Source organism: Calliphora vicina, chromosome 3, assembly GCF_958450345.1.
Source record: "Calliphora vicina chromosome 3, idCalVici1.1, whole genome shotgun sequence".
Taxonomy (NCBI): Eukaryota; Metazoa; Arthropoda; class Insecta; order Diptera; family Calliphoridae; genus Calliphora; species Calliphora vicina.
Genome location: NC_088782.1, coordinates 101,600,133 through 101,672,221, shown reverse-complemented (window position 1 = coordinate 101,672,221; position 72,089 = coordinate 101,600,133). Strand labels below are relative to the sequence as shown.

Sequence of the window (72,089 nt, the reverse complement as noted above, 5' to 3'; positions counted from 1 at the left end):
CCACTGAGAGAACAATAATTGTTTAGTTTTAAGATTTAATTACATATTGTAAGGCCTAGAAATTAAAGGCAGGAATAATATTATAATAAACGTAAAAAAAAAATGTTAGAAAATATGTTTATTTAAAAAAAAAAAATGTTGGTCAAGTTGCAGAAAAATCGTATGTGTTCGTGGTGAATGCGTATGAATTGACACAGTTATGGTGTTTTCCTTTCTGGCATAAATGATGCATTTATTCTGCCTTTTACCTTCTTTGTGTTCTTTTCTGAAAAAAATTTAGTTTGGTCGTGTTCTTTTCTAATAATGTTACCCTAAATCCCTGAATATATGCAACATGTTTCACCCTCAATTTTATCAAAGGGTTAGAAATACTCCACTTTTTATGTAAGCAAAAAGTATAGTTTTATAATATTTAGAAGCTACATAAAAGAAAAGTGCATAAATGATAATGATTTTTGTTCTATTGTGATCGTTAAAAATGCAACACATTATGAGGGTATTGGTAACCTTTAATAAATGGTACAAAATATATAGGGTGTTATTTCATTTTTAGGGGTATTATTTCATTTTTTTAATTGGGGGATTATTTCATATGAAATAATACCCCAAAAAATCAATATGAAATAAGTTCCCAATATAAATTTTGGGGGATAATTTAATTTTTTAAATTTATAAAGAAAACGAAAAATCTGTAAATTATGTAAATATATTAACAACTTGTATTCACCGTTCACAAAAAAAACAAGTAAGAGTACTATATTCGGCCGTGCCGAATCTTAAATACCCTCCACCTAAATATGATGGTATAACAACTGAAATAATATAACAATTGTTAGAAATACTAGTTTACGCAGAAGATATTTTATTTCAAATGTACAAAAGATTGTATCTAATTCAGCAATTTATAACTAAAATGCCTGTTTGAACGTATGAATTTTAACAATTTATATACTTAATAATTATTTAATACGTTTGGATCAACATTTTTCCCTTTTAACATCAAGTGAAGAAACAGAGTATAAAAAATGGTATACAAATATATTTAGACAAATTTCAAAATATTTGGTTGTGGGAGCTATTATCGTTCGATTGTCATAAAATATTTTAACGTGATTTTTATGTATTTATATGAGAGCTGTGGCCAATTATGGACCAATATTCACAAAATTCAGTACTATGATTTTTGAATACAAATTACTGATCTGTGTACAATTTTGGTTAAATATATGGATGCTATGACCTATTATGATCCTAAATATTTGAGGGCCGTTTTTGTAGAATTTCATATAAACAACGCTATTAACAAGAGTGGACTTTATGTGGGAGCTATGCCGAATTATGCACCAATATTTAAAAAATCTTGTAGTAGTGTAGATTTTTATGGATATTTGTGCAGGGTAATGTGTTTTCCTGAAGAAGTTCTTATATGGAGGTTATGACCAATTATGGGCCTATCATCATAAAATTTGGTACATCGATTTTTGTATATATTGAATAAATTTGTTTTGAATTTCAACCTGATAACTATATTTGTAAGAAATTTATGAGGATATTAGTGATTTTCGGGAGCTATGGTTAAATATGGACCGATATTCACAAAATCCAGAAGTATGATTACTGGATTCAAATTACTGGATCTGTGCGTAATTTCATTTAGATATCGATATGTTTTTAATATTTTTTAAGGTTAATATCTTTTTTCGGAAATGGGCCTTATAGGGGAGCTATGACCAATTATCGGCCAATCTGCATAAAATTTGGTACAGTGATATCTATATATATGCGTATTATTTTTGTAGAATTTTAGCATGATAAATGTATTTATAAGAGATTTATGAGTACTTAACTGATTTTTGGAAGTGGACCTTATATGGAAGCTATGGTCAAATATGGACCGATATTCACAAAATCCAGTAGTATGATTTCTAAATATAAACTACGGATGTGTGTGAAATTTTGTTTTGATATTGATATTTTTTAGATATGTATGTAGGTTATTGTGTTTTTCGGAAGTGGACCTTATATGGGAGCTATAACCAATTATCGGCCGATCTTCATAGAATTACGTACAGCGATTTTGGTATATATAAAGATTATTTGTGCCGAATTTCAACTTGATAGCGATATTTATAAGACATTTATGCTTATTTAAGAGATTTTCGGAAGTGTACTTTATATGGGGGCTATGGTCAAATATGGGCCGATCCACGAAAAATTTTGTAATATAATTTCTTTTACCACGAAACTTATTTTTGCTGAATTTCATGTGGATATTCCTATTTTGTAGGCATTTATAGACCATAGAACCATATTTCGGGAAGAAATTTTGTATGGGGGCTATGAGAAATCATGGACCGATTCTTATAATTTTCACCATAGTTACTCCTTTTATCATAAAAGTAACGAGTGTAAAATTTTATGATATTAGCTGCAATATATTTACAAAAAATGTCCAAAAATATGTTAAAATTATCAATTTTTTTTTGAGGTTGTCCCACATTTTCATTCATAACTTTGGTTCCACTGTACCGATTTCGCTGATTTTCAATACCAAACTGCTTAGGACAATAATAAACATTTTTCTTGCAACTCTACTAAGTTTGTTTGCGTATTTTGGACGTGAGCGTGTTTTACACAGACGGACAGACGGACAGACGGACAGACAGACGGACATGGCTCAATCGACTTAGAATTTCATAAGGATCAATAATATATATACTTTGTTGGGTCTCAGATGAATATTTCTCAATGTTACACACGGAATGACAAACTTATATATACCCTCATTCACCACTTATGGTGGTGGAGGGTATAAAAATGTGATATCAGTTGAAGTGATAATTTCGCAGAGTTAAGATCGTGATAATTTCGCAGTGCAAAAAATGTTGTAAAGAATAAAAATTAATTTTGAAATTGAAACTGGGTTCAGAATGTCAAATAGTTGGTATTCAATAGTACAAGTAAATACAGGAATAAAACTTGCCCGACAAGAGTAAGTGTGCTAACAGCTGGTAACTGCTTACTTTCCAGGAATTATGTTGAGCACAACCACAAGAACGAAGAAGAATTGTATTAGGAGTTAAAGGCTCTTAATATAATTAAGGACGAATGCGACGATCTTGCAGGAATATTATGAGGCGATACCTCTGCAATGAGCTTAACAAGATGTAGCTTAATAAGATGTAGATGTTAGGGAGTTAAAAAATAGTTTTTTCTAAATTTCTAATGGTGTTTTAAAATACTTCCCGAGAAAGCAATTCAATTTACATAATTTCTCATATTTAAATAAATAAAAATTAAAAAGATTTTAATTTTAAAAAGGTCTACTTTTTCATAAGAAATTTGTATATATAGTCTGCTCTAACTTTTTTAATAAGACCTATAAGGTTTAACTTAAAACAACACAATTTTTCGCATGCGGCGCTTGATTACAAAATATTACTCTAACTCAAAATACATTTACGAATCAAAGATTTGTTAAAAAATCTCATTAAACCCAAATATATTTCGTATTCAAATATATATAGTTTTTATTTCATCCAAAACTCTTAAAAACGATTTCAACACAAAATTAGAAAGCTACAAGCACATTTGTTGGATTCAAACGATCTGCTATTAAGTTATAATGTCATAATGTCCTAATATATTATGATAGTTTAAACAAATTGTTGTTGTACTTCAAACAAAAAGTGTTATGTTATGATAAAACAATAATAGTTCAAAAAGTCTAAGATTAAAACTTTTTTGTTTGAAAAACAACAAAAATGTGTTTAAACTAACTGACATTATGAAAATATGACCTTATTGACCGTTTGAAACCACCAATTGTTTTTGATCACCTTCACTGAGCTTGGGGACTTATTTCATTTTGAAAATTGGGGTTCTATTTCATATGAAATAAGACCCCAATAATGGGGTGTTATTTCATTTCTGTTTGGGGAATTATTTCATTTCGTTGGGGTCTTATTTCATTTTCAAAAAAGGGTTTTTATTGCACATGAAATAAGGCCACAAATTTTGGGGGTTATTTAATTTTATTTTTGGGGTGTTATTTCGTGGGGGGTTATTTCATGCCGCCGTTAAAACAGTGCTTATGCATACATATTTGTGGAAATATTTGAAAAATTAATTGAGAATCACATGCGATTTAGCAAACAATTTTGTTGTTAATTAGCTGGCCACCACTGTATATACAATATATGGTTTAATACCCCATCTATTTCCAAAGGTTTTCTTACATATATACAAGGGCTTCCTCATTCGATTCTCAGCATTACCTTTCCACGAGAGGTAAGAGTCCAGAATTACTCCGAGATATTTGGTTTCACAAGAAATCTCCAGAAAAGTACCATCCAGTCATGGAGGTCTGAATTCTGGAATTATATATCTTCTGGTAAAAAGAACCAGTTCGGTTTTGGAAGGATTGAGCCTTAGACCGTTTTCTCTGGTCCATGATAGCTAAACACTAAGAGCTGATTCCATGAGTTCACTTATTATGGGAAGAAACTTCTTTAATAAGAATCTCAATGTCGTCAGCATATACGACTACTTTGGTGCCTGTCCTACTGAGCCTGAAAAGGATTTTATTTACCAGAGATGACACTACCTTGTTTTGTGACCCTTGTCACAACTTTCCGTATCCTACCAATACCCATAATTGAGTTTATGGCCCTGCTCTTAAGTATATTTCCTGTGCAGTTCGTTATCCGCTGATCAACACTCAAGTCACCTAATGCATGGATTATTGCGGATATATTCACATATATTGATAGTTAGTTCCGACAATGTCATGCAATGCTATCTCCACCGACCTCCCTTTAGGGTATGCTTTAGGGTATTCAATCGATTAATCGTTAATCGGTTAACCGATTAATTTTGGACGGTTAATTGTTCGAATAATTTAAAATTGCCGATTTTCAAATAACAAATAAACCGAATTTGAGTCGATTAACCGATTAACCGAAATTCCTTTTTTTTTTTGCACTTTAACATATTTTTTGTATTTATTTTTCGGTTTCAATTGAAATTCAAATACAAATTTCAAATTAAAACAAGTAAGAAAGTATGGTCGGTCAAGCCCGACCATATAATACCCTACTCCAAGTAAATGAGTAAAAATATTTTTCTTTTAAAATATCAATAATTTATATTTTCGAGTGATTTTCGGAAGTGGGCCTTATATGGGAGCTATGACCAATTATGGACCGATCACCATAAAATTAGGTCGTGTGATTTATGTCTATATTAAAGTTAACAATGTTGAATTTTGTGTGTATACCAACATTTTTAAGCGATTTATGCACGTTAAAGTGATTTTCGGAAGCGGGTCTATATGGGAGCTATGACTAATTATGGACCGATCGTAACAAAATTTGGTGACATGAATTTTGTATATATAAAACTTATTTGGAGCGAAATTTGTGTAGATACATAGATAAATTAAACATTTATGACCGATAAAGTCCAATTTCGAGGGGACATTTGTATGGGGGCTAGATGAAATAATGGACCGATTTCAGCCAGTTTCAATAGGCTTAGTCCTTGGGCCGAAAAAGTAATATGTACCAAATTTGATCGAAATAACTTCAAAATTGCGACCTGTACTCTGCGCACAAGGTTTACATGGACAGCCAGCCAACCAGACGGACGGACGGACGGACGGACGGACGGACGGACATCGTTTAATCGACTCAGAAAGTGATTCTAAGTCGATCGGTATACTTTAAGGTGGGTGTTAGACTAATATTTTTGGGCGTTACAAACAACTGCACAAACGCATAATACCCTCCCCACTATGGTGGTGTAGGGTATAATTACACATTTTTTCAAACATCCAAGTAACATATTTAGTGAGTATAACAACTGACTTTGTTAATGTACATGTATTTGAAACTTTGTTTGTATTTACATGTATAAACTTTTTTTGAAACGAGTTTTATATCAGAACTTATCGAAACTATTAAAAATATTCAAAATCTAAAACAATTCAAAAAGTACTCCAATGGTATAATGGAGGATTTCATATGCTTAGAAAAAACTAAAAAAGAGATATTGTTTATTCTGTATCATGCTTTCGATAAAATCAGCGATAGAGTTTTTCCAAGTTAAGTTTTATTAAATCTAAAGAAAAAAATCGTTTAAAAGGAAACATATAAATTATATTCTTGTTTTAAAAGATTATTTCAGAATCTCACTGAAACCCTAAAAAACTCACATGTGCACACAAAAAGGATCTCAAATACCATATTTGCTATTAGTTTTTGTTTGAATTTTTAGGTTTGTTTGTTTTTGTATACAAAATTCGTTGCAGTATTTTCAATTTAAAATTAAAATAGAAATAATTCGGTTAATCGAATAATTTTAAATTAACCGATTATTAACCGAATAAATCCAAACCCCGATTAATTATTTGCTCGATTAACCGATTAAAACAGAAACCCGATTAATTGAATACCCTAGTATGCATGTTGTTGCTTGCAGAAGTTATCAGGGTAGAGGATATTCCTGACATGGATATCAACCAATCCTTCCAATGTTTGCAATAAAAACGATGACAGGCTGAACGGTCTATAGTCCTTGGTGGTAATATCATTCACCTTTCCCGCTTCGGGGATAAATAACTCTGAAACCTCTCTCCATTCCTTATGAATTTATCCTGTTTCCAGTCTATTCCTAAATATCATAATGGCTGAAATCGATTTTTAAGCCGCGTGTCCACTAGCAAGTCACTTGCGGAAGAACTGGAAGTCGACTTCTAATACGTGTTTACACGACAAAAACTTTTGAAAGTCACTTCTGGAAGCAATTCCGCAAGAAAACTTAGTAGTGGACACATGGCTTCAGAGTAACGCTGGGAATATGGCGTCTGGATCTGGAGATTTATATTGCCTGTAGGATGACAACGCCCACATAATTTTCTCCACGCTAACAATGGAGCTAACTAATTTACCTATGTGGATTTGAGAAGCTGCGGTACTCCGATGCGGATCCATTTTCCTTCATAATCGATGCAAACCGGAAGTTTCGGTACTACTCTCAATAAAGTTATCAACCGGTTTCATCAGGTATCCAGGCGTACCAGGATCTTTGGATAGTTCCTTCAATAGACGAGATGCATCCTTGGTACTTCTCAGTTCTTTGCGGAAACGCTCCCATGATTCCTTCATTGCCCTTCTGGTTTTCCTTTAGCTATTGTTGAAGCTTTGACGATAATCGTTGCAGCTTGTTCTCTCTTCGCTTTATTAAAAAGTTTTCTAAATTTCATTAGTCTAGGATTCCACCATGCTTGCCGGAGAAAATCTATCGACTGGTCATATTCCCGTGTACCACTTAATCCATTAATTTCTGGAGGTGGTAAGGTATTACTATAATTACTGAATTTGACCCAATTGGTTTTTTTTTTGTTTCTTCCATAACCCCTCTTGGGAGCATTTGGCTTCCACAAAACATCTCCATCTTATACGATTTGTTTTGCCTTTATCATGATGTTATCCTCTTTTCAAGAGGGAAGTGTGGTCAGGTGTCTTCTTAGATGGATTGTTTAGAGGGGGGTTAATTTTAAAAACTCGAAAACCATGATGAAAACTGTTCGTCCTCTGCCAGGGATCGAAGCTGGGGTGCTTGGTAGGCAAGCACTTTAACCACTACACCATGCCGCCACAGTTGGTTTCTTAAATGTTTTTTCCTATCCAGTGTAAGCTGTATCGTAAAAAGAATCCTGTGGTGATCGGAGAATGAGCACTCGGGTGCTACTCTCTAATCAGTAATTCTAACTGAGTGTGTATTCCCTACCAACGTAATATCAATGACCTGCTCACTGATCCTATTGAAGAACGTTTGTCTATTACCTTTATTGCAAACACTGAGGTTAGTTGATAGAAGGTATTGAAGTAAACACTAACCACTGTTATTTATATTCGATCTTCCCCACAGTGTATAATGGGCGTTAGCATCAAATCCTATAATGAGATCATGGCCCCATGTGTAACACCAGTCTAAGAGTGTGAGTTCGGCATGTGAGGGCGGATTATCTTCGTCGTAAGGTAGGTCCGCAGATGATATTAATTAGGATTGGTAACCCTTGTTGCTGCAGTGCAACTACCATTATGTCACCAGAACTGTAATTAGATTCAGGGGTAGCAGAAAAGAGCACGTAGTTTCGTGGCCAGACTCCTCGAACTTTACTGGCTACAAACTAGGGTGCTTCGATTAAGGCCACGTGGGCTTCCTTCTCCATGAAGCGTAGAAAATCGTCCAATGGATTCATCACTACGCTTCTCGAGGTGGAAGATGAACCGGAGATGGTTCTGTACGTACTTGATGACGTCTTGCGAGGAACGTAGGATTCGATCCAGAGATCCTTGCCTTCTCCTTTATTCCTCGAGGGTCCACGTTCAATCGTTCAGTTGCCTGTGTCAAGTCCAAAATTCTGACGCTTTATAAGTATTACAGTGGCTTCGTCCTCCAAAATTGGAGACTATGCAGACCATATATGTCTCCTCACCCACACTTTTTCAGACGTGTAAGCAAAACTGACGTAAGTGCAAGAATTGGCTAGCAACGTCAAGTTGAAGATTAATATAAAAATATAAATTGATGCATATTGGTGTGGCAAATTTTTAACCACTTTGCGTGCAAGACCAAGTCATCGAAGAAGTTTACTCAATTTGCAAGTTGTGTAGTATACGAGACAAGTCAGTAGGATCAATTCACTTCAACAAAGCCTGGCAAGTATTTGGATAACTGAAGTCAGTGTGGAAGTCAAACAGCATATCACAAAAACCCAGATTGAGTCTATTCAACTCTAGCGTAAAGTCAACTCTACTTTACGTATGGAATCCAGTAAAACGTGATCAATTAAAATATTTATAAATAACTGTATACGCATATATTGGCCAATCACTACCTCAAATAATCGCTTGTGAGAAATAACGAAACAGCAACCAATCCACCTTGAAATTAGAAAGAGAAAATGGATTGGCCATACTTTCTGGAAAGCTACTGAAGATATTGCAAGACAGGCCATAGACTGCAGCCCGCATGCAGCACACATGGAAATGGCTAATAAAGATCGAAGCAGCTGCAATAAATTTAAGTCTAACTGAATTAAAACATCGGAATTCAATTGTTACGACTCTATTACTACGTTTATACGCACGACTTATTCGCAAATAAATATATTGAAAGTAGAAAAATTTGCCGTATAAACAGTGAATTAATAAGAATTTTACGTAACCAAAGTGACATATAAATAGAGAATTAGTTAATTGCAAATTATTTTTATTTGCGAATAGACTACGTATAAACATAGTATATGCTCCACATAGGAGTTAGAGAAATAACTATATATATATAAACTGCATTTTTGGAGAATTATACACAACATGTTAATACATTTTTAATTGGTTCAAGTATTAAATTAATTATTTTTTTAAGGAGATGCAAATTTAAAGCTATAAATTTCTACATTGTTTAAGCTAAATTAATAATAAACATTTTAATATTGAAAATTGAGTTAAATAGTTTTGCTGTTGTTTTAGTTCAACAATATCTCACACTTAACTACACCATTTTTCACTGAAATTGAGAACATTATACAGGATATTGAAAAAATTCCAAATGAAATAGAGAATTTTAACTTTAAATTGAGAAAATTCCAAATGAAATTGAGAATTTCTATTTTAAATTGAGAAAATTTCAAATGAAATTGAGAATTTCAATTTTAAATTGAGAAAATTCCAAATGAAATTGAGAAATCCTTTTCAAATTGAGAAAATTCCAAATGAAATTGAGAAATTCCTTTTCAAATTGAGAAAATTCCAATTGAAATTGAGAATTTCCATTTGAAATTAAGAAAATTCCAAATGAAATTGGGAAAATTCGAATTGAAATTAAGAAAATTCCAAAAGAAATTGAGAAAATTTTATTTTACTCTACATAAATAATATACATTACAAAAAAAAAAAAACAAATGTACACAGTCTTATTGACCAACAGGCATATCTTACAATTCCAAAGAGCTTTGGTTGTATAGCTCTACTGCAATCTCCAATTGTTATACAGATCTTGGAATCGTTAATTAATTCTTGAATATATAAAATCCTCTGCTCTCCTACATGAGGAGGATTTACGGTTGGTACATTCGTCTTTGACTTCACAATACTTTTGATTTTGGATCAAATTATTTCAATAGGGTTAAGCATTGGTGAAAAAGGACTCAATCGTAAAAGTGTTGCTGGAGAGTTGTCGAATATTTCACGTAAACGACTGTGGCAAGGGGCAATGTCACATACCAGAACCAGTTCAGATAACTGATTACCCAACTCTTGCTATCAACTCTTTTGACGCATTCGTTTGCACTTTTGGCAGTGAACGAACCTCTGCGACTATCTATTTCAATAATGCCTGCGACCACGGAAAGTAGTTATCGAAAGAACTGTTCGGGATCCAACATGAGACCAGCCATGTTTTCTACGACAAAATAAATTGAAATTGGTCTTTCTATCCAGACCACCACATCTTTCCACATCTGATAAATCGTTAATTTATTTTTTTTTTTTTTATTTAAAATAATTTATATAATGTTTCTCAATTTTATTTAGAATTTTCCCAATTTCATTTGGAATTTTCTCAATTTCAATTGGAATTTCATTTGTAAATTTAATTTGAATTCCTCAATTTCATTTGAAATTTTCTCAATTTCAAATGAAAATTCTCAATTTCAATTGGAATTTTCTGAATTTAAAATGGAAATTCTCAATTTCATTTGGAATTTTCTCAATTTAAAATGGAAATTCTCAATTTCATTTGGAGTTTTCTCAATTTCAATTTGAAATTCTCAATTTCATTTGGAATTTTCTCAATTTCAACGAAACATGGTGTATTAGCAGAACAAATTATTGTCCCTCATAAAATGTTTTGGACGTGCAAATATTATCACATTTTGTAGAAACATTCCTGCATAAAATTAATAACAAATACCTGCTACCACCTATCAAACATTCAATCATACATAAATTTCTATTTAAATTAAACATCTATGAATGTGTTTATACTCGTACTTGTCGATTTAAATCAATATTTCAATAAATATGTAAACTCATGCCACAATATAGAATTTAATAAAGTGCTTTTTAAGCCGCTTACGTTTTATATTCGTAGCGTTTTATTTATTTATTTTTATTTTTTTTTTGCTTTTTTAACTTATCCATGTGGTTTATGTTGTTAAGTATTTACAATTGTTTGGAATTTTTCCACGTACTTCAATATGTTGTGTATTATTTACGGTTTTTTGCTGAAGGATTTAAGCCACGTGCAAATTGTATTGATAACAGGCAATAATTTTTAATTTATGGATTTGTACGGATATCAATCATATTTTTCCATAATCAACAATATTTATTTTATTTAATACACAGCACATAGTCAGGTATATGTATGTATCTATTTATATGTAGATAAATACGTGATATACATTTTTAATTTAATTGTTAATGACTTCGTGTGGATGTTAAATGGAAATGTATTTACGATGGAGTTTTAATGGGTGAAGAGAATGTTTGATTATTATTTTTAAGTAATCTGAATATCTTTATTATCTTTGAATACAGAGATGTCGATTTGGGATATTATAAAGATGGCAGATCACTAGAATTTGTCGGTAATAATTGGAGCTGAAGCCAACGAACATCATTTTAAACAGGCTAGTTTGAACAACAACACAAGCTGTGAATATTTATTTGATGAAATATAAATCTTGGAGAATCTTCTTTAACGGAGTGGAAAGATCCTATGTGACGAGCTTAAAATCTGGCCATCTTCGAGATTTATCCAAAGAAGGGAACACTGAATCGATCGTAGGAGCTTTAGAGCAGTAGGTGTTAGTCAGTCAATTGATTGCTTCATAGAGAAAATGCTGTGAATTGAGTCATTATCACTACTATGGGGTCTGCTACTGTGTACAGAGTAATAAACAGAGGCATTGCACAGGAATTGGTACTACCACTACTCCTTAAAAACTTGAAATCAATTTGTAAAATTGTATTGTATGGTTGCGTGGTAGTTCACTGCGTGCGAACAATAAAGTAGAGTTTGACAAGACCACAGCATTCGTCAGATGTAATGTCATTTATGTCGTAATGTATATCAGAATGTTGAGTTTGTTAGACCCAACCTGTAGCCGTGAGATATCTCAGTGGTTAATTAAGTTTAGAGCAGGAATTTATAAATTTTGACAATCATTCGTTAAAATAGCGCCACATTACTTTGACCACCCTACATGCGTCTAGGTTACGCCACCTAGTTTCAGCCTTTGTAGGAAAGTGTCTGAAGACAATACTTTTAATAGTCCTCAGTGGAATTTCTACTGAAACTGCATTAGAGATATCTAAAGTTGATCCCATTCTTTCTAATTCGTCTGCCTGTTCATTGTCATAGTTTTCTGTGCTCAGGGACCTTAACTAAGGTAATGTCAGATAGACGACCTAGCCTTAACAGTGCATTCTTACAATGCCTGAGTAATGAAGATGAAGTTGTGTAAGTCTTCAGTGAGAGAAGTGCCGTCTGGCTGTCGATAAAAATTCCTATTTTGCCGTGAGTGTTATGAGCATCTCGTACACGAGATTACCCCTACACCACTCACTCCAGGAAGGAATGAAGGCCTTGAATACCCTATCAAAATCTGTATATGAAGCAATAAAGGTTGGTATACGATAGAATGCAGTAGCCCAAAATCCTCGCGTGGCCACATGTTCTCGATCTCCAACATCCAGATGCGTGAAGCATCGCTGCGCTGCAGCCATAGGTGGCCATGATGTGATAGTCTATTGTAACAAGGTGCAGCATCTTGTTTAGTGCCTCTGAAAGACTAATTCTTAACGTGCCAGTTAGGGCAATGCAGGCTGATTTCTGGGTACCGTGAAATAACTCCCCAAAATTTGTTTTGCATTGCCGGCCTTCGGCCGGGCGCTATGGTTTTTTCCTCTGGGGTGTATCAAAAACCGGTTTCGCTCAGATAAGATTCTTTTTACATCGTCGGTATTTGTTAGGTTTCTTAATCTGGTGCGAAATGAAAATCGGCTTTCTGAAATACTACAAAACTTTTCTGCAATGAAAGAAATCTTTACTGAGCGAAGCCAGATTTTGATACACCCCGGAGGAAAAACTTAACGCACGACCGAAGGCCGACAATGCAAAAAACATTTCTGAGCGAAGCCATTTTTTGATACACCCCAGAGGAGAAAACTTTAGCGCCCGGCCGAAGGCCTGCAATGCAAAACAAATTTTCTGAGCGATGCCAGTTTTTGACACATCCCTGAGGAGTAAAACTTTGCGCTACTCCATAGGCACGCAATGCAAAAAATGTTTGGTAAGCGAAGAATAATTTCAAAATTGTAGTTCCATTTTTTAGATTACATAAATAAATTGCTTCGGATTGGGAATTATTTCATTTATATTGGGATTTATTTTTCATTTTTTCATTTTACCCTTTGGTAGTTATTTAATTTTTCAAGTTTGGGAATTATTTCATTTTTGATGGGAGTTATTTCATTGGGAGCTATTTCATTGGCAGTTATTTCATTTGGGAGCTATTTCACGGTACCTCACCATATCGTTCGCATAAGCGACCACTTTTATCCCTATTCTGTCTAGATCAATGAGAACCGAGATAAAACCAATAAGCCATAGTAGTGGATATATCACCCCGCCATGAGGTAAGCCTTGTCCAACTATTTGAATTCACCTTCTAAATCCAAGAAGGCTGCCATTGTATATTGTTTAAATTCGAAGGTTCTCTCTATAAATCTACGACTTCATGAGTAGCTATATCTGTAGAGCGACTGTTAAGGTAGGTGTTCTAGTTGATGTCTTATGTGAGCATCGATGAGTCTTTCCAACCTTTTAAGGTGGAAAGATGAAAGACTAATTGAACGAAAGTCCTTCGCATTGTCACTACTTCTCTTGCCAATTTTGGGAATAAAAACCACATTGACCCTCCTCCAGTTAGCTGAAATATTGCACTATAGTTCAAAGTATCACTTTTTCCGTGCGAAATTCAAATTTCGAAGTTGTCATTATTCATTATTTTTTGTTGTCAACCTGTTACTAAATGTCCAATGCAATCAAATTCGCAATTGGTTTTTGTAAAATACAAAATTCGGCTTGCCAGCACGCCTTCAAAATCAAAGTTTCGATACATTTTTAAAAATTTGTGAATAGTATCAATATTATATTGTAACTTTTAACCGTTAATTGTGGAAAGTGTGTGAATAATTTAAATAATGTTTAAAATGGAAAACAACAAGACGTGTAAGTACTTAATTTTTCTTTCCTAAATATTTCGAAACTATTTCCCTTTATATTAAAAATTACAATTTTTAAACGTAACCTTAAAATAATTTCTTTTCATTAGAAAACATTAACTTTATAGAAATAAAAAAACATAAATATATTTAAATGTTGTGAATTCATTTCACTTTATTTCATACTGTGCATTTTTGCACTTTCTGAGTAATTTAATTATTCTTCGCTTACCAAACATTTTCTACATTGCGGGCCTATAGCGTAGCACAAAGGTTTAATCCTCTGGGATGTGTCAAAAACTGGCTTCACTCACAAAATTTGTTTTGCATTGCCGGCCTTCTCCTCTGGGGTGTAATAAAAACTGTCTTCGCTCAGAAAAGTTTTTTGCATTTCTGGCCTTCGTCCGGGCGCTATGGTTTTCTCCTCCGGGGTGTATCAAAATCTGGCTTCGCTCAGAAAAGATTTCTTTCATTGCAGAAAGGTTTTACAATATTTCAGAAAGCCGATTTTCGCACCAGATTAAGAAATCGTTGCAACCTGACAAAGGCTGACGATGTAAAGAGAATCTCTTCTGAGCGAAGCCGGTTTTTGATACACCCCAGAGGAGGAAACCTTTGCGCCCGGCCGAAGGCCGGCAATGCAAAAACCTTTTCTGAGTGAAGCCAGTATTTGATATTTATGGGTTCTGCTTTTGCAATGTAGAACCCAACAAAAATGCAATAACTCCAAATACAGTGAAATAACTCCTAATTCCCAAAATAAATGAAATAAAACCCAACAAAAATTTCATTGGGAGTGGTTTTATTGGGAGTTATTGCATTATGAAATAACTCCCAACAAATAATTATGAAATAACTCCTTATGCGTTAGGAGTTGTTTCATAATGAAATAAGTCCTAAGTTGTATGAAAAATTTGTTGGATGTTATTTCATTTTTTCGTGGGGAGTTATTTCATTTGGGTGTTATTTCACGGTACCATTAATACATTCGAAGCAGATGAAAGAAAACTCTGACGAAAAAATAGGGTATAATGCGTTTGTGCAGATGTTTGTAACGCCCAAAAATATTAGTCTAATTTTTGGATCACTTTTTTAGTCGATTAAACGATGTCCGTCCGTCCGTCCGTCCGTCTGGCTGTCCATGTATACCTTGTGCGCAGAGTACAGGTCGCAATTTTGAAGATATTATGATCAAATTTGGTACATTTATTTTTTCGGTCCAAGGACCAAGCCTATTGAAACTGGGTGAAATCGGTCCATTATTTCACCAAGCCCCCATACAAATGTTCTCCCGAAATTGGACTTTATCGGTAATAAATGTTTAATTTATACATGTATCTCCACAAAATTCGCTCCAAATAAGTTTTATATACACAAAACTCATGTCACCAAATTTTGTTACGATCGGTCCATAATTAGTTATAGCTCCCATATAGACCCGCTTCCGAAAATCACTTTAACGTGCATAAATCGCTTAAAAATGTTGGTATACTCACAAAATTTAACATAGTAAACTTTCATATAGACATAAATCACACGAACTAATTTCATGGTGATGGTCATAGCACCCATATAAGTCCAACTTCCGAAAATCACTCAAAAATATAAATTATTGATATTTTAAAAGAAAATGTTTTTGCTCTTTTACTTAGTGTAGGGTATTATATGGTCGGGCTTGAGCGACCATACTTTCTTACTTGTTTTCTATACCACTGTGCTAAGTTTTATCTGATAATTCAATTAATATTTTGAATCAAATGTGTTTACAAAATGAATTACTGATTCAAGTAATTTGACTGAAAACTAATATGAAATAATTTTTTTCTAATCAAAAGTAATGAATTTATTTTATTTTACTTCTGATGGGTTAATGGTCGACAAAGGGTTAATTTTTTCTTAAATTTTTTAAAATATAAGTATATCTATCTATGGTCCAATTTTGGTATCAAACAGTATAATACTTTAATAGTTATTAATTTCGCACGGAAGAAGTGATACTTTGAACTATAGTGCATTTGTGCCTTTTTGTGCTTTGTAGCACTTTGGCAAAATACCGTCAGACACAGGTGACTTGAATGGTGAGAAACTATCAATCGTCCATGAAATCCTACCATAGGAGATAATGTTACTGTCAATATTGGATAGAATCCTACTTTAACTCTCAATATCCGTAGCAACATCCTGGGAAGTGAGTATTCAGTAGGATATCAAGTGACTCTGCTGAGGATTCGGACCAGGAGTCATCCTTCCTTTTAATATATGTTGGATTGCATTGCCTGTTGTCTAGAATTGCGCTAAGTCATGTGTAGTTCTTTATGTTGATTCACAGAAGCTCAATGAGTTTATTTTCTTGTAAGCTTTTTATTTACCACGGTAAATCACGATTTACTATTATAGCTAATGCTAAAGGCCCTACATGTTTCCCTACTTAGCTTAGATAAATCCGAATTCCACAATTGAGGGAAGATTTTCTTATCCTTAATGAATGGACAGGGAAAGCTTTAGCTTTGACAACAGTTTTAATAAAGTTTTCCTCTATTGAGACCAGTGATTGAGTTTTCAACAACTGGCATATTCTTTAATTTGTGTCTAAGAATCTCATTAAATTTGAACCAAACGGTCCTTCTTGGGTTTCTAAATTGTATTTTCTCTGTCAAGTTCTGAGGCATAATTTCTAAGATACCTTAGACCTATCATTAATGAGTGTAATATCTAATACTTCATTAGGGTGCACTGGTTTGGTAAATACATCGATATGAAATGTAGAATATAAGGATATATTCTGACAGAAAAACAGCAATTAAATATGTCTCCGTTGTCTACACGATATCTAGACTAGTTCATGAATAATGGGTGGCGCTTAGTTTTTAGAGGAGATACTCTAAACTGGATATATTATGAGTGCAAAGTCATAGCGATATACCAGAAAATTATGTTACAGAAGAGGTTTCTGTAGAAGTTATTATGATGAATATAAGAAGCATTCTATGGAACACCTCTATCCTTTATGATTCCGTTTGTAACATACCGAAATATTGTTATGTCCGTCCGTCAGTCCGTCTGTCTTTTAAAGGCACGATATGAACTACAGGTAAGGATTAACTTTCAATTTCAATTAATTACTGCACCATTACTTACCTTTCAGTTAAAACTTAGTAATTGCAAACAACAAATACTTAAAGGTTCATTAAAAATTTTCACACATTTTTTATTTATATTTCTCAATAATTTTGTTTGTTTTCTTTATTCTTTATAATAACATTTTTCATTTCACAAATACCATTAAATAGTGTATGAATATGTGTATAATAAGTATTTAAATACGTTTAAATAAACAACAAGAACATAAATATAGTTTAAAATAAAAATGTATTTTTTTTTGTCCAAATATATGTTTGTGTTCAAATTAGTTTTAATTTGTTGTGCAAAAATCACTTAAATAGATACATAATTTAGTGGAAATAAATTTTAAATTATATTGTTTTTTTGCGGTAATTTCAATGAATAAGTAAATAAAGTAGTTTTTTTCTGAAAAATTAATACATTATGGGTTTGGTGAGAAAAATGCACTTAATTAGAGCTTAATAGTTTATTTGGCAATTTTAGTGGAATTAATTGGCAAACTATGCAGAAGTACAAAAAGTTTGTTGTTTCCATAGCAATATATCTAGGGGTATAAGAATATTCAAACAAATCAATCAGTATTATATTTCAAACGGCAATAATGCTACGAGTATATGTTAATTCCACAGGGTATGAATATGGATACACCCCTCTGGAAAATTATTATTACAATATAATATGATATAACGCTTTATGTTTTTATGAAACATATTAACGCTTTCCTACTGGCTATCAGAAATAATAGAAAAATATTGATTTTTCTTTTTTATTGAATAAATGTAAATAATCGAAATGTGTACGTTATTTTAGTTCTAAGTAGATATAAATGACAAACATTGGTTTAAAAGAGGGGAAAACATCACACACCAAAGCAAAATATTTCAGACCAATAAGTCTATCTTCCATAGACAACAACTAGTTAGGTAACTGAGAACCAAAACTCTAAGTCTGTTGTCAAAAACCTAATTCATGAGAATGTATTGCATGTATTTAGTTTTTGAATAACCCGCATGTGTGAAAAGAGAGATATTTTTTACTTTCTCTTTCCGTTCTATGCGATTATTCTATGCTATCATCATTCTTGCTGAAAACCCTTAAAAGAATCATCGACATCAACATACGAGTGTCTCTGAAACAAGGATCATTATCTCCTTCTCAAACGGACAAATCTGTTGAGAAAGCATTTCATTCCTGAGTTGGATATATTGAGAAATACCTTGAATTCTGTAATTTCTCATTAGTGGACTTTCTGAATATAGAAGGAGCCTTCAATAATGTAGAATTTGCAACTATAGTTTCAGCTCTACAGGATATTGGTCTGAACCAATCAACTGTAAGGCTCATCACGAACCAACTACGATACAGGATCATTCGTTCCGAAAAGTGTACCCCTCACGGAAGCGTATTATCACCACTTCTGTGGAATCTGGCCATAAATTGTCTACTCAGGAAATTGGATCTTATGGGTTATTAAACTGTTGCCTACGCTGATGACGTCGCAGTGGCAGTCTCTGGGATCCACTTGGATCCACACAATGCCTGGAATATGCACTCAGTGTACTAAGTCGGTGGAGTACAGACAGTGGCTCAATTCATATGCAATTCGAGAAGCTCTAAGAACGACCGCAACAAAGTCGATCTTTACTATATTGAACTGGATCCCTGTGGATCTAATGGCAAGAAAATGATATTTACCTCGGCCTTAGGCTAGAAGCGATTGGGTCGTGGAAACATGATCCATACGGTCATTAATATCACTTGGGGTCCAAATGACCTTTCAGACTATATTTAAAATTACCTGAACTATAATATTCTGAGCAGATTTTACTTAAAATTAATAACAGTAAGGAAATTGGTCTCATTCGCCAAAATATGGCCAAAAAATTAGATTTTCTCGAAAATCTCAAAATTTATATCGCAGGTACGGAAAAACTATAAGAGGCATTGACATACTTTTTCACATTTTGATTCCCTATTATGTTGTCAATAAATCCCCATGTGATGGTCACAAACTTTAACAAAATTTTTAAAAATTTGAAATTGGTGTTTTGAAACTGCATATTTTTTTTGGTTATACCTTCGAATAGGTTAACTGTATCCTATGAAGATAAAAACTCATATACATACAAGTAAATATGGATATATTTTAAGTAAGAATAAACTTTTGTTTTAATATTTCTCAAAATATGTTAATTTTGTTCCTACATTTCTTGTTCTAGTGGCCTGAGACACGTTAATGGCCTGGCGATTTTTTTAACCAATTTGTGTCTTTTACATCTTATTAGAACGACAATTACGTGCACAATTCGATTCGATAATTTTAGACGAATATAAGCTTGATACTAATTCAGACTCTAATTCCGAAAAATCAAATGGAGTACGAAAAGTTTCAGCTAAAGAAATTCTAAATCAAACTAAAGCTAAATGAAATATAATAAATAAAAATCAACTAAATATTTGATACTTTATAGAAAAACAAAAGTAAAAATCATGCATTTAAGGGTTAAATTTCAAAAGTAATTATTTAATGAAAAAAATTTAAAAAAAAAACTGCAAAAAAAACATTTATTCCCCTTGTAAATGCACCTCAAAACTAAATCGAAAGTCGGCACGGGTTGCCCTTCTTAGAACAAGCTAAAATTTTAAAATTTGGTAGTATTTTATGTCATTACGAAAGTTTTCAGTGGGTACCGTGTCAACATTTCAAAAAATTTAATTCTAAGGGACACTCTAGCGAACAAATTTGATTAGGTTAAGAATATATCTTTTTGAATATGAAGGTTCTACGGACCACAAATTTTTATATTTGAGAAACTATCCCATAATGTATTATTAACCAAAAACAATATGCTTATACAAACATCAACAAAACATAATAATTCAATCACAGTTTTTGAATGATTTTTTTTTTTATAAATCAATAAAACTTAAATTTAACACAATAAAAACAGAACATTAGAGTTTCATTAAAGATTTTTATTTTTTGATTTCAAACCAATTTTATTTTTGTTTAACTACATAAATATTTGTGTTGCTGTTGCATACCAGTGTTTAGTCATACAAATACAATTTAACATTACAGTGTAAAGTACTTCATAAAACTTTTAACTGTGCGCACACCCACATAAACTCTCAATTGTTTACATAGATACCCTGCAGTTCGTGGAGCTAGTTTCATGCAGACAAATGCTTTAGTTCTTCACCAATTTACTAATAGGGCTATTTAATGGTGAATTTAACACTTACTTACTTACATTATTTGGGGGTAATTTGGCACTCTCTGCATTACCATTTACTGGTGAAATTAGTAGTCAATGGTAGACGTTTGGTGACATGTGTACTTTTTGTTTTGACTACTTTTAATTGATGGCTTTAGGTCGGCTCAAACCCGGCAACGTTAAACCATTTTATATATAATTCAGACAAAACTTAGTCTTTACCACAACAGGATCTTTGAGGTTTTGCTTGATTCTGCTGCCACTCACATTATGTAAATATCGAATTAACTAGTTTATTGGTAAAGGGTAATGCAGAGGGGATCTTTTGCCATTCTCTACATAAATTTGTATAAGAAAAGTGACCAGTTACAAATATCAAAGTGTAAGCTTGTCATAAAGTCCTTATAAATTAGGTATTTTCGGCAGAGTTGACCTTTTTAACTGCAGGATAGCTATGTATATAAGTATATTTGTGTGCGCACACCACAACTAACCTGTAACTATTTGATTTAATGCGTGTCTAACTAACCAGTTACTTAGTTTCGTAGGAAGTACTAAATACTATTGCACACACTATGTATAGATGTGTAAAGTACCTAACTAGAAATTAAATTTCATTAATTCTATTTGTTGACCAACTGCACCATCAGCTCCACCTGCCTCGCCACCCCTCAACAGCGTTGATTTTTTCGTTTGATTATTGATTTCATGTTCCAACGGCACTAGCGTCTCGGCTGTCTGCATCAATTGGTTTTGTGTTTCATTGTACTGCCAGGTATTGCGAGACACTTGTCGTGTCTTTCGTACAATGGCCTGTGCCTGTGGTCACGATGCCATGTAGGTGCATTGTGTTTTCGGTTGTGGTTCAGTCTGTTCGATTGGTGTAATGGCAGCACGTTTCCAGAACTCTCTAACGTTTTCAACGGTCTCCATAATGCGTAAGAAATTTTTACCCGCCAACATGGCCACGTCCTCCTCACTCCAGTTGGGATCTTCCAGTAAGGTGGCCAAAAGCTCAGGATATTTGGAAACATCTTCCAGACCTATGGGTGGCAGTTCTATGCTATCATAACCAGCTCCTAAACCAATGTGTTGTATACCCGCAATGGCTCTAATATATTTAATATGTTCCACCACATCTTCAAGTCTAGCCTGGCGACCACAAGTCACATCTTCCGAATCGAAGGAGATCATAATGAGGCCACCATTTTCGGCCACTAATCTTAGTATATCATCTGGAACATTACGCGTTGAATTGCATAATTGACGTGCACCCGAATGGGAAAATATCACCGGAGCTCGGGTGGCCTGCAGCACATCTCTGGCTGTGGTATCCGAACTATAGGACAAATCAATCATCATGCCCAAACGATTCATTTCGCGCACCACAGCTTTGCCAAATTGCGTTAAACCTGTATCAATCAAGGCCGAACTAGAACTGGCCCATGAAACATCACATTTATGCGTTAAACTCAAGTAGCGTGCTCCCAAAGAGTAAAAGGATCTCAACACCCCCAGCGAAGAGCCAATCGCATGGCCACCTTCTATGCCAATCAGGGAGGCCATTAATCCATGACGCTGCGCCGTCTGTATGTCAGCCGATGATTGCACTAAGACAGTGTCTTGCTGATACATGTCAGTGAGGCGCCTGATTATGTCGATTTGTTCCAATGCCAATTGGACAGCATCCAAACCTTGTGCTTCACACGGCACATAGGCTGACCTGTAATGATGGAGTAAACAAGAGCAAAAGAAAATGGAAATTAGAAAACAAATTCATTGGAGTATTTTTGTAACTTTTCTTGTACTTTTTTAGTTTATTTTCTTTTTGTTTTATAGGATGTCGTAGAGAAAATGCAAACTAAGAAAATTTGTTGTTTTAATAAAAGTGTTGGAATTTTATGTGTTAGTTTACTTCAAGAAGTGGGCGGCATGTTTGGCAAGAGAATACGCTAAAATTAATAGTTCATTCAAGTATTTAATTTTAATCAGTTTTTTTCTGTATTAATACAAGTAGGAAGGTATAGTCGGTCAAGCCCAACCAAATCATACCCTACACAGAGTATATGAGCAAAGCAGTTTTCATTTAAAATTTGTGTCTAGATATTCCTACTATTTAAACTGCTTGATGAACTCTTTTTTATACCAAAAATCTTGGAAAATTATTATCTCAGATATGATGATATATTTGCTACGAGTTGTTCAAACCTTTCTGTAGCTCAATTTGTTATCTGTTTGAATTGTCTACAAAACTTTTACTTCTGCTTGTTCTTCACATATTTTCAATCTTCGAAACAACATAAGCCCAACAGTTTTGCTCTACTTTGATTAAATTGGCACTAGTTTAGTGTCATAAATATTTATGTAGTGACTACAGCATTACAATTTTCACTATATAGTCAATAGTTGGCAAAGAAATGAAAATAATTTGAATTAAATTTGCATCAACTGTAACACTTTAAGTTAGATAAATGAAAAAAAAACACAAACCAAGTGTCTGAAAATTAAGTAACAACCGAATACAAATATTTGCTTAAGTTTTTAAATTTCGACGTGGCTGCAATATGATGCAAACGAACAATAAACATCATTGAATACTGGTACTTTTATACCCTCCAAAACCAAATGTGCTGAATTAGTTTATTATTCAGTGTGTAACATTGAGAAATATTCATCTAAGACCCTGTAAAGTTCATACTATATCTGTGATATTCTAAATGGATTGAGCTAACCGTCACGTGCTAAACTGTTTGGTATTAAAAATGGGTCAGCCAACTAATAACAGAATTATGGGATAAAATTTGAGACAACCTCCCAAAAAAATTTATATTATTCACAAATATTTTGCGCTTTTCTTTATATATATTTCAGATCCTATGATATGATAAGAAACAGTATATAATTTATCCAAGCTACCAAAGAAATTCCTTTGCGGAATATGGCGCAATTATACATAAATTCCTATTGAATACCAGTATCCATCCGAATAATGAACTCAATCAAGTTCTTACAAATACTTATTCGAATAATTTTAAAAACTAAAATTTTCGAATATCGAATAGTTTTTATAATTTTATGTGGAATAATCGAATAAAATTAGTAAAAATATTTGATTTATTTTATAATTTTGTTTTGATATTTTTCATAATTCTAAAATTAAATAAGATACTTGGTCTGTTCAATAACAATAAACTATTACGAATTATTACAAATTTTCACACAAAAATTTTAAATTTATATTGAAAAACTGGAAAATTTATAAACTGTGATAATTCGTAATAGTTTTTAGTTATTGAACAGACCAACTGTAAATGTAAGATACACTGTCCAACAAATTGAGACTTTTTGATTGGAACATAATAGCGACTCTATAATTCTGAAAGGGTAGGCTGAGTAAATCATTTTAGTGGAATAAACTTATAGTCCAGCTGGTCTAAGTTTTTTTTTTTTAAAGTGGGTCAAAGTTTTAATTTTTTTAATCGAAGGGAGTATTATGCTAAATGAAAAATAATTTTGTAAATAAATGTTTGAGAGAATTCTTATTGTTAGTGTTATATTATGGAAATTTATAATTTTGCGGAAGATCATTACCTTGTAGCTTCTCTCTTTAGCGGTAAATTTGACCCCTCAAATCAAAAAAAGTCCTTTCAAAAAGACCATCTTGGGATTCAAATATTCTACGAAAATGTTTGTCGGAAAATTTCAGTGGGGGTTACCAAAGATACCAAAGTTGAAGTTAAAGCTCTTTACGATTAATTAGCAAAATTACACGCCACCTTGTGTCTCACATATTTTTTTTAAAAATGAGCAGATATTTAAAATATAAGTAGTCCTTGATACAAATTCAAATCCCACTTGATTTTATTTTAATGACAATTTATTTAATTGCAATGCTAGGTGCTTTACAAGCTTTAATGATCTCACCAGCTGCAAAATTTAGATGTCAATTTATATAAAAAGAGTTTTATATTCCACAGTGGGAAAGAATCAAAATTTTTTGGAAATAAATCTGGTATTTCTAAACGGCTCGGTCCGATCGGGATAAAATTTGACGTGGGCGTAGCCAAGGAGCATTCGAGTTTAAGATATTAAAATGGGGGCAAAGTAGGGTACCTTCGACATGCAAGATTAAACACGTGCAATTTTTTTGTTTGCTGTCCGATTTCAAAGATTTTTATATTTTTAACAAAGCGCTCGCCTAGGCCTTGAATGGATCTCTTATACTTTTCGAGTTATAGGCATTTCAAAATTGAAATTTTAATACCTTGGTCCGATTTTTTGAAAATATGGGTCGTACTTTTGGACCGAATGGTCTCGATTTAAATTACGAATAACATACAAAAGATTTCAGGAAAATATCAATTAAGGCTCCAAAAATAAACGGTTTTCAATTTAAATATTAAAAAAATAGTAGAATTTTGCTGTTTTTTGGGCGAAAAGGTGACTTAACTCTTTTTTTATTAAAAAAAACTTTCTTTAAGCACATATAAACATTTTATGTTTTTCTCTAAGGTGTCTTTACGGAGAACATTTTGGTGTAAATAACATGTCCTATTCTTAGAATATGTAGCCCTTACGCCCTTCGAAATTTGACCTACTTTTTATCAAAAATTCAACTTTGGGCCACATGTTCTAAAATCCCAAAGCTGGGATCAGAAAACAAAAAGCAGCTTTGGAAACCTTGATGTATTCCCTATTTATCGCCAAAGTATTTTCCCAGGTCCGAAGGAAATGGTAAAAAATACCATTTTTGGGATTTTCTCTCCAATTTTTAGGAATTGCGGGATTGCCTTTGACCTGGCAGGTTGTTATTTATAATATCAAACATAAAAAACGTTAAAAATTTCATTGAGTTTCGTTAATAAATAAAGATTTTATTACATATTACATATTCATTGAGTTTCTAAAACTAAAATTTAAATCAAAATTTTAATATGATTGCAAATATTAGGAACAATTTGATCCACATTTATTCAAAGCTATATTGTTTTGTTTAGATAAGTTAATTTTTGGTCTTACAAAAAAAATTTCAAGTCAATAACTCAATTAGATTCAAAAATAATGCAAAATCGTCTAAAATAAAATTTGGCTTACTTAAGCGTACATATTCCCCTCCAGACGAATCTAAACTTGTCCAATTTTGAAAAAAAACAAGTAAGAGAGATATATTCGGCTGAGCCGAATCTTAGATACCCTTCACCAAATTATTCATAAAAATATTTTTTTTTTTTAAATAATTTAAGGTATACAAAATTTAAATTTTTTTCTTTTCGAAATAAAAAAGTTTTTTAAATTTTTTTTTTGGAAAAATAATTTATGACAAAAAAAAATTGTTTTGAGAAAAAAAAAATTGTTTTTGAGGTCACGAACGTACGTTCTTATGCTTTTGATGTCCAAAAAATATAGAAAACAAAACTTTTCTTAGCATTTTTTTTTTCGATTCGATAGCATTTTGGTAGCTCTATGTTTAGTGCTAAAGATGGATTTCATCGAGTTTAAGTTTTCATAATGATAGTTATAAACAACGTACGCAAAATAGAAGTCAACTTTGGGTGACAGTAGTGAAATGTAAAAATCTGCGAAATGATCTGCGAAATGGAACGGAGTATTTAAAAGCGATTAATTTATTTTAAAAGTATATTAATGTAGGTCTCTATCCGGTATTTACACAATAAAATATCTCTATTGTTTTTATTAATTAGCTAAAGTACCGGTCGCGAACATACGATTTTGTTTGTTATTATCACCATGCTTTTTTTGTTATTATCACCATGCTTTGTCCCATAAATATCTTCACATTTCCTTAACAAATAAAAAGAAAGGTAAAGCCGAATACCACACTCTAATATTTTTAGTTTTTAAGTTTTAAATTTTAAGGGATAAAGATAAAAAACATCACGATATCCGAATTTGTTATAAACTAATGGATTTTCTGCAGGTGGCTAGGGTCACTAGCCGATTCTTATAAATTTAGTAGAGGAATTTCAGATTGTAGAAATTGTATGTGTAGTTTTCGAATTTTACATCGATACAAAGCCTTTAAGTGATTTTAGTGTAGCCCTTCTAGGGCCCCTTGGGAAACAAACATACACATCTATCTCATAGTTTGCTATCAAAATTTCTGTTTACTTAAAACTTATATAATGCCGAATTCTATCTCGGTAATAACACTTGTAAGAGATTTAGTTCACTTTTCTTCGATTCTTTAATAAAATGGTTGCCTGTATATCTTGGATTCTGAAATTTAGCAATTATATTTCTGGTAGCATCGTTGACACAAAATTGTATGATATGCTGTCAAAATCATAAAAACTTAAGAAATAATGAACATTTAGACATTGGTTTACATCACTGTTTACCTCCAAATTATTAACCACATTATTTTCTTGCCATTCCGTCACCAATTAATTTTACTAAATTTCCATTTCATTTAATAACCAAATAAATAAAATGTAAAATAATTACAACTGAATTTCTATTGAAAAATAATAATGATATCTATCTACATATTTGATAACAAAAATCTCTTGTTTCGAATTTCAAAAAGCAATTTAATTATAATAGCTGTATTTGTTTGTCATTCAAAGTCTCGAATAATGCTGCTGCCATGACAATGGCTCTTAATTTCTAAGAATAATTTGTAAAAAAATAATTGAATTCAAATTGAAATGAATAGTATGGAATAAGCAGAAAAGAATAATGAATGAATAAATACATACATACTTTGTTGGGTACAATTTAGTTTTTACATACATAAATACAATACTGGTATTTTGTTTATTTTCGAATTTAAAATGACAAAATCACCAATTTATATGCTCAAATTAATGTGTATGTAAATTTACAATATAGTGCGAATACATATACAATTCCATTTCAATGTATATGGAAATTTTTGAATGTAAATGTAAATGAATTTGTATTTTTGTAAATGATAATTTATTGTTTTTAATTTATTTTGATTTATACGCACGCAAAAACGGCAACAATTTTCCAGTTGTTTAACACTAAATGTGATTATATACGAAATTGTCCATTGAATTTTAAATTCATGTACAACTATTTATGCGAATGTGAACAAGATGCATGCAGCTGCTTTAAAAGGTCCTACAACTAAAATACAATTTAATGCAAATTAAAATTATAATGAATTTCGTACTCAAGTGCCACATGAGTGGAGGGAATTGAATTTTGGTTAGAATATAAATATCATTGGGTGCGGTTACAGGTGACAGGATGAATATTTAGTTGATGTAAAATAAAGACATAGAACATATTGTAAATGTTGCGTGGATGATTTATATGGCTTTTTGTACTCTATATATAGATGGAGTTATGCTGTTATATATACATAGATATGTAACATTTATAGAGAAGTGAAAAATACACTTTCTTTGTTATATGCTTAAATTGAGAAAATTATTTAATGTCATGCTTAAACTGCGTCTTGCCTGTTATGGAGAAAAAAAAACAAACAATCACGGCTACAAAAATATTTCAGCCCTGACAAAAGCCATCTGTGATTAAATTATAAATATTGGTAGACCACATGCCAGAAACAAACCACTATTTAGTTATTGCATGTGAACATACATTGAAGGTTTATCTACTTGGAAAAATGATAATAAAAAACTCCGTTTAAATGAAGTTACAACTGCGTTATCAATTTTTATACCCACCACCAAAAAGTTCGTGGGTATACTGATTTTGTCATTCCGTTTGTAACATATCAAAATATTGGTCGTAAATTCAAAAAGTGTATATATATCATGGATCCTCACAACATTCTAGGATGATCTAGCTGCCTGACATCTGTTTGTTTGGTATTAAAATGGGCAATATCGATCCATGATTTCAACTGTTTAAGCAGTCATAAATATGTTGATTATATTGCAATAAGTGTGTTTGGCTGCTTTTCAGTTAAAAATATCTAGTAACATTATTTTAGAGAGTGAAAAGAAATTACTCTCAATCTGAAAAATATCGAAAAAAAAACGTAAATTTGTAAAAATTTGCAATTAAAAAAATGTTGTGTTTTCAAACAGCTGATTAGTAATGCCAACTTTTTAATACAAAAATAAAAGTTATAAATGGAATGGAAATTATAAAAAAAATGTGTAGAAATATTGAACATGAACTATAATTTAACATTTTTTGCATCGATTAACACTGTGAAAGAAATGAGGACTTTTGGAAAAACACACGATCATGACAGTATAGGTTCGACTCTACTACAATAGGGAAGTAAAACCCTATACCCAGTTTGTCCATTTTGGTTACCAATTTTTTTCTATGGGCCACCAAAAATTCTGAAATTCAGTGAGCCTTCAAAAAAAGGTGTCATCAGTTTTTGGCCAACAGCTAATTCAGACTTGGTGATAGACTTAATTTTATATGACAATAGTATAGCTAAGAGTCCGCAAAACAAATTTTGTTTAATTTTTTTCCCAAAAAATTGGTTTTTCGTTTTAGAATAACTTCCAGGGACTCCTAATTTTTCACTAACAACTTGGGAATTCAAACGGTCTCCTATAAGGTCGTATTATCATAATGTCATAAAATATTTTTTTAGTTTAAAAAACTTTTTGTTGGATTTCAAACAAAGAAGTTATAAATTAATAAGAATTTTTGAACTATATTTATTGGTTTGTCATAAAATAACACTTTTTTTTGTTTGCAGCACAAGAAGAATTTGTTTAAACTAAAAAAATATTTCACGACATTATGACAATACTACCTAATAGCAGACCGTTTGAATCCCCCCAATATATTACAAAGTTGTAACTAGGGTAAAGCTAAACAACTCTAGTGAACATATCAATGCAATCTGAAAATATCATACACTATAAATAGCTCACAAAGATCACTTTCTACCTTAAAAGTTTTAGTTTTTTTACTATTTTTTTACGCTAAAACACTTCTCTATTGTGCAGTAATAGCGAAGAATAGGCAAATCATTATCAGTATGATTCGGGCCCATCACGTTACCCAATCTTAATCACGCAATACCTGCTTGATGCAAGATATGTAAAAACGTTAAAAGTTTTTAAAGTGGGAAAGGCTTGTGGAGCTTCTGAAGAGTAAAAAGCTTTTTATGTAAGTTTTTGATATTGGTGGAAACCTTGGGAAGATTAATATTTTAGTGAAATTAAATAATTTTGTGTTTTTTTTCGAAAGTCATTTACCTTAAAAAGTAAAAAGATTATAATGTAGTGATTTCCATCAAGAAAAATATAAACTTTGAAATGATTTAGCATTTAAATGGTTATAGATATCACAATAAAATTTGTGAGGAGCGGCTCATAATTGACCCTATCCCCCTACCCTCTACCCTACAAGATACGGCACAGCCGAATATAAAAAATTCAAAATGTTCAAAATAAGGTCATCCCTAATATCCCCGTTTGACAGACCAAACAATATTGGTTAAGTCTACATTGCTTTTAATACAGTCTTTACATGCTTTAGTTTTATCACGCATAATAAAAGTGCAACAGAAGCAATGCGACAGGGGCTTAAAAGCAATAGGTTTTGCATCCAAAATTAAAATGGAAAAAATCTTCATCTTAATGCAGCATTACAGAAGAAATTTATTTATTTTATTACTTTATTTTTATTGCTGAAAACCTTAGGACTTGAAAATTAATATTTTAGGGAACAGAAATAATTTTATAATTATCATTTATTTGCCACTTTTTATTTTCAAATGCCGAAATTGCTAAGACGGTGAAAATCTGTTCCAAAAACATAGCGTTTTTATAGAAGTGCCCACTGTTACATTATCTACAGTGTGATTTCCTTACTGTAATGATTTTTAAGTAAAAGCTATTCAGAATAATATAGTCCAGGCAATTTTAAATATAGTCTGAAAGTTTTACTAAAATCGGAAAACTTTAACCCTTAAATCGTGATGGTCAAAGGTCAATTTTTTCAATATTTGGAATTTCTCATGGAAAGATAGCGAAATATTATATATTTTTGGGCCGATTATGATGAAACTTAAGAAAAATATAAAATGAAGTCTAGTATTCACAATAACAGTACAAAAATGGAAATTAACCCTTAAGAGTACTTGGGGTCAAAATGAATGTGTTTTTCGTGATTTTAAAAGTTGAGGGTCATTTGGACCCCAAGTGCTATTAAGGGTTAATATCCATTTTTGTACTGTTATTGTGAATACTAGACTTCATTTTATATTTTTCTTAAGTTTCATCATAATCGGCCCAAAAATATATAATATTTCGCTATCTTTCCATGAGAAATTCCAAATATTGAAAAAATTGACCTTTGACCTTCACGATTTAAGGGTTAAAGTTTTCCGATTTTAGTAAAACTTTCAGACTATATTTAAAATTGCCTGGACTATATTATTCTGAATAGCTTTTACTTAAAAATCATTACAGTAAGGAAATTCTGGTCATTCCCCAAAATTTGGCCAAAAAATTAGTTTTTCTCGAAAATCGCAAAATTTATATCGCAGGTACGGAAAAACTATAGGAGGTATTGACATACTTTTTTCACATTTTTATTCCCTATTATGTTGTTAATAAATCCCCATGTGATGATCAAAAAATTCTGAAATTTGTTTAACAAAATTTTTAAAAATTTGAAATTGGAGTTTTGAAACTGCCGTTAAAAAAATTTAATTTTTTTGGTCATACCTGCGAATAGGTTAACGGTATCCTACGAGGACAAAAACTCATATACAAGTAAATATGGATATATTTTAAGTAAAAATAAGCTTTTAATTTAATATTTCTCAAAATATGTTAATTTTGTTCATAAATTTCTTGTTCTAGTGGCCTGAGACACGTTAATGGCCTGGCGATTTTTTAATAACTTTAACATTTTTTCACTAATTTTTGTCTTTTATATCTTATTATAACGACAATTACGTACACATTTCGATTCTTTTAAATTAAATTGTAAAAGTCATTATTTAATGGCAAAATTTTTACAAAAACTGAAAAAATTGCGTATTTTCCCCTTGTAAATGCACCTCAAAACTTCAGCGTCGTTGCGCCACCAGTTAACGTTATCCTATCATCCTAATATTTTACACAACGTGTTTCTACAATACATAGAACAATTCTAGAGGGGGGGACGGCCTGTACCTAGAAAGTTTTTTTCGTCCATACAATCTTGGAGCACTCTAATGTACATTGCCCACTTTCAGCGTACAGCATCCTAAATTTATCAAGAACACAAAAAACAACAACAACGCCAAACGAAACAAAACACCAAAAGAAAAAACAAAATACGCAAGGCAATGAAACCAACACACATCCAAACATACGTTTAATTGTATAAAAAACAACAACAACGCCAAAAGAAACAAAATACGCAAAGCATGCACATTCAAACATACGATTTGTTGATTTTTTGTCAAAAAAACCAACACACAACCAAACAAAAGTTTAGTTGTATAAAAAACAACAACAACGCCAAAAGAAACAAAACACAAAAAAAAACAAAATACGCAAAGCATGCACATCCAAAAACATACGTTTTGTTGCTTTTTTGTCAAAAAAACTAACACACAACCAAACAAACGTTTAGTTGTATAAAAAACAACAACAACGCCAAAAGAAACAAAACACAAAAAAAAAACAAAATACACAAAGCTTGCACACCCAAGCATACGTTTTGTTGTTTTTTGTCAAAGCATGCAATACATTGTGTTTTTTGATGAAATTTTCAGAGGTTGTCTCGGATTTTTGCTCATATCTCCGTTATTTATGGACGGATTTTGCTGATTTTAAATAGCAAAATTCTCGAAAGTATTTCTGACAGAATTGTTGAAGATTTGGATCCCGGAGATATCTGGGGCCTTCAGAAAATTGATTTCAACAGACAGACAGACGGACAGACAGACAGACAGACAGACAGACAGACAGACGGACAGACAGACAGACAGACAGACAGACAGACAGACAGACAGACAGACAGACAGACAGACAGACAGACAGACAGACAGACAGACAGACAGACAGACAGACAGACAGACAGACAGACAGACAGACAGACAGACAGACAGACAGACAGACAGACAGACAGACAGACAGACAGACAGACAGACAGACAGACAGACAGACAGACAGACAGACAGACAGACAGACAGACAGACAGACAGACAGACAGACAGACAGACAGACAGACAGACAGACAGACAGACAGACAGACAGACAGACAGACAGACAGACAGACAGACAGACAGACAGACAGACAGACAGACAGACAGACAGACAGACAGACAGACAGACAGACAGACAGACAGACAGACAGACAGACAGACAGACAGACAGACAGACAGACAGACAGACAGACAGACAGACAGACAGACAGACAGACAGACAGACAGACAGACAGACAGACAGACAGACAGACAGACAGACAGACAGACAGACAGACAGACAGACAGACAGACAGACAGACAGACAGACAGACAGACAGACAGACAGACAGACAGACAGACAGACAGACAGACAGACAGACAGACAGACAGACAGACAGACAGACAGACAGACAGACAGACAGACAGACAGACAGACAGACAGACAGACAGACAGACAGACAGACAGACAGACAGACAGACAGACAGACAGACAGACAGACAGACAGACAGACAGACAGACAGACAGACAGACAGACAGACAGACAGACAGACAGACAGACAGACAGACAGACAGACAGACAGACAGACAGACAGACAGACAGACAGACAGACAGACAGACAGACAGACAGACAGACAGACAGACAGACAGACAGACAGACAGACAGACAGACAGACAGACAGACAGACAGACAGACAGACAGACAGACAGACAGACAGACAGACAGACAGACAGACAGACAGACAGACAGACAGACAGACAGACAGACAGACAGACAGACAGACAGACAGACAGACAGACAGACAGACAGACAGACAGACAGACAGACAGACAGACAGACAGACAGACAGACAGACAGACAGACAGACAGACAGACAGACAGACAGACAGACAGACAGACAGACAGACAGACGGACATGGCTTAATCGACTCCGCTATCTATAAGGATCCAGAATATATATACTTTATAGGGTCGGAAATGAAAAATGTAGAAATTACAAACGGAATGACAAACTTATATATACCCTTCTCACGAAGCTGAAGGGTATAATTATGAGTCCTTTTAAATATGGTAGTGCTTTATTTAGATTAAAAATATAACATTTGCGTATTTTGCCTTTTATTCAATAAAAAATACTGAAATATCATTGGATAAAAGACGAAATGCGCAAAATAGGATTTGATTTTAGACCTATCGTTTCTTGGTTTTTTTTTTCGTCAAAAAAATCGACCCACCGTAATGTACTCATGCAAGTATTTTAATCTTTTTGGTGTCTAATAAAAATTAATTGCTAAATAAAAAATTTTCTTTCAATTGTAAAGACATAATTATGTACGTATCTTTCTTATAATTTTCGGGATTTTAAATTTCCCGAAAATCCCGAAAACCCAGGTCGGGATTTCGGGATTCTTTACCAAATCCCGAACCCCAGGATTTTCAAAATTCAGTGCCGATTAGCATCTCTAGTTTCATCTGCAAGCTATAAAAAAGTGGAACCGTTATCGAAAGATGTTAGGCAACTTTTGTTGGATCCATTACTTCCTAGTTCCAAAATTGTAACAAGTGTTAGTTAGCTTAATTACACTTTATTTCATTGTTTAATTATAACTAAATTATTTATAATAATGAAATAAAATCATTTCATAACTAATAATTGTTATTCGTTTTTAAAAATAAACTTATTAATAAAACTAAAAAAAGATTAATTTTATATGAATATTTCGACCTATGCCGGCAATAGGTTAAATGTCCATAATCTATAGATTTAAATAGTTACTTGCTATAAATAAAATTACTTATATAATTTAAATTTTTTGAAAGATATATTAAAATAATTTCTTACAATTGAAAATAGTATAGAATTTCTTCCGAGGTAGTGTAGTTTAGCAGCCTCTCCCGCTCATTCTACTGAAGTAGCAGTACCCATTTTGCATTACTTTATTAGCTTACCTCCTTGCCTGCAATATTTCCATATAAATGAAATTAATTTGGACAAGCGTTTAGAAGATACGAATTTAGTTCCACTAAATTATGGTTTTCTCCCACTGTGTGAGGTATATTATCCTTGTTAAGTGTGACAGGTGGACAGCATCCCCTCCTCAGTGTGAACGTAACATGTTTGCTTTTTAACTCATTTACACATATTCTCCATTTGTTTAACCATGTTTCCACACATCTTAAGTAGCCATCTAGTATACTAGATGCTATATATGGGTTTTCATGCGAGCTAATAATTGCGGTGTCATCAGCAAATGTAGAAATAGTCAATTCATCGCTCGTAGGCAAATCAGAGGTGTAAATCAAATAGAGGGTAGGTCCATGAACACTTCCTTGTGGTACTCCTGCTCCAATCCTATATTCTCTTGTCACGTAATCGTTGTACTTAACTGTAAATATACGGTCCGATAGATAAGATTCCAATAGTTTATGAGTAGATGGTAGCAGCAAACATTTTATTTTATATAACAGGCCTTTGTTCCATACTTTGTCGAAGGCTTGAGCGACATCCAAAACTACATAGATGGGGGTAGTGCACTAATTTTGCAGTTTGCACTAATACTTAGTGATAGTGCAAAATTAGTGGAATCATTTTGTTCATATTTAGTGCTGAGTTGAAAATTAGCAGCCTCACTAAACATTAGTGATAGTGAGTTAAAAAATTTTGCACTCAAAATTAAATTAGTTGATTTAAAAAAATGCAATCATCAGCTTATTGCAACTTTTTTGTATGCACTAATTTGAATGCAACTTCAAATTGTGCACTAAATTTTTAAGTTTAAAATGGTTTATGTTTATTCCTGTACACTAATTTAAAACTTAAGACTAATATTTCATTAAAAATAATTAAAATTTTTATTTTTCGAATTTGGATTCAACAATTTCATGATAATTCAACAATTCAAATGCAGCCTTTTATTGATTGCAGGTTAAAATTTTGCACTAATTAATTGTACTGCAGATTTTTGCACTAAATCTTCGTTTAGTGATAGTTAAAAAATTATCACTATCACTATTTTTTTTAGTGCTAGTTAAGAAATAAGCATTTTCACTAAAGCTGATAAAAAATAGTGCAAACTAAATTTTTTCCAATTTTAGTGAGTGATAGTGCAGTGCTGATTTCAATCAACATTTAGTGCACTACCCCCAACTATGCAAAGATATAGCTGAACAATATTTCTTTAATTCAAAGGATTTTCTTATCTCTCCGGTTATACGATTAACTTAATCGATTGTTCCGTGGCGTTCCCGGAAAACAAATTGATGAACTTGGATTATATTTTTCTCATGTAAAAATGGTATGATTTTCTTTCGGAACACTTTTTCGTACAGTTTCGATAAGCAAGGAAGCAAGCTTATTGGCCTATAGGAGGATGGTACGGTCAAGTCTTTACCTGGCTTTGGTGTCATTATTATCTGAGAAGTTTTCCAATTTGTCGGAAAAACTCCATGTTTAAAGATCGCATTAAATATTGTAGACAGCACAATTATTGCCACACTCGGTAGGTTTTTAATCATAGTAGGTGTAACAGAATCATTTCCAGGTGATTTTTTAAATATTATTGATTACTTCGTCAATGTCTTCTGGGCTTATAGCTAATATGTCATCATTAGATAATGTTGACACAGGTGGCTCTTCAGGTTCAAAAACAGTTGTTGGCGAGTTTGGATGAAAGACTGTACTTAAGTGATCGGCAAATATTTTAGCTTTTTCCTCCGTGCTGCGAGCCCAGGTACCACCAGCTTTCCTTAAAGGGCTTTGCCCGTCTACCGGTGGCTTGATATTTTTCGTTGAATTCCAAAGGGAAAAATTTGTGTGTTTGGTATTTGTCAAACTTTGAATGTAATTTATATTTCTGCGATCCTCTTCTAATTGAAGGTCTTTTTTCAGAATTTTACTAGCAGCAGACAGCCTCTGCTTTGCAGCATATGATTTATTTTGTTGCCATTCTCTTCTGAGTTTTCTCTTTTCTAAAAGAAGTCATTCAATATATGAGTTGGAAATATGCATATCGGTTTTAGGAAATATTTGACTCTTTGAATGATTTAGAGCCGATACAATTAATGACGTAAAGTCATTGACACTTTTATCTACATCTTCCTCACACTGAATACAAAGATCTGTGTGGATATAACTGCTTATATATTTTATATATTTAAGCCAATTTGTTTTAAAGTAATGTTTCAGTATGACATTTTGAAATGTTAGTCCTCCCGTAATAAGATACTATAATTGGGGAATGATCAGAAGAGAAATCATATAACATTTCTGTAGATATTGAATTTCGATTAATATTTTCGATTAGTATTTTCAATTTTAAATAGAAATTATTCGGTTAACCGAATAAATTTAACTTAACCGATTATTAACCAAATAAATCTAAACCCCGATTAATTATTTGTTCGATTAAGCGATTAACCAGAAACCCGATTAACTGAATACTCTAGTAACTAATTTGAACAAATTTATTCCAAAATTGTAATTTTTAAATTGTTCGAATAATTATTCGATTAATCGAACTATAATTACTCGAATGATTACCCTAATGGCTATACAAGCTTAAAATTTGTTTAAAAATTGGCCAAGTTTGGATAGGTCTGAGGGAGGGGGGTTAGGTGGTGTAATGTCCGCGGAAGTGAAGCAAATTTTACTTTAAACGCTTTTGTATTAATTTCTCTGTAGGGTTCATATGAATATTGTATATACTCCCGACTCTATAAAAGGAAAACTTAAAAAATATGGCTCTTTTTACATGTTCCAATTTTTAATGAGTGTAACTAGTTTTTATAAACCGTTTAACCGAAAAATCTAGTTTTCTTTGAAATTTTGGTTTTTTGCGAACCGGTTGATTGATTTTCGCTTATCCGGTTTATATGGTTTATATCACTCGGTTAACCGGTTTTTAAAATTTGGGACTAAAATCAAAAAACCTCATGCTACGGTGAATTTTGTATATGCATTTAAATTTGAATTTTGTCCATACAAAATTTGTTTGACGTTTGTCGTTGCCTTTTTTAAAATGATGACCTTACTTATGATTCATTAAAAACTTAGTAATGATTTTACCTAACGTTAAATTCATCCTTGATTTTTAAATATTTTTTTAAATCTGATAATGGAGTTTTATTAATTAGTTGGTATGATTTATAATGACAAATAATCACGGCTAAAGCTACGTTTCCATATACACCGTAATCGGCACCGAAAACGAAATTCCATACATTTGCACCGAAAAAAAGTTCTGAAACGAACTGTTTGTTTTTCGGTGCAAATGTATGGAATTTCGTTTTCGTTGCCGATTACGGTGTATGCGGAAACGTAGCTTAAGAAGAGGGGCCTTATAGGTCATTTTTGGAACATTGTGAATCATCAGAATATAATTAAAATACATGAGGTTATTTTTTTATTTTTCACATACATATTTGGCATTTGAAATATATGGTTCTTATTTATTTTTTAAAAACTTATTAATGTAGCTGATACAGTCTTCCACCAATATGCATGTCGATATAAGGAGTGAGATCGAAAAATTCTTAACACACGTTTTTCATTACATTTTTTAACCCAAGTATTATTTGAATTTTTTTTTGATCAAGTTACCTTTGAAAAACATGTCAGTTATTATGTGTAATGTCAATTATATTAATTTTTTTGTTAATCTGATTAAAATGAGTGACCAGAAAAAAGTGCGTACTGAAATTATTAAATATTTTCAACAAAACCCAACTTGGTCTTACAAAAAGTTGGCCAAGCATACAAAGGTCTGCCGTCAAACTGTTTCCAATGTTATTAAACAGTACCGGGAGAACTTGTCAGTTGATAGAAAACCTGGTTCAGGTAGAAGGAATGGTCCACATGATGTTTCTAAAGCCAAAAAAATAGAACGCATTTTCAAAAGAGCTCCCAACACATCCGGTAGGAAAGCAGCCCGGTTAGCTCAGTGCTCGGACTATTTGGTACGAAAAGTTAAAGCTAATGCAGGTTTAAAAACATACATGGCTCAAAAAGTTCCTGACAGGAACGCTACTAAAAATTTAGAGGCCAAAAACAGAGCACGGAAATTGAAGTCAAGTTTTATAAAAAAATATTCTTGCTGCATAATGGATGACGAAACGTATGTTCTGGCAGATTTTTCGCAACTTCCAGGTCAAAAATTTTATGTTGCTGATGCTCGAGGGAATGTTGAAGAAAAGTTTAGGACCCAAAAGCAGACAAAATTTCCCAGAAAGTTCTTGGTATGGCAAGCAATATGCAGTTGCGGCAAAAGAAGCCACTCATTTGTTACAACGGGCTCTATAAATACCGAAATTTACATCAAGGAATGTTTACAAAAAAGGCTGCTTCCATTCATAAGACTTCATAATGTGTCCACTTATTTTTGGCCTGACTTGGCATCCTGTCACTATGGCAAACAAGCCCTTGAGTGGTACAAGAACAATAATGTGGTATTTGTACCAAGAGAGGCAAATCCTCCAAACTGCCCGGAGCTAAGGCCAGTGGAGAGATATTGGGCTCTTGTTAAAAGAGAATTGAAGAGTACAAAAAAGGTGTCCAAAAGTGTGGTAGATTTTAAACGGAGATGGACTACATGTTCGAGCAAAGTGACAGAAAGCACTATAAAAACGTTAATGGAAGGGTTTCCGAAAAAGGTTCAAAATTTCATCACTAGTGATTAAAACTATAAAAATAATTTTTTTTGTAAATTGTAATAATAATTTCAATCAAATAAAAAAAAAATTAAAGCTGTAAGTTTAGTGGTTTCTTTTTTATAAACATATATGTATGTTAAGAATTTTTCGATCTCACTCCTTATAAATTTATACGATTCGAATTTCTAACAATCCAAAAAATAACAAATATTTCAAATTGTTTGCAGACGTGACACATTTCAACAAAACATAGTTTGAATTTTAAAATAGTTTCAACTCCGCATTCACATACATTTATATGTACCGGGCAACATTTAACCCACTAAACATTTTTGGTGGCGTTTTGCAGAATTCGTAAGGAAACTAGGTAAAAGTTGCCTAATGAAACTGAAAAAAAACTTTTCAGATTTGGGAAATTCTAAGGAATTGAAAGTGTTGGGAAACAGAACTCTGATTATCGAAAAAAACGTTTCAGATTTGGGAAATTCTAAAGGAATTGAAAGTTTTGGTAACAGAAGTCTGATTATTGTTACAACATTTCGAACATGTCTGAACAAATAAAAAAAAATTGCTGTTTGATCATAATTACAGATTATTCTGTGTAGTTTTAGAAGAAATAATGGTTTCTGGGACAGAGCACCTTTCACATGAGGGTATTTGTGTGAGAAAAACAAAATGAGATACAGTTTAAAAAAACTGGAATTGAAACCAGCAGCACAACACTCACCCATGAAAATATCAGGTGTGTTAAATAAGAATCTACAATTTTATTCAACAAAGTAATGACATGTGTAGTTGTATGTTTATATATATCAGTATTTCAGTGTTTTTGCGATATAAAAATAGGTAGGTGCATATTTTTGCAAAGTATCCAACATTTTCAATTCTACGCTTTTAAAACCCTATTTCGCTTCTTTGTACCAACTTAATTGCAGAATGTTCAGATGGTAGATAAATACATACAAGTGTACATTGCAGTCCGTTGTTATGTATACATACCTTCAACATTTTTGTATACATAATGTTGCATAACTTATACGTGTAAACTATGACCGTGTATGAATAACAAGTGGCTGAAAGCATGGAGAATTGCTGTTAAACGATGAGGAAAAATAGTTAAATGCTTTTTCACCTAAAGACAACATTAAATCGCTGCTGAAGAGTATTATTTTCTTTGTTTTGTTTTCAAAAAGTTTTTCCTGCATGGTTATATTGCTGCAAAAGTTCTATAATGACCAAAAATGTAATCATTATAATTGCTGAGAAAAAATTTGTAGAATAAGTATTAAAAAAAGTAGATTAAAACAAATGATTTGAGGGTTGGTTTAATTAATGCCAACCACAATAGCTAGATTTTTTTTGGAATTTTGTTATACCAATGTGAAGTTTAAAGATTAATTAAGGGTTATAAAAAATAACCAAGACCGTTCATATGACACCCTAAACTATTATAATAATCAATATTGCCACTCACTGTATATCTGGTGGTGTAGAATGTAAGTACTGATACCAAACTCCAAGCGCAATAAGCTGTTTTCAAAAAGCGAGTCTTAATGCAGATTTTTTTTCAAATCAAAATTTCAGATTATTTGTAACTAAAATTTTATTTTAATATTTTGTAGTAAATATTAACCCACCTTATAGTATACCTATCAACTCAGACCGTGGGTAGGTCCATCTAAACTTTGTTTGCAAATTTTTTTCGGCCCAAGAACGAAGCCTGCTGAATCTGGTTGTGGTCGGTCCATTATTTCAGGACTTTTTTTTCATAAATCTCTTATTTATATAGATATCCATACAAATGTCTCCACAAGCAAGTTTTATATAATAGGAAATCGCATTTAAAAATGATTTTCTGATCAATCCACAAACTCCAAAACTCATTTTAGCTAGCGTTATACCGTAGACAGACGACAGATTTAATTTGCATTAACAGCACACTAATGTGAATTAAAACTTAACCCTGACAGACGACAGTTTTTGTATTTAGTAAACAGTTGTTTGTTTGTAAAATGTTTCATTTTGAAAAAAAAATTTTGCAAATCTGTAAATTCTCTGCGAGTTGTTAAGTTTTCCCTAATTAATTTGCCACGTAAAAAACATAAGGCAGACATATTATATATCAATGGATAGAGGATTTTGTATACATATCAGAGACATAACTGTTATAAGAAATATCTAAAAAAATTTAGCCATAACTGTTATATTGTAGAAATAAATTTTTGTTTCTTTAAATAATAGTTATTCTCAATGAAAATAAGTTTAGCTTTTCAATAAATATTATTCATAATAAATATTTATTTTCGTTGCTCATAACTTTTATTTTCGATTTATATTTTTTTACGTTGCCCAATAAGAGTTATTTATAATAAATATTTTTTTTCGTTACTCATAACTTTTATTTTCGATTTAACTTCACCTGAAGTATCTCCACTTCAACCAATATTCGATTTTCTGATTGACGAATCGACGAATCTAAATACGTCATCGTTGTTCGGAACATCAATTAGAGAACTTGAAGTGGATTTATCTTCAGAAGATGACAAAGGCAATACATCGCGAGAGTTATTAGCAGCTATAGCTGAAATAGAGAGCTTTAAACCTATGAGACTGGACGTAGAAGTCGATTTGTTGCAATATTAGGAAGGGGAAAAGGATACTTTTGCAATTTTTAAATAAATTGGTTCATATTGTCTATGCACTGCTGGCTAAACGGCTTTCTGTTGAAAGAGCATTTTCTGCTTTGCGTATTTTGTTGACTGAGAAAAGTTGCAAATTGGCGGACAATGCGTTTGCTAAAACATTGATTGTGAAACAAAATTCTTCATAATTAAAAAACACACAATAAAAAACATCAATCTCATACCAAGCTTATTTTTTGCGACTTTAAAGGTTAAATTCAATGCCTGTACTAATAAAATGCAACCAAGGTGGCGAAAGAAACTTCTTTTGAAACGTAAAAAAATATAAATCGAAAATAAAAGTTATGAGCAACGTAAAAAAATATATATTATGAATAACACTTATTAGACAACGTAAAAAAAATACAAATCGAAAATAAAAGTTATGAGCAACGAAAAAAAATATTTATTATGAATAACTCTTATTTGGAAACGTAAAAATTATTCATTGATTTATGCCTAACTTTTTCAGTCTCAAAAAATTTAATAACAGTTATTTTTGGTCTCTGATACATATCCAAAATAAATATAACATTTAACAATTAAAAAATTCATGGAATATGACATGGAATATGAAAAAAATCATGGAATGAGTTTTTGCAAAGATAGAAATTTTGCAAATTGTAATTAAATTTTTATTTATGAATATTTTTTAATGAAATTTTACAGTTATATAGAAATTTCTATTGGAAATGCAAAAAGGAAAACAAAGTGTTGAAGAATCCCAAAAATGGTATTTTTTAGTTTTTTTTTTTTGGCTATAGTATCCATACCAGGGCGGAGTTATCGGGAACTTTTACAAAATAATTAAGAACATATTTGGACATCTAAAATGGGTTACTTTATTTTTGATATCGACTGTGCGGCAGTGTTGCCAGTTTAGCCTTTTCGAGGCTATATTTAGCCTTTTTATTTACACTTTAGCCTCGAAATTTTGGTTTTAGCTTCGTGGCTTTTTTCTAGCCTTTTTTTAATTTCAAAATAGCCTTTTTTGAAATTAAAAAAGGCGGAAAAATTTCGAGACTAAAGAGTAAATAAAAAGGCTTAATTTATATTTGTAAGCCATTTTCATTTTAATTTATTACTTTTTTTCATTTATCTTTTCAACTTACTCAAGAATTGTGCAGTATTAAAAGAACAAATAACAATTACCAATATCAAGTGCTTCAAAATGAAATAGAGTATTTTATATCTGAAAGCTAAAATATCTAGCAAATTCTCTTTCAAGGTATTTGATTCATTATCGTATCCAATTGAAAATAATACTGCAAATTAAATTAATTTCAATTAATTGAAACAAAGATTACCATATCAAAACTCTTCTCAAAATCGATTTTTTATACGTTGATAATACACTTGAAATAGTAAAACCAAAAAAATATATTATGTCATATTGATAGTGAAAAATTAAACTGCTAATGAAATTACGAAGATTAAGGCAGAATATTTTAAAATATAAAGGGACAAATATAGAACTAATGATGTCCATTTTCTAATATGGTTAATCAGTATTTAACTTTTTAGTACTTCCTTTAAGTAATGCCGATGAATTTTTTTAACATATTTTATAATTTTTTATTTAAAAATAAATGTAAATCTAAATTTTTAATTTATAATAATTTAGCTTTTTTTGGCTTTTTTTAAAAGCGGTTTAGCTTTTTCTGGCCTTTTTTTGAGGTCAATATAGCTTCTTTTTTTGCCAGCTCCTGGCAACACTGCTGTGCGGTTTGAGAATTTTTGCCCTAAACTTGAATTTTACATGCAAAATAGTCGTTATTTGGATGGACCTGGTATCAAAAATTTTTAATTTTTTTACTGTAAAGTTAACTTTTCAAAAACTATGAATTCCTAATACATCTTCTTAGAAATTGTTTCCCAAAAACTAGCGAAAAATCGCATTTTAACTATTTTTTAACTTTAACTTTTTAGTCAGTCAAGTTTTATAAACAATTCTTTTTTTTAAATCGAGAAATACTTAGACACGCTGTTATCAAAAATGTGGAGTAGGTCAGGTAAAATTTTTGAAAAAATACTATAATTTTCAATTATACCTTTATATTTGCATGCGTTTTACTATACATACCCAGGTATGTATGCTGTTGACGTAGTTGTGCAACTTTGTAAATGGGGGTTATCTTCCAAACATGTGATCCTATCCTAAACAAACTTGGGACAATTGGGCTAGGATATCACGAAATTTCAAGTAGATCCGATTATCCAATTCAGAGCTACAGCGTTTTGAGAATGCAAAACATACCCAGGTAAGTTGCCGTTGACATAAAGATTAAAGTCCTTCTTTAATCTCTCCTGACTATTTATTTTCAATGATAATTTTCTATCAAAAAACGTCCATAAATACTTGCCTTTCCGTTGCGGTGTGCCTCTGGTAACTCGTCTTCTGATCTAATCGTCCCCTAGGATTGAGTTGATAATCCTGCTATCCAGCATTGAAGCCAACGAATCCCTATTGCCATCTAGGTTTATGTTATTAAAAGCTCCTTCTGTATCCTAAAGAGCAGCCAATGTATATTCCGCTTGCTTCAAACTTTTCTCTATACAAGCTACCACCTCATGAAGCGCATTCTAAACAGACTTCCCCTTAAGATAGGCATGCTGAGCGTTTCTAATGAGGTGAATATCAATATTTGTCCTTAGATGTAGATCTATCAGTCGTTCTAGTGTCTTTAAGAGAAAAAACGATAGGCCAGTAGTTCTAAAATTCTTTGGTTTCGAGTGGCTGGCATTAGCCGTTTTAGGTATGAAAACTACGTTAAACTTCATACACCCCCTATGCAGATATCTCCCACTAAGACATCTCTTAAAGAAATACACCATCCAGACCCGGTGATTTATACGGATTAAAAGTATTAACCGTCCAAACTAGTTTCTCCTTAGTAACTAATTCTTCAATTTATCTATAGATATGGCTAATAACCTCAGATACAATGTTTTCTTGATCGTCATCCCTAGTTTCCGTCCCTACACAATCAGGAAAGTGTGTTTCCATTATTAAAGAGAGTGTATCAGAGCTATATTCCATTTATGAGTTGTCTTCTCTTTAAATATATCGTACGACTTCAGGGTCTTTGGATAAAATTCGACGAAACCTGGATAACTCATTAACGTTGTCAACGGATTCACAAAACAACCTCGACGAATTCCTTTTCGGTCTCTCAAAATCTCATTTATACTTATTGAAGCATAGTTGTCCCAATCATCTTGCAATATTGTGAGATTTGCCTTATTAAATAGTTTCCTAGCCATTGACCTTTGAACGCGAAGTTGAAATCTCAGAATAAATGGGTTAACTTGTTAACAACATTTTCCTACTCAAGTGGTAGTTGTCACGTAAAGTACCAACCCAGTTTGAACCTTGCCATAATAGGTCTCTCACTTTGTAGGTCTAGAAACCATAAAAGATGCCCTTGCAGACGGTTCGAAATTCAGGGTGAAGGTAATACGACTATGGTCCGAAAATGAACTGATTGTGGTGTGCATTGATATCAAATCCCAGAACCAGGATAGCACCTTTTCGCTTTGTGTACTACATCAGCTTCAGCACCTAATTACCAGGTGGATCTGCTGTCTCATGTACTCCGAGGCCAATATAAGCGTGCGCTCATCCTTGGCTTCTCTATTGACAACAATGAGATAAAAGCCCACTTCCGAAAATCACTTTAAAATATTGGAATCCAAATAAAATTCAACAAAACTAAGTTTAGTAAAGAAAGAAATCACGCAACCTCATTTCATGACGATCGTTCCATAATTGGTCATAGCACACATATAAGGCCCACTTTAGAAAATTACTCACGAAAAGAAAATATTGAAATTTTTAAATTAAAATTATTTTTTTATATACTCACCGTGGGGAATTATATTGTTGGGCTTAACCGACTATAGTTTTCAACTTGTTAAATTTATAAAGGTTTATAAAACAAATTTTGTATTTAAATTTTCTTTGATAAATTGAAGTTGATTGCATGAGTGCAAAATTATACAAAATCTTTACTATTTAAACTGAAGAAATAGCTCTCTTGATATATATTTCCCTGCTAATATTGAGTTTATCAATTGATTAAATTTAACAAAAACTTCTGCGCGTTTGTGTGTTTTTTTAAATATTAAACATTCAAAGATTGTTCTTTTTACATACATAGCCAAATGTTCCCTTCAAATACGATTAAATAGAAGTAACAGAAATGAGAAAAAATAACATTCATGGAATAACAATTCTAACTACTTCGCAATGCCAATCAGACATGGCTATTCAATAGAAATCTTTTTACTAGACTCTTTTCCCCAAATTCACCTGTCTACACTGGAACATTTTTCTACAATGTAAAACAAGATTATACTCATACAAAAAAAAAAGAAAAACACCACAAATGAATATAGCCACACATACACTTTGATTTGTACATTTATATTCGAACAAGCTAAATGTATTTACAGCAAATCTTTAAATTTAGGCAAGATGTAGAAAAACATGGACCATCATTTGGCAGCTACGAGTGAATGAGCATTTGAAATGAATGTATCCGGCACAAACTATTATTGACTTGCACGTTGGCGACCTGACTAAACGACTTGACATTTGGAGGAGGGGTGGTGAAGTTATGTCGTTGACTTGCCAATGATGACTGTGAAAAGAAATAACACTTTGGAAAAATTCCTAACACGACATGCCAATTCAACATAAATATTTCACAGTAAATATATTGAAGAACAAATAAGGGGGGAGATTAACTAAAAATTTGTAGGTTGTTAAGTTGGCAGAGAAGAATTTTATTTACACTTTATTTGATGTCAACTATTTGTGACCAAAACGAGGAATGCATAATTTCCAAGAGTAATAGATAATGTTTTCAAATGAGTTATGTCTGTTAAAATTTGGGTCATATATGTATACTTTAAAAATAAATTGAAACTGAAAACTATACTTTCCCGGTCGCCGTAAGTTTGGGTTTTATAGTTTGCATATAATTAATAGTTTACATGATTTCATTGCTATCTACTTGTTTCATTGATGTTTCGAGTATATGTTAACTTAGAGAATATATTTCTGATTAATAAAGCTATCGGTATGTTGACAACCAATGTCTAGCTGAGACTCCGGATATTCGAGAAAACGCTGTTGTATTTCACTTTTCCTTGGTTGGTCAAATCATAAGACAACAGTGCGATAATTCGGCTTTCGGATTGAAGTCTTTTGAAGTGAAACACGGTGACCTAGTTTTTCTACAAAAACACTAATTTGTTGCAGATTAACATTGCCTAGCACAAACGACTTATTCTGAAAACATCCAATTTTTATCAGCCATTTAGATTGGTTTTGGAAAATTGAGTATTAAGGATGAAAATATTATTACAAAGCGCAGTGGTTTAGACATTTATTTTGGAAATATCTGCATTTTAGCCAAGCCTTCTAAAATCATATTACGGTCGCTAGAAATCGACGTCTGTAGCCCTTTTGCACACCCGACACTGTCCCCTTTGCACACCCTACACAGTATATTCATAGTCTAGTCATAGTCTAGTCATAGTCTAGTCATAGTCTAGTCATAGTCTAGTCATAGTCTAGTCATAGTCTAGTCATAGTCTAGTCATAGTCTAGTCATAGTCTAGTCATAGTCTAGTCATAGTCTAGTCATAGTCTAGTCATAGTCTAGTCATAGTCTAGTCATAGTCTAGTCATAGTCTAGTCATAGTCTAGTCATAGTCTAGTCATAGTCTAGTCATAGTCTAGTCATAGTCTAGTCATAGTCTAGTCATAGTCTAGTCATAGTCTAGTCATAGTCTAGTCATAGTCTAGTCATAGTCTAGTCATAGTCTAGTCATAGTCTAGTCATAGTCTAGTCATAGTCTAGTCATAGTCTAGTCATAGTCTAGTCATAGTCTAGTCATAGTCTAGTCATAGTCTAGTCATAGTCTAGTCATAGTCTAGTCATAGTCTAGTCATAGTCTAGTCATAGTCTAGTCATAGTCTAGTCATAGTCTAGTCATAGTCTAGTCATAGTCTAGTCATAGTCTAGTCATAGTCTAGTCATAGTCTAGTCATAGTCTAGTCATAGTCTAGTCATAGTCTAGTCATAGTCTAGTCATAGTCTAGTCATAGTCTAGTCATAGTCTAGTCATAGTCTAGTCATAGTCTAGTCATAGTCTAGTCATAGTCTAGTCATAGTCTAGTCATAGTCTAGTCATAGTCTAGTCATAGTCTAGTCATAGTCTAGTCATAGTCTAGTCATAGTCTAGTCATAGTCTAGTCATAGTCTAGTCATAGTCTAGTCATAGTCTAGTCATAGTCTAGTCATAGTCTAGTCATAGTCTAGTCATAGTCTAGTCATAGTCTAGTCATAGTCTAGTCATAGTCTAGTCATAGTCTAGTCATAGTCTAGTCATAGTCTAGTCATAGTCTAGTCATAGTCTAGTCATAGTCTAGTCATAGTCTAGTCATAGTCTAGTCATAGTCTAGTCATAGTCTAGTCATAGTCTAGTCATAGTCTAGTCATAGTCTAGTCATAGTCTAGTCATAGTCTAGTCATAGTCTAGTCATAGTCTAGTCATAGTCTAGTCATAGTCTAGTCATAGTCTAGTCATAGTCTAGTCATAGTCTAGTCATAGTCTAGTCATAGTCTAGTCATAGTCTAGTCATAGTCTAGTCATAGTCTAGTCATAGTCTAGTCATAGTCTAGTCATAGTCTAGTCATAGTCTAGTCATAGTCTAGTCATAGTCTAGTCATAGTCTAGTCATAGTCTAGTCATAGTCTAGTCATAGTCTAGTCATAGTCTAGTCATAGTCTAGTCATAGTCTAGTCATAGTCTAGTCATAGTCTAGTCATAGTCTAGTCATAGTCTAGTCATAGTCTAGTCATAGTCTAGTCATAGTCTAGTCATAGTCTAGTCATAGTCTAGTCATAGTCTAGTCATAGTCTAGTCATAGTCTAGTCATAGTCTAGTCATAGTCTAGTCATAGTCTAGTCATAGTCTAGTCATAGTCTAGTCATAGTCTAGTCATAGTCTAGTCATAGTCTAGTCATAGTCTAGTCATAGTCTAGTCATAGTCTAGTCATAGTCTAGTCATAGTCTAGTCATAGTCTAGTCATAGTCTAGTCATAGTCTAGTCATAGTCTAGTCATAGTCTAGTCATAGTCTAGTCATAGTCTAGTCATAGTCTAGTCATAGTCTAGTCATAGTCTAGTCATAGTCTAGTCATAGTCTAGTCATAGTCTAGTCATAGTCTAGTCATAGTCTAGTCATAGTCTAGTCATAGTCTAGTCATAGTCTAGTCATAGTCTAGTCATAGTCTAGTCATAGTCTAGTCATAGTCTAGTCATAGTCTAGTCATAGTCTAGTCATAGTCTAGTCATAGTCTAGTCATAGTCTAGTCATAGTCTAGTCATAGTCTAGTCATAGTCTAGTCATAGTCTAGTCATAGTCTAGTCATAGTCTAGTCATAGTCTAGTCATAGTCTAGTCATAGTCTAGTCATAGTCTAGTCATAGTCTAGTCATAGTCTAGTCATAGTCTAGTCATAGTCTAGTCATAGTCTAGTCATAGTCTAGTCATAGTCTAGTCATAGTCTAGTCATAGTCTAGTCATAGTCTAGTCATAGTCTAGTCATAGTCTAGTCATAGTCTAGTCATAGTCTAGTCATAGTCTAGTCATAGTCTAGTCATAGTCTAGTCATAGTCTAGTCATAGTCTAGTCATAGTCTAGTCATAGTCTAGTCATAGTCTAGTCATAGTCTAGTCATAGTCTAGTCATAGTCTAGTCATAGTCTAGTCATAGTCTAGTCATAGTCTAGTCATAGTCTAGTCATAGTCTAGTCATAGTCTAGTCATAGTCTAGTCATAGTCTAGTCATAGTCTAGTCATAGTCTAGTCATAGTCTAGTCATAGTCTAGTCATAGTCTAGTCATAGTCTAGTCATAGTCTAGTCATAGTCTAGTCATAGTCTAGTCATAGTCTAGTCATAGTCTAGTCATAGTCTAGTCATAGTCTAGTCATAGTCTAGTCATAGTCTAGTCATAGTCTAGTCATAGTCTAGTCATAGTCTAGTCATAGTCTAGTCATAGTCTAGTCATAGTCTAGTCATAGTCTAGTCATAGTCTAGTCATAGTCTAGTCATAGTCTAGTCATAGTCTAGTCATAGTCTAGTCATAGTCTAGTCATAGTCTAGTCATAGTCTAGTCATAGTCTAGTCATAGTCTAGTCATAGTCTAGTCATAGTCTAGTCATAGTCTAGTCATAGTCTAGTCATAGTCTAGTCATAGTCTAGTCATAGTCTAGTCTAGTCATATTCTAGTCATAATCTTATTTTTGTGCACGTACTTTACTCTCATGACAAATCTACAAATGTGCATTTCCAAGCAAAGTATGCAAATTAAGTGAGATACTCAGCATACTTGCCTTTCAATGGTATAGGTCATATGAACAAGCCAAACAAAAATAACCAAAATTTGCATTTCTTTTTGTGGCATAAAATGCGACTTAAAATAGCAAAGCCACCTAGAACTAGAATGAACAAAAATGTTCTTTTATCAAGAAAGTTTTGTTGGTCGTTAGGTTGGCTCGATGGTTTCTAGGTTGGTTGCTTGACTGGCTGCATAAAAGAAATGGCAACATTTTGGTTAGCTTGCAACAATAATAAGTATGTCCTTTAACACAAGAAAAAGTGCAGTAAAAAGCAGAAACACAAATGCTCAATTGTTGGTTAAGAGATTTCTTTTTTTGGGAAAATAGATTTTGACTACAATATTTGATACTATGAAAGCTTAAAATGAATTTAATTGAAGAGTTTTTGGATTTTTTTATTATTGTTGCTATTGTTGAGAGTTGGCCAGCACCACAACATGGTAAAGGAGGAAAGTTTTGAAATCTAGAAAATTTACCGAAATTAGAATTTTGACATGAAATCAAAGTAAGCATCATTGAGAACAAAGCATATTGCTGCATTTTAACTACATCAAAGTTAGTTATGTTGACCAAATGTTGGCTTTTATTGTTAAGAAAGTCAAAAGGTAGTTTAGAAATTAAGTAGTAAGTTGACATAATTAAATACAATTTTAAATATTTTTGAAATTTAATTTTATACTTATAGGTAGCAAAAAGGTCAGAGCAACTATGCAGAATTGTATTTATTATTACTTTTAGGCATTTCTTATTATTTTCTTATTATTCAGCAGAAAAGAAAAAGTAACCATTAATGACAGTAGTAATACAGCTGTTTCAGCCTGATCCTCTGTACATGACCACAATTATAAAAGTATTTATTCTTCTTTTATTCAAAAATATGCATGCTTTTTCTGTTCACGATTTTACAACCAACAAAGCCGAGCAAATTTTGCAATAAAAGACTATCAACACATATCCCTGCCGCAGCAAACCTTGAAATTAGCATACAATGAAAACCGAAACTATATTCAGGGATGTTTCAGCTACAGTTTCCATTTAAAAACGAATTCTTGCGCAACCAATTTATTTCATAAAACAACAAAAATTCCTCGTAAATCATATTCTTACATAAAATTTCTAGTGTCTTCCACTAGGCTTCTTTCTACCTCCTGTGGATTTTTGACAAAAACAGTTGCTTTTATATATGAATTTCTACTTACCACACTTGAACACCCACATGACCCTGCTTTAAACGCTCCATGTCCGTTTGCGCCCAGGCCGGTCGTACCCACATCGATTTATGATTTATATCATTGCTCACATGCACCAGCTCCAGACTACTGTGTGCATATTTACGAACATTCCACGCAAAATTATTATGCCCATCGACCAGGGGCACGTCACGCAATATGCGTGTAACGATTTTCAGTCTTTGTGTGTGTGAGTTGCGGCTGGGTGTCGTAACAAAATGCTGATACAATAGTGTTGTTGCGACAGCCAGCAGGCCCAGTGCAACAATCAGTGTTAATACAATAACACATGAACTGCGACCGATTTTGTGCTGTACATTGTCACTGCCACCACCGTGACGATGGCGATTGTGATGAAGATGATGATGACTGTTGTGATGATGCAGTTGCTGGGAACCTTTCGATTTGCGTTTTGTTTTCGTCGCTGCATCTACGGTGGTGGTTTCAGTGGCATCTGAAGGTGATTTAGTGTCATTGAAATTAACTTTTGATTTTTGTATACTTGATATTTCACCACCAGAATCACTGTTCGATGTGGAATTTTGGCGGGATATGGTACGACGTATATTGGAGTGTTCGGTAACATCAGGCAAACCGCCAAAGCCGGTGGTCTGTAAATAAAAATAATAATAAAACCACTATAAATATTTATGTATATAAAATAGGATGAAAAGCCATACAAAATAAAAGAAGAAATGTTGCTGAAACATATAAGAGAAGTAATTTTTGGTTGAAATTGATATTGCTAATTTATTCCAAAGAATTGAAGTATGATGGTAGTATTAATTGCTTTTTATTTATTAACGATTTATAAAGATAAAAAATTATACCACATATTCGAATATTATAGTGCTGCTTTTGAAATCATTTAAGAATATTATAAAATATTAGAATATGATATCATTAGTATTTAAAACGTTTAAAGAAGGCATTGTCAATTCAAAGGAATTGAGGAACTTTCGATATATTAACTTTTCGGTAAGTCTTGTGGAGGGTTCCCCCATGCTAGAGGCTCTCTGTGTATCTTCTGAGTATCTTTTTGTCACAGTTGAAATTAGAGTATTTATCATAACCCCTGATGTGAGTTGGTTCAAGTACTCATATGGGTGCATTATGAATACTCTATGTAAAGCACATATTTTGTTAGAAGATAATATATGATAAGCTGATTTTTTTTCTACGGCACTCAATTCGTTTCTGTTATATAGAAAGTGCTTTAAATGTCTGAAAGAGTTTACTTGCATCACCACAATATGCCCAAACAATGGAGCCAATTCCGTCATGCAATACTACCCAGTGCGTGTAGTATTCAAAAAATGGAAATAAATCTATAAATTTGAAACAGATAGTTGAATACTCATGAAACTTTCAATGGCCCCACTTATGTTGGTCTAAAATATCCCTATACTACGTTTCCAAATCGATCTGTTGTTATAGAAATTAAAGATATATTTTAATTTGTTTTAGAAATTCCCCCCAGGTTAGAGACCAATGCTACAAATATTCTTCAAATTGACATTAAAAATGTTCACTAAAATATTTATATTGTATTAATTTCCATTTAATTTTATAGATACTTACTCCCATTAACACAAAGTTTAGTAATAGTTAATAGTTGTTCTGACGTTTAAAATTTGTATCCGTGAAAACTGTTAGTATAACTATTAGTAACACATAACTAGACTTTTTTTTTAATGAGGGTTAGAATATTAGCCTCAACCCCATTAATACGATGTCAGGTTATATATGGGGGATTTCACGTCAAGTGAACCAACTTTTAAAATCGATGTCTTCCGATCGGTATGAAATTTACTCGCATCCCACTACGAGACCAAAAAGCTCTTAAAGGAATAGACCTAAGCTTTCTTTTGAGCAAAAAAAATTTAAAAAAGGGCCTGTTTTGAAAAAAAGTTCGATTTTGCCAAAAAAAAAATCAATAATTGTATATCTTGAGTTAAAAGACATTTATTTTGCTAAATATCCCACTCGCATCCCACTAAGCGACCAAATAGATCTTAAAGGACTAGACCCAAGCTTTCTTTTGAGCAAAAAAAAATTTAAAAAAAGGCCCATTTTGGAAAAAAGTTCGTTTTTGAAAAAAAAAAAAAAAAAAAAAAAAAAAAATTTCATGTTTTGAGTTACAAAAAATTTATTTTGAAAGATATCCCACTCGCATCCCACTAAGCCACCAAATAGGCCTGAAAGGAAAATATCCAAGCTTTCTTTTGAGCAAAAAAATTAAAAAAGGGTCCATTTTGAAAAAAAAGTAAACAAAGTTTTTGATTTTGCAAAAAAAGTCTAAAATTGCATGATTTGAGTTACAAAACATTTTTTTTGATAGATATCAAACTCGCATCCCACTAAGCGACCAAATACACTGAATCAATTAAGTCTCCGTACAGAAATACTTGTAATATAAACTAGCTATTTATGGTCACTTATCAATACATATTTAAACCTTTTTTTAATTCATTTTATAAAAAATCTTATAAACTAGAAATCAACATAAAAAAACTACAAACATTTTCATTAAAAACATAAAAATTTACATAAATTCAATAATTGTATGAAAAGTATCACCAAAAAAGTCTCCGTACAGTTAACTATTTTAAGGCAAGTAATCCCAATATTAAACCTAGGTGAATATAACTACTTAGGCACGTTATATAATGGTCACTCCTTAACAATTATTGCTGTGTGCTTTGAACGACCCATGGTGATACAGGACCTAATTTTTCAGCACTTACTGTCACGTCTACTGACGTGTTGTTTAAGAAACATTACAAATATATAACGAAAATGATGGGATGGTTTTTTATCAGACAACTTACTTTACTATTGACGTTGTTGTGTAGTAGACACTTTTCTGCTCAAAACTTCGCTTGCACTCTCTTTGATCGCGTTCGTCACTCAAACCTACATAGTAAAACGTAGTAAGAAGGTACTGAAAACGAGAAAGACGATGATTGAAAAATAACGGGGGAAACCCCTGTTTTCTTTTTATTGATGCCTGTTAGACTACCACGTCAGTGGCAGAGGGTTAAGCTTCCCCACAACCGGGAACTTACGGATGTAACTTTATTGTTTATTAATAAAGGAAAACCCTTTCAAAGTCAAAATTTTATAGAATTAACTGAACACCAGAGAAAAAGAAACAGAGATATAAATTTCAAAAACAAGTTATAATTAATATGTTATGATGGATTTTAAAAGGCGATATACAATAATAAGCAAAAGCTTAATTTTTGGGGGTTGGAAAGATTAGTATTCACATTTCTGGAAACTAATATTTAAGTCTGGGGGTGACTATCTTTATAAAATGAATTAAAAAAAGGTTTAAATATGTATTGAAAAGTGACCATAAATAGCTAGTTTATATTATGAGTATGTCTGTACGGAGACTTAATTGATTCAGTGTAGGTCTTCAAGGAAAATATCTAAGCTTTATTTGAAGAAAAAAAGGGCCCATTTTCAAAAAAAAGTTAAAAAAGTTTTTGATTTCGAAAAAAAAATATTAAATTTTTTTTATTTTTTTTTTTAAATATTTTTATGTTTGGCCAAAATGTCAAATTTTATAACTCAGAGAATTCTGGACCGAGCTAAATATATATATATAGCATTCGTTCACCAATTTAGGAGAAACAAAAAACTGTTTGTGGTTACATTGAAAATATATGTTTAGTAAGCTAATTCCATTTGTTTTTCTTTAAAATATTTTATCAACAAAACAGTATCAACTCAAAATACAACCAAATTTAATGTGCTGTTTTGCTAATGCAAACGAGTAATTTGAGTGGAAATTTAACATGTGTTTTGTTATTGTAACAACAACAAAATACATGTAAAATTTCCACTCAAATCACTCGTTCGCAATAGAAAAACAGAACATAAATAAAACAATTTGATTATTTTTAAGTTGAATAAAGGCTCAAATCGAAATAATAAATTGTTTATGAAATTCTCACAGTAGATAGATATTGATGTTGGGAGTTGATTTCTTGCAAAAATTGAAGTTATAAATTTTTGAGTTAATACAATTAAAATAATTTTTGTATGAAAACTATTAATATAAGTTTAGGATAATGAATATATTTTCACAATCAATATCACATCAACATTCCCAAGACGTATGATTATTATTAAATTTCAAATCAATTAAATATTCATCATATGTAACATAGTTCGTAGTCTTATTTTGAATCTCTAAGTACGAATGCAAGCCCATATGACGTATGATTAATATTGAAATAAAAAAAATTAAATATTTCTCATACGTTACCCTGTCCAGCATAGTGGGGAAATAGAATGAATGTGGAAATAAATATGTAAATTATAAATGAAGAGTAGTAGTATTTTAATCCAATCTCTATAGGGAATTTATAGCTGAGTTTAAGTTATGAATTTGGACATTAAATACCAAGGTGCCTAAAGTCCCCAAATTGGGGTATCTCGGGCATATAAAATTATGTAAAATTTATGTTCTCGATCCAATTTGAAAGATTTTTGTACATGCAGAATTTACTACATAGAAGAGGCATACAAAAACCACAGGAATTATCTCTTATATTTTAAGAAATATTCGCATTTGAATATTAAAATTTTAGTTTTTTTGGCCCGTAGGCCAAAATTAAAAAAAAAACGATAACAAAATATTTTGAAAAAATGCAAAAAAATTGTCTCTTAAATGTCCAATCTTTTTAATGGCAAATCAGATTTTGCTGGAAATCTAACGAGACTTTTTAAAAATAAAATTAAAACATGAGTACATGTTCATTTGCAAAGCGCAGCTGAACGCTAGAAGAATAATTCAAAGCAAAAATACACTTCAAAACGGTCTTGAAAATGCTGTAGTCTACAAAATTAAATTATTTTCAATGGATTTTGAAGTTAAAGGTATTTATTTTATCTTTAGAGAATAATAAAAACTAACTTATGTTGTAATTTTTGTGAAAATTATTTTTTATTTAACCTATTGGTTTGTTACTTTTTTGTAAAACTTCATTATGTTTATTTAAAGTTTTGGTTGTGTTCCCCCGTAGGTTTCTTTTTCATTGTATTAATCTGATTCATAAGATAATAAAAGTGCTGAAGTTAGTTGCGGAAATTTGCGGATGTACGTGTAATCTGTAATATACTAAGCCGCCGTCTTATTTTTGCATCGGTACATAAAAATCTTAGTGTCAATAGGTGAATTATCGGGATTTTTGAAAACTGTTTTCAGTTATTATGGGATTCTCAATAACAAATCTAATTTTTTTGTCTCATTGCATTTTAATAAATAATTTCTATATATTGTATTTTAAAAATTAAAAATATGCAAACAATTTCATAAATGTTTTCGCCTTATTTTTCTATGAATTTTTTAATTCTTAAAAATTCTATACATTTTAGAAAATAATCAAAATTTCCTACGCTTTGATGTTTTAGGTTACTGTATTTTGATGTTTTAGGTAACTGTATTGCCGACTACTACACAAAAGTTGTTAAAAATATTTTGGTTAATACAAAACTGGTTTATGTCCAATTTCATCACGATAGTTATTATTATAAGACAATTATGTTCAAGTCACATTCTGAGTGGGAACTAGTATGAAGACTAGTGACTACTGTTGTCCGATTTTTGCCATGCTTTACAGTATAATTTCAGAGTACTTAGAACTAAAAAAAAATTTTCAGGATTGTAGCATCAACAACATATTTATGACTGCTCAAACTGTTTTCCGGGTACATTTGTATGGAGGATAGGTGAAATAATTTTTATTTTAACAAACACAATCTGCGAAGCGTTTTGCTTGTCTGTAGATACACGCAGAGTCTCTGATGGAAATCGAACCATCAGTTATGTAACGTTATTTTTTTGTACTGAAAAGATAACGATACGTCTGAAAGACGTATGCTAGTTATGCTAGGAAAATAATATTGATAATTTGTATTGGTTGGAATCATTTATTTTTTCAATTTCTTTTAAAATAAAATCATCTTTATACATAAATTAGTAATAAAAATAAAACTAAATTAGCCTTAAAAAAAAAGACAACTTAAAGAATTTTTTAAAAAAGACTTCAATTGGGTTGGAAAAACTTAAATAAATATTTTCTTTGTACTTTGTTTAGATAATAATATCTGTATTCATTTATATAAACCAAAAAATAAATCGATAAGCATTATATGCAATATTTACCAACTAAATTTTTGAGGTCGCCATATACGACTCACGGTTGCTGTAAATCGTGTTCCACTGTAGGTAGAGTTGAACAACTTGTCAGTAAATAGTTACTTATTATCCAATGCTGCTGATTGAGTAAGTATGCCTATTAGAGCAAAAATTTCTTTTGAATTTGTGTCTTTAAAAGTTTAAGTTCTCATATCTTTTTAACGATTTATGAAAATTTCGGCATTGGTCCAATGAACAATTTTCGAAATTATTTCGGTGATAAAAAATACAGTAGCATGAAATTGGGTCGTACAGTGATTTGCATTCCCGAGTTGGTTTTCTTTCCATACGAATTACATTCATAGTTTCGTAAAGCGCTTTGAACCTTTGGTGTAGTCCAGCAGTGCTTACTTTTATTTCTTATAGTTGGTAAAAATATCGTAGTAACCCGGCTAACGAAAGAAATAGTAAAACTATCAGGTTCTTAAGGATTTTCCTGCATCGGTGGTATATTCTCATCAGGCTCAAGGATGTCAACAAGATCATATTTACATCACTTTAAACATCCTCAATTAATTCATCTTTCGACTCGCTCACATTTTCCAGTGAATCCGAGTCGTCTAAAATTATTTCCAAAAAAGTAGCAATTTCTTCGTAAGCCAAACCGCGTTTAAAAGCCATTTTATATTTGTATGTTCATGCGTTAGTAAAACATATTGCTTTTAAAATATTTTAATTTTATGTCTCTATTTATTGTTTAATTAAAAGGAATCATTATTGAAATTTTTTATAAATGGTTCCCGATATTGTGAAAAAATGGGAATAAGGTATGGTGAAATTTTAAAATGGCTAATTTCCTCACATAATTAGGTGCTTTAAGAATATACTAAAATCTTTGACAAAAAATTCACAGCCGTTTACATTCATTGCATATCTGAGGTGAGGTGTCTTATTTTGAAATCCCACATCATCGCTTCTGAGGGGATGTGGTGTCCGTCGTCACCAAAAGAGGAGTACTAGAATACTTTTCTGCTGCGCCTATGTGAAATCAGAGGAACCTTTTAAAAAGGGTAGATTTATATATATAAAATATTTTGATGCCGTCTCACTGAGCATTGTCTTTTGTTTGAAAATTTAATGTCAATCGGATTATCCTGATAGAAATAGCAGATTTATTTTCCAAATATTCTGATTCATCCCCATTGTGCATCCGGTTAATGAAATCAAATATTATTCAGTCCCAATTCATCGGCTTGATTATGGTTCTGTGGCACTAATAGTGCTCCATGCTGTATCTATAAGTGATCATGGAAAGTGATAATTTTATTTGTTTACATACCCTTTCTTCCTAATGGCTCATGATAAATTTTGCCGAAATTACTCACAAGTTATCATAATAATCATGTCTCTACCTAATGGCTTTAGCAAAAAATATTTATTTTTCTATCGATTTCTCACTTCTCAAACTAGTAAAGTTTGCCAAATAACCAACCACTATCCCATGTTCAACATGTCTTGTAATTTCCTTTAAAACTTGCATCACCTTTCATCCGTACTTGCAGCAAGTCTTCGCTTTTTAATACTTTTCTTGTGAATTGTTAACATTTCGATTGGAAAATGTATCAATATGTTTTCAACTTAATTAAAAACATTGATACGTGTACAACTTAAGTAAATGAATGTTTTCTTTTTTTTTTTTTTGCGAAATTTAATTAAGAAATAATGTTTGTGTGTCATGTTTTACTTTATTTCTTATTTGTTGAAAGAAAACAAAAAAACTTTTTCTTTCTTACTGTTTTTCATTAAAGCAGAAAAAAACACACTTAGAAAAAAAATATAGTTTGTTCTATGTATATGTAAGCGCGTCACATTTAATGCTGAAATTATTCTAGAACGCGTCAATCCGTTTTAATGAAGTTCATATTTATTTTTCTACTCTCCACGTTGTTCTAATTACAAAATCAACAGTGAAAAGTATGAAAACAAAAAACATACGAATTAAAAAAAGAAGAAACTGTTTCATTTCTCTTTTTGTTCTTTTTTTTTTAAAAAAAACTAATGTTTCTTTATGTAGGGAACAGAAAATAACAACTACTTTTTTTGTGTTGCAGAAAAACATAACAAAAAACTTTTTTTTGTTTGTGCATCATTAAAAATAGAGATCTATAGCAATATAAGGGAGAAATTCAGGTACTAAGTACAATTTCGTAAGGTACCAAAGTACTTTTTATGTATTTTTACACAAGAATTTATCAAGAAGTGTCAAATGAATGGCACTTTATTATTGTCAAAGTTCGTTTTCTAGCAAAGAATCTAATATCTTTAGATACTCGGTTAAGATGCGTGCAAAACATTTTCTTTTAGTAAGGAATAAATTAAAATTCTGGTCATTCTTTTTATTAGGCACAATATTCAACACGATTTAAAATTTGGTACCTTTCTTCCCATTAAAATACTATTTGCCATGCTACTAAGACTTTCTTCTACTACATAAACAAAGCTACTAAGACTTTCTTCTACTACATAAACAAAAGTTGCAAATGAATGTTATAGTTGTTATCGTTGTTGCATTTAACATTGTTTCTTATATAACACAGTGTTCAACAAAAAAAAATATATAGACTGTCAGCTACATTTAACATAAAGAAAAGTTTTGGTTGTTTTCTTCTGAATTTTTTATTTTATTTTCTTTGCATGAAAATTAAGTGTTTCTTTAGTAATCAACGCACATACAAACAACACAAACACTGTTACACAACTTAATATATAAACACTGCCACATTTTGTGGCAGTAGTGGAAGCAACAGCATCAGTGTTGAACTGCCATGTTTTTCCTTTTTGCTTATATCTATATGTAGGTAATGAGGTAAAAACTACTTTATAAAACAAAAATAAAAAAAATAATTAAAAACAAAACAAAACTAAACATGAAAATAAGGAAAATTAAAGACACAGAAATAAACATAGACCGAAAACAGAATAATTTTAAAACTAAAAGAAAATTAAGTTTCTTGCAAATAAGTTGCTTTTCAAAGCCATATTAAATGAGTATTTAATGAAAATATTTATTTTTATTTAATTAAAAATAATCATATTTTAAATTAGAGACAAACAAATCTTTGTTGACCATTTAGTATCCGTTTTGTAAATTTAAAACTACAGATTCTTTAAATGAAGAAATTGTTAAGAAAATTTTATGAGAATTTTATGCTAAACCTCGTATTATTATCTTATATTTCTGGCTTATAACTCTGCTACAGTATAAATATAAAAAATAATTATTTATGATCTTCCTTAAATATTTTATATTTTAACCAACAATGTATATTTGGTCAATTGTAATACAGTTAAATATCCAGAATCTATATAAATAAAATACAAAAAATGTTTGTATCTATGTCCGTTATAGACTCTGAGACCATCCAACCGATTAGCTCCAAATCCGATCCATTGGAAAAGATATTTTCTGAAGATGGCTTTAGACGCCTACATTTGGTCCATTCGTAATGCCGATTTTCGAATTTTCGTACACAAAAATGTTTCCCTAATTTGAACTTTTGAATGTTTGAAATTTTGTACATAGGCACTTATTTCGATGCGTAGATTCACTTCGGAGGTATGCTTTGGAAATTAAAATTTTAAGAGCGCAGAAATGGGTACTATCGGTATCTCTACAAATCCGGAACTAATAATAAAGAATTTTTATCGTAGTGGCTCACGCTGGGTATCCGCTAGTAATATTATAGATGTAGACTTTACTATTTATGGCGAAAGATTTAAACAAAATTTAAAGTAAAACGAAAAAATGTTGCTGGTCTTTTTGGAATATTTTCATTAGAAATAATACCAGTCCACCACTATGTATACTTAATATTAATTAGTTTAAAATCCAAATTCATTATACAACATGATGTCTACTAAATTGTGCACATAGTTTTGTTTTATACCAATGTTTTATTCTTTAAATTGTTTAATATGTAAGGGGCTATTAATGGTCAATCATTTGTTATCAAATGTAAATAAAAATCAAATAATTTTTATTCGTTTACCCAACGTTTCGTTTGCTTTATTCAAACTTCTTCAGGGGATATTTTATTGTTGAATTCTAGCAACTTCTTGAAGTTTACTTTATGTTTTTATTATTTTACATACAGTGACAATGCCTTCGCTATTTGCCCTTTTCCCCATGAAGTTTCTTATGTGGCAAGCCATTTGCAGTTGGGACAAAAGAAGCCAATCATTTGCGCCATTATGCATGATAAACACAAAAATATATATTACAAAGTGTCTACAAAAACGGTTTTTATCTTTCTGAATACAGCACAGATTGTCTTCCTTCATATTTATGATTCGATTTGGAATTATGCCACTATGAAAAAAAGGCCCTTGAGTGGTATGTAAGCAGTAATGTAAGGCAAATCCACCTAACATTACACAACTTGGAATGGTATTGGGTTGTTGTAAAAAAAAAACTAAAGAACATAGGAAACGTATTCCAGGGTATGTCCGATCTTTAGCGTAAGTGGACGAAATCGTCCAAAGAGGTAAGGGAAGCTACTATAAAATCTTTAATAGAACGATTTCCGAACTGTATAGATTAGATTGTACCAACAACGTGTAATAAAACTCTATACTCAGTTTGTCGATTTTGATGATCAGTAAACTCTTTTAGATACTATATTAATGTAATCTGAACGTGTCTATGCACTCAACTATATCATAAAGATCATTTTGTGCTTTAAAAGTATTATTTTTTTTTACAATTATTTGACGCTAGAACTAAAGATAGGGTCACACATGACAAATATTTGACGAAAAAGATGTAACCACTAAATAAAATACATTGGAATTCTTTTATTTATTTATTTATTTATTTATTTATTTATTTATTTATTTATTTATTTATTTATTTATTTATTTATTTATTTATTTATTTATTTATTTATTTATTTATTTATTTATTTATTTATTTATTTATTTATTTATTTATTTATTTATTTATTTATTTATTTATTTATTTATTTATTTATTTATTTATTTATTTATTTATTTATTTATTTATTTATTTATTTATTTATTTATTTATTTATTTATTTATTTATTTATTTATTTATTTATTTATTTATTTATTTATTTATTTATTTATTTATTTATTTATTTATTTATTTATTTATTTATTTATTTATTTATTTATTTATTTATTTATTTATTTATTTATTTATTTATTTATTTATTTATTTATTTATTTATTTATTTATTTATTTATTTATTTATTTATTTATTTATTTATTTATTTATTTATTTATTTATTTATTTATTTATTTATTTATTTATTTATTTATTTATTTATTTATTTATTTATTTATTTATTTATTTATTTATTTATTTATTTATTTATTTATTTATTTATTTATTTATTTATTTATTTATTTATTTATTTATTTATTTATTTATTTATTTATTTATTTATTTATTTATTTATTTATTTATTTATTTATTTATTTATTTATTTATTTATTTATTTATTTATTTATTTATTTATTTATTTATTTATTTATTTATTTATTTATTTATTTATTTATTTATTTATTTATTTATTTATTTATTTATTTATTTATTTATTTATTTATTTATTTATTTATTTATTTATTTATTTATTTATTTATTTATTTATTTATTTATTTATTTATTTATTTATTTATTTATTTATTTATTTATTTATTTATTTATTTATTTATTTATTTATTTATTTATTTATTTATTTATTTATTTATTTATTTATTTATTTATTTATTTATTTATTTATTTATTTATTTATTTATTTATTTATTTATTTATTTATTTATTTATTTATTTATTTATTTATTTATTTATTTATTTATTTATTTATTTATTTATTTATTTATTTATTTATTTATTTATTTATTTATTTATTTATTTATTTATTTATTTATTTATTTATTTATTTATTTATTTAAAAAACATATTTTACTTAGGATGATTCAAAACCAAAAAATTAGTTTTATTTTATTTGATGCTTTTTAAAAAAAAAAAATCTGAAAAAAGGTGAAAAATAAAATGTCTACCTATATTTCTTCCAAAATAAGGCTGACCACTCTGGTGGTGTAGGGTATAACCAAATTTAATTTTAATCCGTTTAATCTTCAAACAATTTTGCACATACATGATCTGATTTATCTGCATATGTGTAATGCTGTTTGCTGTAACAAAAATTAATATTCGATTAAACAAGAAAAAAAAACTCCATACACTTCCATACACATGTTTTTGGTAAAGGAATTACTGAAACTTATTATTTAATTAAACTTTAAAAACAGAAATTATAATGCCATTTGCATAAATGTGGGTATAAAGTTTTTAATTACATTTTGCATAATCCTTTAAGGTGTTTATACATGATGCCACGCATGCATAATTTAATGCATGCAGTTTTCGAAAACGTGCATATGAATGTGGGCACAGGGATAAATTTGTAATTAATTTCTAGGGGAATGTGTTAAAAAGCAGTAAATTTTCTAACAAATGTGTTTTATAAAAATATATGTATATAGGTGGCTGTGGTGTTAAATATTTACTACTACGAAAAACTAACTGCGAAATCATTTCCAGAATTACCCCAAAATGTTACTGTATCATTTTGCAAACAAAATTAACAAAACTAACTACCATTTGTAAAAAAGTAATCATAAAATCAAATGAATTCAATTAACTAAACTGCCGACTCATTAAATGTATTTATTTTCCCTTAACAGCCGTCAATTTAAAATCACATATACGCCTTGTTGAACATTTATTTCGATTGATACATAAAACTGTACCCTAACTTGTTTCAACTTGCACAACTCCGAATAGTGAATAAATTTTTATGAACCCTCTGCCATAAAATTAAAAGAAAATGTCCCATTATGCTGTCGCTTTTTAAGCATTCTCACGTTATATTTATGTGATATTTTAAATTGTTTGTTTGTTTTTTTTTACGCAGTGTCGCATACAATTCTAAATCCTTTTTAAAACATTTACGACTACAATTGTATTTATGACCCAATTAAATGTGTCCCATTTTTTATTTTCTGTTGTTTTGTAAATGCCAGCTTTTGATTCATGAATCTGAAGCAAAAACATTTTAATTTCATTTCAAAAGAATGGCATATTGCTGCATGTTTGTAAATATTTTTGTTAGGGGCTGTGAATTGTTTTGTTGTATTTAAATTAAATTTGTAAATGCGTAAAGTTATTAAGTCAACAATAAATAAAAGTAAAATAAATAAAATACAAAAATAAATATAAATTGGGAAATGAAATTTAAACGCACTTCAGGCAATTATTTGCAGTACGATTGCCATTTTTTAGCATTTTTTGGATTTAAGATGCTCACAAGCCTTAAGCTAGGGTCACACATGACAAATATTTGACGAAAAAGACGTAACCACTAAATAAAATACATTTGAATTCTTTTATTTATTTCAAAAACTTATTTTACTTAGGATGATTCAAAACAAAATTTTTTTTTTATTTTATTTGATGCTGTTTGATCTTACAAAACACTTGTAAGAGTAAACACGTTAAACTAATTTGTGCTAATAAAAAGTGGTTACGCTTTTTGGGCAAATATTTGCTGTGTGTGACCTTGCCTTTAGTGTTTATAAAAAACTGACTTTTTAAAAAAACCTGTTTATCGGTTAACCGAAATATGGCCTTTTTTGAAAACTTATTTTTTCGACTGCGAAAAAGCCGGTTTAACCGATTAACCGACATTAAAAGGAATTATTTTAAATGTTTACACAATACATTTTTATATGTAGAAAACATAAACTATCCAATAAAAAAACGTAAATACATTTTCTCAAATATATCCCTCAAATACGAATTATCTCGAGAAAAGCTCATGGTCCCATGCAGAATTCGAATGAGGTGAGGAGGGTATATTAAAGTTTATCATTACGTGTGTCACATTGAGAAATATTTTTTTAAGACCCAACAAAATATATATTTTCTTGATCCTTATGAAATTCTAGCTAAGTCCGTCAGCGTAAAACACTCTCACGTCCATAATACACAACTAACTAAGCAGGATTTCAGAAAAATAGAAAATCATCGAAATCGGTAGAATTAATCCACAGTTATGACAAAAAAAATAAAAGAACCTACAAAATTTGATAAATTGCACATATTTTTTGTTATTTTTTGTAATTAATTGCAGATAATACCATGAAATTTTGCACTCGCCTTTTCTATAAAAAAAAACGCAAAGTCTGTTGAAAATGATAAGAATCGGTCCTTGATTTACCCCAGTTCCCATACAAATTTCTTGCCGAAATATGGTACTATGGTATATCTTATATGGGGCGTTTCATGTCAAGTGAAACAACTTTTGAAATCGATGTCTTCTGATCGGGAAGGTTACTTCTATTGGATAGTAATTCAGATATAATTTTTCAACAAGATCGGTCGAGAGATCTCTGAGGCCAAGCAGGTGTTTTTTTGATCCATGTAACATATTACCTATTGTTCCTAGCAAAATGTGTCCCAAATACTAGCTTAGATAGCTCTTTCTTCAATCTTTCGAAAAAAATTATTTAAAAAAAAAAATAAAAAAAATTTAATATTTTTTTCCGAAATCAAAGAATTTTTTTGATTTTTTTTCAAAATGGGCCCTTTTTTACCCTCCGTTAGTCGCAATCATTTTCAATCGAGACTAGTCGCAATGTATCAAATTGATATCAATAAAAGAAAGGCGTGTTTGAAAATAATCTCTTCACTTTTTATTTCGAAAACATAAAAACAATCTTAAATTCAAAGTATTTAAAAGAATAATAAAATTAAAATTGCAGTATAAATATTTTTTATCAAAAAATAGCTTAAAACTTAGGGTGTTTAACAGTAAAAAAAATTTAGCTTGAATCAACTAGATCAGTTGCGAGTAACGGATGATTAAAAAAATAAAGTTAGATATTTTCCTTGAAGACCTATTTGGTTGCTTAGTGGGATGAGAGTTCGGTATCTATAAAAAATATTTTGTAACTCAAAACATACAATGTTTGAATTTTTTTTTTTGGCAAAATCTAACTTTTTCCCAATATAGGCCATTTTTTTAAAAAAAAAATTGCAAAATTGAGTCAGAACAAATACATACTTTTGAAGCTTGTCCAAATATATATATTTATACTATTTGTAATCTCTGTCGAGTTTAAATTTTGAATATGGATCACATGTGTCCAAAAGGGTCCCCAAATTAGAACACGATCCTATTTCTTCGATTGTCTTCCGATTTTTAAAATTACATTTCTCCGCATCGAGCACTATAGCAGTCTATCAATAATCTCTTATAGCTCAGGAGATATTCGAATTTGAAAATTATATTTTAACATTTTTACCCAGTTTTTAATAACAGGGGGTCCAAGTATTTCCATATTTTCATTTGTTTTACTAACAAGAAACATACCTGTCAAATAAAAAAATAATTGTTTAAAATACTAACCTAGTTTAAAGTTATATTCATTCGAATTTAAAAAATCGATTTTTTGCATTTTTTTGGGAAAAAGTAATTTTTTTCTTTTTAAGTTATTTAAAATAAGGAAATTATACTTTTTGAAAAACTAACTTTACATCAAATATTTCCAATGGAAACGGGTTTAAAATGTTTGAAACCGAGGGGATCAGTTCCATTCAAAAAAAACGCCTATTTTTTATGAACAGTTAAACTTTAAAGCAATATTTCTAAAATCACATAGTCTATATCAAAATACAGTAACCCACTTTAGATGGCCAAACATGTTCTTAATTATTTTGTAAAGGGTTCCGATAACCCCGACACTGGTACGGGTATTATAGACAAAAAACTAAAAAATCTCATTTTTGGGATTTTTGAAAACTTTTTTAAGAATTACGGAATTCACGATAACAAATTTAAAAATTGGTTTTCTATAAACTGTAAAATTTCATTAATGAATATTCATAAATAAAAATGTAATTTCAATTTGAAAATAAAACTCAATAAAATTTTTTTTGTCATATTTTTATACCCTCCACCACCATAAATGGTGAATGAAGGTATATATAATTTTGTCATTCCGTGTGTAACATTGAGAAATATTCATCTGAGATCCAACAAAGTATATATATTATTGATCCTTATGAAATTCTAAGTCGATTGAGCCATGTCCGTCGGTCTGTCCGTCTGTGTAAAACACGCTCACGTCCGAAATACGCAAACAAACTTAGTAGAGTTGCAAGAAAAATGTTTATTATTATCCTAAGCAGCTTGGTATTGAAATCTGTACAGAGGAACCAAAGTTATGAATTAAAATGTGGGACAACCTCAAATAAAAATTGATAATTTTCACATATTTTTGGATATTTTTTGTAAATATATTGCAGCTAATATCATAATATTTTTAATATTATAAGAATCGGTCCAAGATTTCTCCTAGCCCCCAAACAAATTTCTTCCCGAAATATGGTTCTATGGTCTATAAATGCCTACAGAATAGGAATATCCATATAAAATTCAGCAAAAATAAGTTTCGTGGTAAAAAAAATTATATTACAAAATTTTTCGTGGATCGGCCCTTATTTGACCATAGCCCCCATATACACTTCCGAAAATCTCTTAAATAAGCTAAATGTTTTATAAATGTCGCTATCAAGTTGAAATTCGACATAAATAATCCCCATATATACCAAAATCGTTGTACCTAATTCTATGAAGATCGACCGATAATTGGTTATAGCTCCCATATAAGGACCAATTCCGAAAAACACAATAACCTACATTAATATCTCAAAAATATAAATATCACAACAAAACTTCACACACATCCGTAGTTTGTATTTAGAAATCATACTACTGGATTTTGTGAATATCGGTCCATATTTGACCATAGCTAGTACTCATAAATCTCTTATAAATACATTTATCATGCTAAAATTCGACAGAAATAATACTCATATACATAGTCATAGCTCACCTATAACCTCAAAAAATATTAAAAACTATCGATATCGAAATGAAATTACTCACAGATCAGTAATTTGTATACAGTAATCATATTTCTGGATTTTGTGAATATCGGTCCATATTTAACGATAGCTCCAATATAATGTCCACTCCCGAAAATCACTAAAATCTCATAAATTTCTTACAAATATAGTTATCAGGTTGAAATTCGAAACGAATTTATTCAATATATACAAAAATCTATGTACCAAATTTTATGATGATAGGCCCATAATTGGTCATAGCCTCCATATAAGAACCACTTCAGGAAAACACATTAACCTGCACAAATATCCAAAAAAATCTATACTGAACCAAAATTTTACACCGATCAGTAATTTGTATAACTAAAAGATTTTTTAAAGATTGGTCCATAATCCGGCTTAGCTCCCATATAAGGTTAATAGCGTTGTTTATATGAAATTCTACAAAAATAGAATACTTAGGACCATAATAGGTCATAGCATCCATATATTAAACCAAAATAGTACACAGATCAGTAATTTGGATTCAAAAATCATAATACTGAATTTTGTGAATATTGGTCCATAATTGGCCACAGCTCTCATATAAATACATAAAAATCACGTTAAAATATTTTATGACAATCGAACGATAATAGGGCATAGCTCCCACATAAGTCCCACAACCAAATACCACTTGAGGTTAAAAGGGAAAAATGTTGATCCAAACGTATTAACTAATTTTTAAGTATATATATTTTTAAACTTCATACGTTTTAATAGGAATTTCAGTTATAAATTGCTGAATTAGATAAAATTTTTTGTACATTTGAAATAAAATATCTTCTGCGTAAACTAGTCTTTCTAACAATTGTTATATTATTTCAGCTTTTATACCATCATATTTAGGAGGAGGGTATTTAAGATTCGGCACGGCCGAATATAGTACTCTTACTTGTTTAATAAAGTATTCCATGAACTTTTAATTGTCAAAAGTTATAAATATTTTTGATCTTGACCGAAATTGTATTATATCACATTATAACATTTTTAATTCTATCTATAAATTTCAAATAATTCAAATTTCAAAATGTTTTGTCGCTTACGATAATTTGGCGTTAAAGCTTAGTACTCTGTTCGTATTTGTGAAAAATTATGGTTGTTTCGTGCGAAAAATTTTATATACAACAAATGATCAATGAGTTCTTGAAAATATTACTTGTAACCTGTTATAGTGATACTGAGGTAATGACAAATTTATAGGCTGTTGTGGTAAATAAGTACTTGCCTTGTGTTAAAATAATGACCTGACTTATGAGAGATTTTGTTGTGTTATAAATTATATCTGAAGCATATCTCCCACCTTTAAAACCTCAAAACAAAACTATATAAAAATATTATCATTTGAAGGTATACAAAATTGCTTACAAATTATTTTATTTGCCACAAGTGAATTTGAAATATAAAATTCCAAATTAAATTATTTTCTTTTTTCATCCAACTAAAACGTTTTAGCTAACAACATCTGCATAAATTTATTCAGTGGCTACAATAAAAATCCTATTATTTAAACTTTTTTTCTCGCATACTGATTTTTAAAAACAACAAACAAGGAAACAAACATATTTTGTTCACATTTTAATCTCAAAGAACTAAATAGCATCTGTGAGTACAAAGAAAAAGTCATTCCCTAAAGTATGAAACATTCAGAATCATTCATTCCACGCCTTAAAAAAATATAACAATTGTTAAACAAAAAACTAAACATTGTTGTTGCTAACATTTTGTTTTAAGCAATTTGTTGGAGGCAATTTTTTTGTTTTATTATTTATACAGTTTTAACTACAGTTAAACTTTAAACTAAATGAAAAACTTTCAACTTCCGTTTATGTCTGAAAAGCACAACATCAACTAAAAAAAAACAAGAGAAAAAACAAAATACTAAAAATACGAACGAGTATAAACAACAGGCAACAAAATTTGTTAAAAGTATTCACAAATATTTGTTAACGTTGTGAAAAAGCCAAGTTAAAAGAATTTCAAACAAGTCAGCAAACAACAACAGCAGCAGCAAAACCCAGACAGAAAGGTAAACAAGCTAACAAAACAAATACAAGGGAGTGTGATGTGTGTAGAGGTACAGGTGGAAAAGGAACTTTACATACACACACATGCACACTAAACACATACACTTACACATACTACCGCAAATAAGTACTTCTAAATGCCCTTCGTTTATATGCGGTTCTCCATTCAGTAGTTTTTACTTAATTTTCTTTATATTATCCGACTTCTGCACAAGTTCAACTCAGTTCAAATTTTAGCCTGCAATAGTTTGCAATTTTACATTGTTGTTTCAAAAATGGTAAGAAGTATTGGAAACATTTTCTGTATTTAAGTTTTCAAGTGTTGTATTTTATACACATTTCGAAAAATTTTTAATTTTCCTAATTGATTTGTTAGAAATTCTGTCGGCGAGGTGAAATGTGTAAATATTGGTTTAAGAAGTTTTTATTTAGTTTTTCTTTTTGCAACACTTAACACTTAAATGTAGTTTTATTTGATTTTTTATTTAAAATGTTCCAAAATGTTAAAGGAAAAGTTGCAGAGTGAATACTCTAGCAAATTGAATATAATATTTCATAGAAGAAAAAATTATCGCTATTTAATGCTTAGAATTTCGTAGACGAAAAGATTATCGCTATTACAAGCTCAACATTTTCTACACGGAAATACTATAGCTATTTAAAGCTCAACATTTCCAAGAAGTAAATAGAAATATTTCGTATAAGGAAATACGGTCGCTATTAAAAGCGCAATATTTTCAAGACGAAAATATTGTTGCTATTGAATGTTAACTATTTCCTAGACAAAACTACTGTCGCTATTAATAGCCCAATATTGTCTATACCGAAATACTATCGTTATTATGCTTAATCTTGTCTAGACGGAATACTATAGCTATTTAAAGTTCAATATTTAAGAACCAAAAACGAAAATTTATCTCAATGAAACTCTCCTCAGACCAGACCCCTATAGTCTTAATGTTCCAAGAAAACTATAGTACTGGTGTTCCTAACAGGAACAGAGTCGTTTGGGAATTAGTATTATTTTTTTTTAGTGAAATATAATAAGGGCTGGTTCACGTACGTCAAGTTTACTTGATCAAGGCTTGACTTTTCAATCACCTCTCTCATCTACAAACTCAAGACTTGGAACCGTAAA

General features: G+C 31.1%; 1 protein-coding gene across 1 annotated transcript; it reads right to left on the bottom strand.

Moving 5' to 3' along the window:
• Window positions 1-20,402: 20,402 nt before the first annotated feature.
• On the bottom strand, window positions 20,403-58,565 carry LOC135955656 (dipeptidase 1). The gene is made up of 3 exons (XM_065506015.1): window positions 58,482-58,565; window positions 51,701-52,341; window positions 20,403-22,364 (listed from the first exon to the last, which is right to left on the bottom strand). Exons 1-3 carry the CDS (start codon window positions 58,563-58,565, stop codon window positions 21,467-21,469), a joined length of 1,623 nt encoding a protein of 540 aa, XP_065362087.1. The 3' UTR covers window positions 20,403-21,466.
• Window positions 58,566-72,089: the final 13,524 nt, after the last annotated feature.

Coding starts and splice junctions, on each gene's coding strand:
- LOC135955656 (XM_065506015.1), bottom strand. CDS start 58,565: ATGGCTTTTAAACGCGGTTTGGCTTACGAAGAAATTGCTACTTTTTTG. Junction 52,342..58,481: donor ACTCGGATTCACTGGAAAAT/GTGAGCGAGTCG, acceptor TTTTATTTACAG/ACCACCGGCTTTGGCGGTTT. Junction 22,365..51,700: donor CATGTGGGTGTTCAAGTGTG/GTAAGTAGAAAT, acceptor CCATCATTACAG/GTCAGCCTATGTGCCGTGTG.